We start from the raw sequence: 72089 nt of genomic DNA on the forward strand, positions 1-72089 counted from the left end.
CTAAATAATTCTCAGATCGCAGGTATAACGGAGAAGTCTGGCATTTTGTTTGTGCAGCTGGCTAGTTTAGGAGGTTATTTCAGAGGGCACTTTACAGTCAACTGCACTGCTGTGGGGCTGGAGTCACATATAAGCCAGATGCAGCAAATTTCCTCATTCATAGGACGTTCGTGAACTAGTTAGGAGAATACAACAATCCAAGAGTTTCAAGATCAGTTTTATTAAAGGCAGCTTTTCAGAATTCAATTCAAATTCTCAAGCAAACAATCTAAGATTTAGACTCACTGAATTATTAGCTTACACTCTGGTTTGCTCTCCAGCAGTAGAACAGCAACATTATCGTTTCTATCCCTTCAAAAGAATTGCCTTTAGTAACTAAAAAGGTCACACATGTAAGAGGACAGATCTCTAGCTTTGAAGAGGAGTTTCTGCCAGCTGGTATAGATCTCCTTCCTCTGTGGGCTCTTAAGATCTTCCCGTAATATCCCAGTAGAACAGTTTAAAACATTACAAATGTAAAGCAGGGAATGTATGGGTGCCCTTTAAGTCACAGTAGAGTTCTTTTCTGTCGTTGTAGCAGATGTCACAATGACCAAACTTCTATATTCCCAGCATGTATAACAATGAACACATTGTTAAAAATCACACAACACCAGATTATAGTCCAACAGAGGTTTACCGTATATGTATGTATAGGTCAATCTCATGTATAAGTCAGCTCCTTATTTTTGGCCAAAAAATCTTGCATTTTCCACATATCTCATGTATGAGCCGACCCTAGCTCTTCACAGTTACAGATCAACTTTTATGAGTCAATGTGCCTGCCTGTTGCTCTCTGCTCCAGTTTTCCTGTCTGTTGGCTGTATCTCTCCTTTCTGGGTCTTCCAGTCCAGCAGCTGTCATGCTCCACTCCAGATTTTCAGAATTACTGAAATTGTGCGACAGGACAGGGTGACTGCCGCATCCGCAGAATTGGTTTCTGCAGTTTCAGTTACCCGCAGTTTACTGCGGCCCGAATATGTTAATGGGAAAGTTTCAGAACCAGGGACCAGGGGGCTGCCGGGAAGGTAACTTTCCCATTGAAATGAATGGGTTCACTCCTATCCGTGCTTTTGGGTTTCTACGGTAGGTCTTGGAGCGTATCCCCTGTGGCTATGAGGGGACTGCTGTACCATTCTACTGCAGCAGGCAGAATGGATAGTTACTTTGTAGATATGAGATGGAGATGCCGGTGTTGGACTGGGGTGTACAAAGTTAAAAATCACACAATACCAGGTTATAGTCTGACATGTTTAATTGGAAGCACTAGCTTTCGGAGCGTTGCTCCTTCATCAGGTGGTCCTTCATCTAGTGCTTCCAATTAAACCTGTTGGACTATAACCTGGTATAGAGTGATTTGCAATTTTGTAGATAAATATTCAATAATGGCCGTAATTCTTTTATCTTTTGTTGTTTTTATATTGAGGTCTGGCTCTCGTTTGTCCATTCTCTGACTCATACCAAGCAAAAATTTCATCCCCCCAAAAACAATATTTTGTTTATTAGTGGGTCCCCTAATTTTAGCTTTAAAAAAGTCTTCAAAATTCGACCTGTACACGAGTATATACAATATTTGAAAGTACAAGCTTGTATTTTCAAATAAACCTGTTGGACTATAACCTGGCATTGTGTGGTTTTTTGACTTTGTCCACCTCAGTCTAACACCGGCACCTCCACTTCAATCAGTACATTAACATTGCACAAAATAAGATCGTTTGGAAACACTGAGGTGTTTTTTGATGTGCCTAGATGTGAAATTCATGAACACATTTTCAACCCAGATGCATCCAAATGGAAAATTCCTCCTTTAAATTCTGAAATGGAAATGCATCTGGAACAGATTCCAAATCAAATCCCCAAATCGCACAGCTACTGGCACTTATATTATGGTGCTGTCAATACTGGTAATATGCTTGATTTGTAATAACAATGCAAATTATAAACAGATCCACATCCATTGAAACTGATAAGGTGATGTACAGAAATTGCATTAACTTAAACAGTCTCAAGTATATGGACAAAAGCTCTTGGAAATTTGTAGTTTACACAATCCATAGTTCAATAATGCTGCCATACAAGTGAAACACCCAGTTATGAGTCAGTTAACATTACATATGATAATATGCATCAGCAACAGACAATAAATATAATATTGTGTGACCAGAACATAATTGAGTGCACAATAGCCTAGCAGCATGCAAAATTGTCCTTTAGCCTATCAAAGGTCAGCTCTTCATTTAATAGCATAGCCCTCACTGTTCCAATCTGCATATTCTTCACTTATCCACTATGTTTACAATTATGAGTTCTTGATTATTCAATAGGCTGTCTTGTTCTTGATGAAGGGCTTTTGCCCGAAACATTGAATTTCCTGCTCCTCAGATGCTGCCTGATCTGCTGTGTATTTCCAGTACCACTCTAAACTAAAGCCTTGTTCACAGGAAAGTCCATCTCAATATCCTGCTACCTTTACAGACTATCCTACTTAATAACAATAGCTTGTTTTAGTTAGGGAGGTCGAATCAGTTTTTAACTCCATTAATCCATGGAGATTTACAGAAAAAGTAATGTTTAACTGGTAAACCTAAACAATGTTATTGTATAAAGCAGAAGGATTTTGTCAGGCAGGTCATAAGTACTGCTATCATAAACCTTTTTGATATCACGACGTTTGCAGGCTTAGCACTGTATTGTGAGTCTGTTATGTGAGCTTTCTATCTATGTCATAACAAAATGCAAAATGCAACATCTAGTTTCTCTTAATTCCTACCATTGCTCATATTATTATGTTTGTGTTCTCCCTCCATGAATCATGGTTGATTTAGGCTCTATTTGGAAGCCAATGACCTCTGTGTTTTATTAATAATTAAACAGTATTCAGAAACAATAACTTTCAGATATGGATAGAAATGCCTCACATAAATAGCAGCAGCTGTAATAAAGGACTTGCTGTGCTTATAATAGTTTCTATAAAAACAATTAGACATAGCATTAAACAAATTGAAAAAGAAACAAGTTTTGTTCCTCAAGAACAAGTAATTTGTCCAAGTTTGTCTCTGACAGATAATAGCTCTATATTCTAAAATATGAAATGGAAAGAAGAGTCTGTTTGTACAAGTTATCACTGAGATTTCGGGATAATGATATTCATTTTTACATATTATGCTCAAAGACTACTCTTTCTTACAAAAGGTTAACTAGCTTTTTATTATTTTTCCTTCATCCTCCAATAGTTGTGTTCCTACTCACCTTTAAATATCCTGCAACTAATTTTCCATGTGTCACTTCCAAGAAATTTGACCAATATATGCCAAAACTCTTAATATCTTAAGATCTGCATTATTAATATGCAGTTCCAAAAAAATTTTAACTTAAACAACCAATAATCATAAATGTTAGTAGAATCCAATACTTGAAGCCAATACAGAAAGGGCTTGAACCAGCCTGTAGTTATTGTCACGAAAGATTGCTTCTGAATGGTGTAAAAGAAAGCAAACACATCCTTAATTATGAGCTTCTTCTGAGTAAACAGTACATTTCAGCTTCCATATTCGCACAGAATTATCATTTTAATTGCATTCACCAGCTGCTACACAGCTGGTGAATTGCAATTACTCTTTGGGTTTCTCTCATCATAATTCAATTATTGGAGTTATATTACCAGACCTCCAGCTACATCCCAATTGGTGGAGTAGATTCTGTTCCAGAAAGGTCAGCACTCGGGAAAGTACCAGGCACAGGGTGAACTCCTATCTCTAAAAATAGAACACAAACTAATTTCAAAAGCTAAAGTGTACCTCCTTATTTTAACTGTAAGCCATTCTGTATGAAATGAATCAAAGTAAATATCTACATTTAACAGATTTGGAGATGCCTGTGTTGGACTGGGGTGGACAAAGTTAAAAATCACACAACACCAGGTTATAGTCCAACAGATTTAATTGGAAGCACTAGCTTTCGGAGCGCTACTCCTTTATCAGGTGGTTGTGGAGTCCACAACGGAGCAGAGGCTACGGCAACGGATGAATGGGCACCGCACAATAATCAACAGACAGGAGTGTTCCCTCACAGTTGGGGAACACTTCAGCAGTTCAGGACATTCGACCTTCAGGTGACCATCCTCCAAGGTGGCCTTCGGGACAGGCAGCAGCAAAAAGTGGCCGAGTAGAGACTGATAGCTAAGTTTGGTACCCATAGGGAGGGCATCAAATGGGACCTTGGGTTCATGTCACACTACAGGTGACCATCATTTCACTATACACACACGCACACACACACACACACACACAGACACACACACACAATCAGGCACTCCTATACACACATACACAGACACTCTTATACATAGACACACACACACACACACACACTCATACAGACACATACTTCCACATTCACACATGCACCCTCTCACAGACTTAGACACCTTTACACTCACGCACACACATATACACTCTCTCACACACACTCACAACCCCCCACCCCAGACACACACACACACACGCACTCCTACAGACGCACACACACTGCCATACTCACACATGCACTCTCTCACAGATATAGACCCCTTTACGTTCACACACACATATACATTCTCTCTCACAGACACTCACAACCCCCCACCCCAGACATACACACTCACAAACACACATGCGCGCACACTCATATACATTTGTGGGGTGAATTTGTACTTGCAGAGTTACATTGCACTTTGCTCAAAAACTGCCTGAATCCATGTAAGACTCACTTTTTAGATTAGAATTAGTCTAAACATTATGGCACAGACAATAGCACACAGGGGGCTAACACCTTCAATATATTATCTGGCTGACACCAATTGTTAAAGTTAACCCGAGAATGTAACTTTTAAAAAATGTTTTGTGGTTTACATGCGAAAGAAGTGAAACTAACATGGTAATTCTAACAGATGAAAGACTTAACAAACAATCAAGGTATTTTTTAATGCATAATTTCAGCTACATCACACTGTAAACTTTGCTATAAATTCTGTGTCTTACAATTGTGTACTTCGCAACCACCTGATGAAGGAGCAGGACTCCGAAAGCTAGTGCTTCCAATTAAACCTGCTAGTCTATCACCTAGAGTTGTGTGATTTTTAACTAACTATATTCAACAGTATAGCCTTTTTTTTTATACTATTAACAGAATGTATTTCTGTGTTGCTTTTAGCAACTCTAGTAATATTTGAAACACAAATCTATTCAGAACATATTGCACGTCTTACATTTGTATATATTTTCTTCTCATTTCTGGTTGTTATATTCTTACATATTTTTTCAGTCAGCTTTTTTCCACTGTAAATCACCATGTCTATATTTATACTGCAAATTAAATCTCCAAACTTGACAGGGCATACTTACAGCCTCCCACCATTAATAATACTGCAGCATGTCAATTTTGCATTTCTCAGTTCCTTAGCATACACTGCAGATTTATTCCTAAACACCAATCAACTCTAATTCTCTGCTTCCCAAGGAAATATATGTTATCCATTAACTTTATTAATGAAAGAGTGGTTCAAATTAGGATGCACAGTTAGAGGCAAGGAGGAATCTTGAAGGTATTACAGAAATAGGGAGGGGCAAAGCCAAGGAGGGGTTCAAAAAATAATATGAAGAATTAAATAAGTGTTTGACTAGAAGTCAAGATGTACCATAAAGCCTAACAGGAGAATGTGACTTTGTGACAGTTAATACACGAGCAGCAGACTTTTGGATGACCTTACACTTACAGATATGAAAATGTGGGAGCACAACCCATGAGTGCCTTGCAATAATCAAGTCTAGAGGTAGCACACGCTGGAATGAGGGTTTCAGGAGCTGGTGAAGTGAGAAAGGGGTGGAAATGTGTGATGTTACGGAACTGGCAATTGGTGACCCTAGTGGAATTATGTAGTGAATATAAAATTGGAAGCTCATCACAGAATTGAATGAGATGCTAAGATTGTGAGCAGACCAATGCAATCTCAGTTTAATGCCAGGGAGAATGATGGAATCAGTATCTAAGGGGAACAGAATTCGGAGAGAAGACCAAAAATCTTTTCTCTTCTCAATATTTAATTGGAAGAAATTTATGTTCATCCAGTACTGCAAGTCAGATAACCAGTCTGATAATTCAGCAACAGTTGCAGCATCAAAACCAGTGGCGATGAAACGGAGTTAGGTGTTGTCAGTGCACAAGACCCTAAAGCTGTACATTTGGCTGTTGACACCAAGGAGCAGCATGTGGATGAGAAACTAAAGCGTCTTCACAACTATCAACAATGGCTACACAGTCATCGTCCGGCTAGCTGTTTATTCCAGATTTTCTTTAAATTCAAATATGCCACAGAGTTAGAATTCCTACAGTGTGGAAACAGGCCCTTCAGCCCAAGAAATCACACTGCCCCTCCAAAGAGTATCCCACCCAGACTCATTACCCCACATTTTTCCTGACTAATGCATCTAACCTATACATCCCTGAACACTATGGACAATTTAGCATTGCCAATTCACCTAACCTGCACATCTTTGGATAATGGGAGGAAACCGGAGCACCCTGAGGAAACCCACACAGACACGGGGAGAATGTGCAAACTCCACACAGACAGTCGCCTGAGGTGGGAATAAAACCCCGGTCCCTGGCACTGTGAGGCAGCAGTGTTAACTACTGAGCCACCATGCCACCCTCTATGCTGCCATCTTCTATGGGATTTGAAGCCATGTCTCTAGAATATCAGCCGGAGGGTCTGCATTACTAATTCAGTGAATCTTTTTATAACACCTCCACCGTGCTGCACACGGCAAGGGTCAGTGGCACCATCCACTCGCTACTAGCTCATTCTTACAGGAACATCAGTTAATCTGACTCTTCCATTGTGTAGGCATCTCACATGATCGTCTACAAGTCTCAACATTACATGTATGATGTGCACACACAGGTTTCATGCTCTCAAGCTACTGATCCTTCCTGGGCACTGTGATTCCTCATCACTTCCTGGAGATGGCTGCCTACCTGGTATGGCTATGCATGCCCACAAAGTGGTCTTGCACCTATTGCCATCACACTCAATCCTTCTCTTTAGCTTCGTACAGAATGAAAACATCAACAAATTCGTGGAGAGGTCAAAATCAGGAGGAGGGGTGCTGGACGAGAGGATGCTAGTATCTTTTGCTCAAGACAGCAGACAGGGAAAGATTCAGAATCTTTCATATGGCAAATGGGAGACAAGTCTAGATAAGGAAGCCAATAAGCAATGATATAATTCTTGGACGTGCATGCAGGCAATTGCATTGCTCTGTATAATCTATTAGGCACTATCATGAACTGATTTATTTCTTGCCTGTTTTATAGGCACTTGCGATAGCCAGGACATAGAAGAGTGAAAGAGTCTGCTGACCTTCCACTTGCCTTCCCAATTCTCTGCTCAACTTAGAGTCTAGCCTTTTGTGATTCATGGACAAGAACTCCCAAATCCATTTGTTCTGTAGCTTTCTGCATTTAACCATTTAACTAACATTCAGCACCTCTATGCTTCCTGCATAACCACATATATTCTCACATTACGTTCCATTTCCCAGAGTTTTGTTCACACGCTTGAACTGTCAATAACTCTCTGCTGAGTCATTGTGTCAGCCTCACCATTTGATTCTTAAGACCCAGAATGCCAGGTTATTCCGGCATGTTCTAAGTTCTCAAAAACAGTCATACTGGACTCAAAGCGTAATTCTGTTTCTTTCTCTGGGGATCCTGCCTGATCTGCTGAGTTTCTCCAGCATTCACTGTATTGGAAAGGTTTAGAGGGAAATGGACCAAATGCAGGAAAATGGGACTAGTTCAGTTTTGGAAACCTGGCCGGCATGGACGAGTTGGGCCAAAGGGTCTGTTTCTGCACTATATTACTCTATGACTCTATTTCCAGCAAACACAGTATTTTGCTTTTATTATGTTGGGGTTTGTTCTTTCATCTGTATCATTTAAAAATCACCCCCCACATTGTCAGAAAATCAAATGAATTTGCAGATGCCCTGCCCAGAACGTAAAGACACCAGGTTAGAACTGAAAGAGTAATATTGGCCAAGAGTAAGAGATTGAAAATGTGTGTGAGCATGTCAATGCTTTACATATTCAACTCTTTTTCACATTTGAGGAAATGGATCTCATTTGACTCATCTGGTGGGAGAAGTGTTATGGAAAGGGTATTATTAAAATACAATTAGTTTTAAGATGTGCTTTTCTACAAAGAGGACTGTAACAAGACTGAATGACTATGAGTGTAAGTTCAGTGGCTGGCTAGCAGAAATACTTTGTGTGGGACCAACGGACTGTAATATGTAAAGGTATTAAAGAATCTTCAGACAGACAGACAGAGTACAACTTGAGGTATGGAGAGAGCTGGAAATTATCCAGATCCTGTCAGACTTCATTCGAGAGTCTAATGATATTGGCTAGTGAGATTGTTGATGCATTGGTTTTACTTTTCCAAGACTCTCTAGATTTGGGATGGGTCCCATTAGATTGGAAAAAAGACAATGTAACTCTTATATTCCAAATGGGGGGCAGAAAGCAAGAATCAACAGGCCAGTTAGCTTAAAATCTGTCAGTTTAACGGAAAACATTAGAAGCTTTAAAGAGGTTATAGTAAAGCACTTAGAAAAAGCCAAAGTATTGAGGCAGAGTTAACAATCAAGTTTAACCAATATATTGGAGTTCTTAGACTTTATTTATGCTGTGGATAAAGCAGAATTTACATTTCCAGAATGCACTTGATGGAGTGCAGATGAAACGTTTTCACGGAAATTAAAAGCTCATGGTGTAAGGATTGCATTATGGCTTGGATAGAACACTGCATGAGAACAACAAACAGAGACCAGGCAGAAATAGGGTATTTTCTGGTTTGGCAGGATAAAATGAAAGATAAAATGAGGGGTATGCCACCGGAAAGGTGCCATGACCTCAGTTGTTCACAATTTACATCAATAACTTAGATGAGGGTATCGAAGGTATGGGTGCAAAATTTGCTAATGACACAAAAATGGATAGGGAAACAAGCTGTGAAGAGGTCATAAAGGGGCTACAGAGAGATGTAGAGAAGTTAAACAAATGGTCAAAGATCTGGCAAGTGGAGTATAATGTGAAAAGCCATGGAGTAGTCCATTTTTGGAAAGAAGAATAAAAATGAAATGGAGAATCTAAATGGTAAGAGATTTCAGTGTTCTGGAAGACAGAGGGAACTTGGTGTCTTAGAGGAATGAATCACAGAAGGCTAGTATGCAGCCACAGCATGTAATTAGGAAATCTAATGGAATATCATCATTTATTGCAAGTGGAATTGAATACAAACACAGGAAGGTTAGACTTCAGTTATAAGGGGCACTGGTGAGACCATATCTGTACAGTTGTGTACAGTACTGGTCTCCTTATTTATGGAAAGCTGTAAATGTATAGGGAGCAGTTCCCAGACAAATACCTGGAATAGGTAGCTTGATTTTTGAGGAACGTTTGGACAGGTTAGGCTTAGATATGCTTAGAAGAGTTTAGAAGTGTAAAACATTATTTGATTGAATCATGTAAGAGCCTGAGAGGTGTTCATGGGTTGGACGTGAAAAGGGCTTATGGGAGAATCAAAAAACAGGGACCGCTGTTTAAAAGTAATAGGCATCTATATAAAACAGAGGAGAAGAGCATAGATGGTCATGAGTATTTGGAAATATCTTTCTCTAAAAATGGTGGAAGAAAAGGCTTTCCATATTTTTAATTAATAAATCAGAGACTTATAAGTGGTCATCACTCGCATTTCCTACAGACAGATGGAAGTTTGAGAAATAGCATTCTGATCAACACACAAATAATCTCAGCAATCCTAACAGGGCTGTCTTCCCTGTCTTTCCCTCCACATATAACACCCATCACCAGTCCCCATACAATTAGAGTCTAACCTCCCAGCTTTTATATTCAATCTCCCTTGTCTGACTGTATGTGTGTGTGCTGAGGGGGAGTTTATATGGTGGTTAGATTTTTAAGTAGTAGAGTTATATGCCAACAGTTTATAATTGTTTACCTCCAGCTCAAGTTTGTTTATTTATAATAAATGGTAATGTTTGTTAAATGTAGAAACCTGGATTGTGTTTTCTGTCAGCTTGAGTCTGAAAGATAGATTAGTTGGGAAAGTCTGCAAACTCCTTAAAATCTTTAACTTTTATGAAACCCATGGGAATAATATGGTTTGATTTCTAGCTCACCACCTCAGTGAGGCATAACAGTTCATATTATTGTATCTTCATTTATAACTTGCAAATTATACAGGGTTTATTTTCCATAAATTACTGACTGCTATAAAGCTTAAATAACCTTAACTTTTATGAGAATATCAAATGAGTTTTTTTTTTGTTTTCTCTTTCAGAAGTTTCAAACTAGAAGAGATCCTTCTTCTGTGATTTACCGACAGACTTTGGGAATAGACATTGATGCACATTCACCACATTTCACATATTCAAAGATGAACACTACAAAGTCAAATTCTACAGCAATATGTTCCACACCAGAATTGACAGCCAAAGTATAGCTAACTCAATAGGAGCCCCTGAAGGATGCAAACATCACGACAAAAGGGTCCTTAACTTGAACCAAGATGGGTTTGTGAAACAGATGATTTTGCTGGGGGGGTTGTCTGTTTTAGTGAAGTTGGTTCAGTTTTAACTACAAGCCCAGAAGAATTCCCCTCATCTTTTTCAAATAGTTCTATGGGATTACTAACAGCTAACCAGGCCTTGATTTTACCATCTCATTCAATAGCACTCTTGCACTATGACATCAACATGGATTTCAAACCTACAGCCAAGCACCCTACCCAGTGAGTCGCAGCTGATACCGTGAATTTCCAGTTTCGGTGTAGTGTGGCACCAAGAAAGTCCTGGCACTGACCAACCATCCTCTCTGCCAGCATCTATAGAAAGTCATTGTTTCAATGTCAATCATTTTCCAACAATAGCAAGGCAGGCTTGGCTCCTTGTCGACAATACAAATTTGAAAAATGATGGTCTTTTTATGTGTATAATTTAACATTTTTGTGCTCGGCTAATGCATTGTATGAGCATGAAGAGTACAAGAGTCCCTGATTACATTATCATATTGATCAGAGTATTGAATGTCAACTACTGATTACAATTAAACCATTGAATAGAAAAATCAGCCTCTTTGTCCATCTAGGATTATATTAATGATCCCTTTTCTTGGCTTTCCTGTAATTTCATCTGTATTCTCTTCTCTTATATTCTCTGCAATCTTTTGAGAAGTCACATATTAAGAAATGGAACTATCGCTCTTTTAATGGATGAAGTGCTCCAGGTTTCTGAAAACTACATAAGCTAAAAAGTAGAAATTTTTAAGATTTAAATCATAAATTATAAATTTGTAAGATTGAGATTCTCATGCTTATTTAATTTCCCAATGGTTCGGTAGCCTCTGAAACAAGCTAAGTGCAGAGTTTTTCATATTTCTGCTTTAGGAATAGGCCTGGTTGCCAGGTAAATATTAACTGGGGAGGAGAGGTTAAATTCAATTAAACAGTCCAGCTTTCTCAGTTAAAACAAAAATCTGCAGATACTGGAGATCTAAAACAAAAATGGAAATTGCTGGCGAAACTCAGCAAACTGATTTTGATGAAGGGTAAGCAGATTCAAAACATTAACTCTGCTTTCTTCCCACAGATGCTGCTAGATCTGCTGAATTTTGCAAGTCATTTCTGGTTTCTTTTGTTTCTAATTCATTACAACTGCTTTTCAGGGGATGGATCATTAGCAATTCAATGTTAGGGCTAAATTTATACTTGTGACATAACATAATGAACAACGCAGCCAATATTAAGATACATTTCTAAATCAAATGACTGTGTGATAAATGTTGACTGAGTTTGTCCCATCTATAACCTGTAGGCCAATACATCGTGGTAAAAACAATGACTGCAGGTGCTGGAAACCAGATTCTGGATTATTGGTGCTGGAAGAGCACAGCAGTTCAGGCAGCATCCGAGGAGCAGCAAAATCAACGTTTCAGGCAAAAGCCCTTCATCAGGAATAAAGGCAGTGAGCCTGAAGCGTGGAGAGATAAGCTAGAGGAGGGTGGGGGTAGGGAGAAAGTACATAGAGTACAATAGGTGAGTGTGGGAGGGGATGAAGGTGATAGGTCAGGGAGGAGAGGGTGGAGTGGATAGGTGGAAAAGGAGATGGGCAGGTAGGACAAGTCCGGACAAGTCATGGGGACAGTGCTGAGCTGGAAGTTTGGAACTAGGGTGAGGTGGGGGAAGGGGAAATGAGGAAGCTGTTGAAGTCCACATTGATGCCCTGGGGTTGAAGTGTTCCGAGGCGGAAGATGAGGCGTTCTTCCTCCAGGCGTCTGGTGGTGAGGGAACGGCGATGAAGGAGGCCCAGGACCTCCATGTCCTCGGCAGAGTGGGAGGGGGAGTTGAAATGTTGGACCATGGGGCGGTGTGGTTGATTGGTGCGGGTGTCCCGGAGATGTTCCCTAAAGCACTCTGCTAGGAAGCGCCCAGTCTCCCCAATGTAGAGGAGACCGCATCAGGAGCAACGGATACAATAAATGATATTAGTGGATGTGCAAGAGGCCAATACATCGTGACAACCAGATGCAACTACAGACTACCACTTGGTCATTTTTTAAGGGTCTCCCATTCTAAACACCTTGCGAAATGAATTAAATTCAAGTAATGGTACTAGTCACTTCATAGTTAGCTTACCCACTGATTTATGGAAAGCAAGAAACTTTTGGCCAACATGAAAGATCTTCTCAGTGAGCTGGACAACATGAATAAGGGAAGAGGGCAGCCAATATTAATGTTAAAAATCAATCATTGTATTCAAACCTAAGGATGTTCTGGGGCATGTAATATGACAGAATCCATATGGGAGGGTTAAAAAATGGAAGGGGATGTGATATAATATCGGAGGGACTTACAGGAGATTAAGCCAAGGAGATATGGTGGAAATGGAGATTTATAGACAATTCAGAAAGATATATATGGAAAAGAGCACAATAATATTGGATGATTTCAATATTGGATGTGGCAAAATGTCCTGGACAAATGTTAAGACTTTTCCATTCATTCCAGGGCTTTGTGTGGTGTTAGCATGGTCAAGCCCTGACATAATTATATGGCCATAGCAGAGAGTGTTTCTCAGAAAATGCTGCAAATACTCAGCAAGTATGACAGCATCTGCAGAGCAAGAAACGTGATTAACGTTTCAGGCTGATAACCCTTCATCGGAATTCAAAAGGATTCTCAGAAGACATCATAAACATTCAGTTTAATGAACCATTCTTATTTTGTTCATAAGAGAGAATTTCTGTGGCGCTTTCTTAATTTTTTTTGCTGTAACTTTAGTGGACATTTGGTGGAAGTCTTGGAAAAATGTAGCGTACATTACAAATTCTGGTTCTTTTCATTTTCCAGCTATCTGGCCAACTTTCCCTCAGATAAACTCCACAGAAATTCGAGGTCTTTGCTTCCAGTTCTGCGAGCAAGATGTAGCTCTGAAAAATTCTGCATATAAAGACCTACAGGTACACAATCTTTTGTCCGAAATCCTTGGGGCAGGTTTTTTTTTGGAATTCAGAATTTTTCAGATTTCAGAATAAATAACATTTTTACAGCGAAACAAAACAAAATTACCTAACAGAAGATGCACGTGTGAATAGTATGAGCGCTGAGACACAATCGATGCCTCCCAGTGTGGGGCCACGCAGTCGCATCACGTCTGAGTGACGTGGTTCAAGTGGGTGTGTGAGCGCCAAACTGACGCTCCACACTCCACGAAAACAAATTCGGATTTCGGAGCTTTTTCGGATTTCAGAATTTCGGATAAAGCATTGTGTACCTGTATTAGGAAAAAGCAGCTGCAACATTATTATTCTTGCTGTGTTGAACAAAAATATGAAAGGTAAGGATGGTAAACCAGATAAAGTTGAGGTTCAGTAAAATCAGAATGCAAATGGACCATCTGAAAGCTTATGAAGGAGGATGATGTATCAGCAGCAAAGAATCCCAAAATGTGGATGGCGTTTTATTTGGCAGCACAGCTCCAAATGCTACCAACTTTTATCCAGGTGCACCACAGTCACATGTCAGCAGATAACCCTGGTACTTAGAATCCACTGTCTGGTCTCTCATGGTGCCTCAAATTCTGGTGATGTACTGGGTTGCGCAGAATAAAAATGTCGTTATGTTGCCACCTTTAATTTGACGTCATAAGGCATTGAAATGAGCAACCATCTGATTTTTGACTGCCATCTTCATTGGAAGGGAGAGGCACTGATTAATCACACTTTGTGACCTGCACACTGGTTTTGTGGCCTTATTGAATTTCATAACTATTGTTTCACTATACATAACTAAAGAATTTTTTTGGTTTGATTTGATTTACTGTTGTCACATGTACCAAGATACGGTGAAAAGTATTGTATTGTGGGCTAACAGACAAATCATACCGTTCATAAGTACATCAGGATAATAGAAGAGAATATAGTGTTACAGAGAAGTTGCAGAGAAAAATCAACTCTAAACTATGAGCGGTCTATTTATAATTCTGATAACACCAGAGAAAATCTGTTCTTAAAGCTGTTGATACGTGCTTTCAAACTTTTATATCTTCTGCTCGACGGAAGAGGATGAATGTGAATGTAACATGTGTGGGAGGGACCTTTGATTACATTGGCTGCTATAAAACTATTCTCATTTTAAATATGTCAAATTTCTTTCTGCAAAGCTAAAAGAATATTTTTCAAATGTTTACTTAATCAATTAAACTGATACAACTTGCACAGAGCCATCATACTTTTGACAAGCAGTGCCTTTATCTTCTCATTTAACTTATCTGTATTCTGTCAGGAAATCAATAAAGCACTTTACTGTCTTATTATTCCTATTTTGAGAAATAGTAACACTGAGATGTGCAATGAGGCTTATTGATTGTAAAATTCACTGACTGCAAAAGATACAACAAACAAATTCTAATCAATCTAAATTGCCAACTTCATTTCTTTTTTCTTTAGAGTTTAGTTTAGTTTTCATTTATTTAACTTGTATCATGTTGCAAATGTTCTTACTGATTTTCTTCCCTCTCTTCAACCAAGCACTGAGCACAATATTTCTGTTCAGTGCTGAATGCAGACATCAAGGCCGCTTTAAGGTCAGTTACTACACTGGGAATTGGCAAGAGGTGGGGTTTAATATCAGGATTCTTCCATTTTTGGGGTCATTCTTAGTAAAATGCTGGTGTTGTTTTAAGTGCAGTCACTCTCACTTTCTCTCCTTCTTTGAGTATAGGAGTTGAGTCATCATATTGAGGTTGTAGAGGATGTTCATGAGGCCTCTTCTGCAGTACTATATGCAGTTCTGGTTGTCCTGCTATAGGAAGGATATTATTAAACTGGAGAGGGATCAGAAATGATTACCAGGATGTTGTCAAGACTGATTGGTTTGAGACATAAAAATAGACTGGAAAGGCTGAGATATTTTTCACTGGCAGGCAGGAGGTTGAAGACTGACCTTATTGTGATTTATGAAATCATGAGGGGCATAGATATGGTTAATGACAAGGGTATTTTCCCTCTGCTGGGGGAGTTAAAAATGAGGGGGCATATTTTTCAGGTGAGAGGAGAAAGATTCAAAAAAGACATGAGACTCAACAGAGCATGGTTCGTGTTTGGAATGAGCTGCCAGAGGAAGTGGTAAATGTGGGTACAGTTACAACATTTAAAAGATAGAATAGGAAAGGTTTAGAGGGATATCGGCAGGTGAGGTGAGTGCAGGCAGGTGAGACTAGTTTAGCTTGGGAACATGGTTGGGATGGACTGGTTGGACCAGTGGGCGTGTTTCTATGCTGCATGACTCTGTGACTCCTCATTTCAATTCTTTTTTCATCTTTGAACCAAAGTGGAAGAAGGTCAAGAGCCAAGAGACGCTAGTGGGACCCCTACTGAACATTGATGAGCACCTTGTTGCAGTGATGTTGTCACATAAAAGCACAGTCAATGACCCTTTTTATCACTTTTAAAATGATTGAGAAGAACCTGATGGGGCAGAAATTTGTTGTATTGGATTTGCTTCATCATAGAACATAGAACATTACAGTGCAGTATAGGCTCTTTGGCCCTCAATGTTGCGCCAGCCTGTGGATCCAATCTGAAGTATATCTATCTTACACTATTCCGTTTTCATCCCACTTGCTTAGATGGGTGCAACAACACTCAAGAAGTTTGACACCATCCAGGACAAAACAATCCACTTGACTGATACCACATCTACAAACATCCACTTCGATCACACCAATGCTCAGTAGCAGCGGTGTGTACTATCTATAAGATGTACTACAGAAATTAACCAAAGATCCTTAGACAGCTCCTTCCAAACCAACAATCACTTCCATCTAGAAGGACAAAGACGGCAGATACATAGGAACACCACCACCTGCAATTTCCCCTCCAAGCCATTCACCATCCTAACTTGAAAATATATCACCGTTTCTTCACTGTCACTGGGGGGGAGGTCCTGGAATTAAGGGCATTGTGGGCCTATCTATAGCAATGGACTGCAGCAGTTCAAGAAGGCATCACACCACCACTTTCTCAAGGGCAAATAGTAATGGGCAATAAATGCTGGCCAGCCAACGATGCCCATGTCCAACGACTGAATAACAGAAGAATCTAAATGGAGAGAAACTTTAGAATGCTTCGGGCAGAGGGATCCTGTGCATGAATTACAGAAAACTAGTATGCAGGCACAGCAAGTAATAAGGAAGGCAAACGGAATTTTGGCATTTGCTGCTAAAGGAATAGAGTATAAAATTCAGGAGGTGTTGCTGCGATGGTACAAGGCATTAGCGAATACTGTGTACAAGTCTGGTCTTTCACTTGGGCAGGGAGATGTTGTTCAGTTCAGATGAGATTCACTGGATTGACTCCAAAGGTGAGGGGTTTGGCTTATGAAGAGAGATTAAGCAGTTGAAGCCTATATTTTCGAGAGTTTAGAAGAATGAGAGGAGGTCTTATTGAGGGTTAGAAGATGCTAAAAGGGATTGACAAAGTAGACAAAGACAGGATGTATCCTCATATGGGACAATCTAGAATAACAGGCTATAGTTTTCGGATAATGGGTCGCAGATTTAACACAGAGATGAGAAGAAATTACTTTTCTCTCAGAGTTGTGAATCTCTGGAATTCACAGCCCCAGAATGCAATGGATGTCAGGGTGTTAAGTAAATTTAAGGAGGCCAGAGACAGATTTTTAATTAGTGACAGTTTGAAAGGTTAAGGGGAGCAGGCAGGAAAATAGAGTAGATGCTAAGATGAGTTTAATAAATCACAGAGCAGGCTCAAGGGGCTGACTGGCATATTCCTGCCCCTAATTTTTGTGAATCATGGTGACCCCTACGGATACTGTTACAGGCATTTACCACCGGGACAGGTGGATTGGTGAGGACATGCTCAAATTGGTTCCTTTCCTCACCTCAGGCTCAGCCTGGCAAACATGTACCTCGTTTTTAGGAGAGAGTGAGGACTGCAGATGCTGGAGATCAGAGCTGAAAATGTGTTGCTGGGAAAGCGCAGCAGGTCAGGCAGCATCCAAGGAGCAGGAGAATCGACGTTTCGGAAAGAAGGGCTTATACCCGAAACATCGATTCTCCTGCTCCTTGGATGCTGCCTGACCCTCAGCATTTAGCCAGCTGGGTTAAAATGTTGTCACCAAGCCACATTTGATGATGAACATTGATATTATCCACCCAGTACATTTGTGTCCTTGCCGCCATCCATGCAACCTCTAATGTTCAATATGGAGGACTACTGATTCACCAGCTGAGAGAGACTTCTTTGCTCCAGTTGATCTGATGTCATAAGACTTCATGGGGCCAAGCTCTACATCGCCACACCTAGTGGGTGCCAGTGGGTAAAAGCGATGGCAAGCTCCCCCAATTTCGACACTCACACCCAGAAGTTGATAAGGGGAATTTTGCAGCACCAACAGATCTGAATGTGTTGTTATTGCTTCCAGTGTTTAAATCAATGCTAGGTGATCCATCAGATTCATTTCCCTTTATGTAGTTTCTGTTAGGGCTTAGAAAAGGTGAGTGTTTTGTTAGGCCATTCCAGAATCAGTGATTTTAGCCTTGTGTCTGGAGTTATATGTAGGCCAGACTGGGTAAGGATAGAAGATTTCCTTCCTGAAAGGGAATTAGTGAACCAGTCAAATGTTTCAACCATCATTTATAATTGCCATGGTCACCGTTAATTGCATTGGCTTCGGATTCCAAATTTGTTGAAGAATTATTCAATGAATGCATGGTGTTTAAATCCAGAGTCTTATCCATGCCCCTCATGATTTTACAAACCCCTTTAAGTTCACCTCTCGACCTCTTACACTCCAGTGAAAAATGTCTCAGCCTATCCAGCCTCTCTTTATAACTCAAACCCTCCAGTCTTCGCGACATCCTGGTAAATCTTTTCTGAACCCAGTCCAGTTTAATAATATCCTTCCTTTAACAGGGTGACCAGAACTGCACACATTATTCCAGAAGAGGCCTCACCAACATCCTGTACAGCCTTAACGTAACATCCCAACTCCTATACACAAAGGTATAACCTCAAATATTATTTGTTACTATTTTAGAAGGTGGGATGTTGTAGAATTGAAGGAGAATCTTTGCAATAAAATACTTTAAGGTTAGAGCAAGAGTTTCCAACCAATCAGCTTATCTTTTTTTTTGTCAGTGCAATTTGCCCAGAATCGGCCAAACTACAAATTGAGCATCCAGCAGCTTTTGGTGATCTCTCGATTTAGATTAAAACTATGGACCAGTCCACCCACAGACCATACCACAACCACAGCTCAAAGCAATGGAGAGATTCTGCCAACTGGACACTTTTGTAAACCTCGGAAGAGACTTCTAAACGAAGCACTTTTTCTCAGCTCCAAAGCCACCAAAAGGCTCCTTCTAAAATCCAAAATAATTTATTAAGAAACTGACTATTCAGAAATATGACTGGCAATTTTTTTTTTTCAAAAGCCATTTTCAGTTATTTAAATCAGGTTAGTGACAGGATGAAAACAGAAATTACTGGAAAAGCTCAGCAGGTCTGGCAGCAGCATCTGTGGAGAGAGTTAATGTTTCAGGTCCAGTGAGCCTTCCTCAGTACAGGATATTCTGGATCAAAATGTTTATACTTTTGTGAAAATCCATTTTCATGTTAATAAAACTACACAAGGTTACTGCTCTCAAATACATCAAGGAATACTTTTAATATATCTTTTTTTAAATTGCTACCTTAATGATCTAAGATGCTTCACAATATGAAAATTAGTGTGAGCAAAAAATTGATGGAGAAAAGCCTCTCAAAATGTGTGTAATTTTAATCACAATTTATGCACAGACAGCCAACTGTCTCCAAAATGGAGATTCTGGGCCTAATTGTTCAGGATCAGGACAAGGAATAATAGGAATTTCTTTTTACTAAAAGGATTTTAAGGCTTTTGAAATGTACAACCACAATCAGTAGTGATGTAGAGACCATGGACTGAATCTTACCTTATTTTGGCAAAGGGTCATTTTCTCAAGTCTCTGCAAGGTCCAGTGAATTTCCTCATGCCTACCTCATAAAAACCCCTACGATACCCCTCTCTTCCAATGCTAGACTGATTCCCTCACTCACCACTGCCACAAGTATTCAACCGTGCGGGATATCCCAGGATTCCTGGCACTGGCACTGTGGTTAAACAGCCGTGGTGTCCCATGACTACCCTACTTAGCTCATGACATTTGTCTGGAAGATGACAGATATGGGGAAGTTGTCCCTGTATTGTAGTGAGGGACCTGGGGGTCCTGTTGGATAAGGTGATGATGAGGGCAGCTGTCCTTCTCCCCCAGAACCCACAAAGAAGGCCACAAGCCAGACTCTGCCACCTAAGATTCGCCCGCAATTGAAGGAGAAAGCACAATGACCTTCTCCACTCTGCCAGGATAAATGCCTCTCCCTTTTCACTGCTCACTCTGTTCCTTCTGCTACACCCACCTCCCACCAGAATCCCTGTTCTACCACTCTCACCATGACATTCATCTTCCCTCACCTGCGTTTACCCATCCAACTCCCCCGCACCATTAACCCTGTGTGGCCTTTGTGCTGCCCATCATCTCACTCAGGACTCCTCGCCATCTTTCCCCCATTTCCATACTCCACCCCTCACCCCTTCATCCCCTCACCTCCCTAACATCTCATTCCTTCACCTCTTCACCCCCTCACCCCCAACCCCTCAACCCTTCACCCCCTCAACCCTAACCCCTTCACCCCCTCACCCCTTTGAGCAGAGGTTCCTGATCCAGACCATCCTGAGTTGGTTACATAAATTGTCCAATTGATTGAAATCCACACAGATTCCATTCTGGTTAAAATAATAAAGTGCAATAAAGTATCTTGCATCATGCATGTTCATTTACCAAACAAAAGTTGATTTTCTTAATTTTTCTGAATTCAACAAATAGATATGGATTAATGAAATGATACCTGGCTCACATTTTTCTAATTTGTTCACTAGAAATGACAACGCAATTATCATATTATGAAGAGATAATTAAGATTGCAGATAAGAACAATATAATGTAATGAAGACTCTGATTTTACTGTTTCAGAGTTCAGATTGGGATTTGCCCATTGTCCCCTTGGTATTCTGTGTTATTACAGGGTTAATTAAATACATTCACATAGAAAGGTTACATTTATTTCAGGATGGTTTCATTTCAAAATGCTTCCTGTATGATACTATACCTTAAACCCATCCCATCATAGAGTCATAGAGTTGTACAACGTTTGGCCCACATCGAAGAAAGATTTGAAAGGGACCTCAGGGCAACTTTTTTATGCAGAGGGTGGTGTATGCAAGGAATGTGCTGCCAGAGGAAGTGGTGGAGGCTGGTACAATTACAACATTTAAAAGGCATCTGGATGAGTATATGGATAGGAAGAGCTTAGAGGGATATGTGTCAAATACTGGCAAATAGGACTAGATTAATTTAGGATATCTAGTCAGTGTGCATGAATTGGATCGAAAAGTCTGTTTCTCTACAGAACATCTCTACGATTCTAAGATAGATCCCAGAGTGAAACTGGCTTGATAGCCAATAAGCTTTATCTTTGTAATTTGGTTTGTGTAATGGCCAATCACTGATTATATTCACACAAGGCTGTGAATTTACTTACAACAGGATAATATAAACTTATCCCATAAAATACAAAATGAGCTGTTTATTAAACAATTTGGTTAGGTTACATTTTAGACAGCAAAAAGAAAAATGCAACTTTTTATTTAGAACAATATCATTTCTGACACAGAGTGAAGTTACACTCCCAAATTAACTGTTTAATTCATTACTCAAATGACAAGGATGCAAATGCTTCCTTTCAGCTTTCTCCATATTCATGAGATGTGATTCTTTCATTAATGTCTCTCCCCGAGATACACAGACACTGGCTACTTCACCAGTACTTTATAACCAAACCTTAAGAAAAGCTTTGTTAACTTTCAGTGCTAAAATGATTTTGTGAAGTTTTTCCAGCTTTGAAAGAGTGGAGTACTACAAACTAAATGATCCTTCTGCTGCTTTAAAACAGTCATCAACTGAAGTGAGATCATGGCCCCGGTAAGCTTTATGTATGCTATAAAATTTCAAAATTGCAAACTTGTCTGCAGTTAACTCCACAGGTAGTTAACCTCGTCATTTAGCTTAGGTCCCATCTTTTCTTAGAAATGATATTTGAACTCCCTGTTCAAAAATTACTTTCTGACCTAAGCTAAAAAATGTCATGTTCACAGAACTAAAAACTAAAATCTATTTTTCTCCACTTTGAATACAAGTTCCACAAATAATAACATCTTATAAATTGCATCACCTCTCTCTTAGTGAGCTGCCTGTGAACTAAAATCTACATTGTGGCAAAAGATGCTTATTGATAATTGCTAACAGGTTTATTTGAAATCACAATCTTTTGTGAAAGAGCAGTGCTCCGAAAGCTTGTGAGTTCAAAGAACCTGTTGGACTATAACCTGGTGTCATGTGACTTTTAACTTTGTCCACGACAGTCCAACACCAGCACTTCCACCGCATTACTATTAACAGTTAGGACTGTTAGTTATGGCAAATATTATCTATCTCATCAGAATTCCCATTCAATGGCTTTAGAACATAGAACATAGAACATAGAACATAGAACAATACAGCACAGAACATGCTCTTCGGCCCACGATGTTGTGCCGAACATTTGTCCTAGCTTAAGCACCCATCCATGTACCTATCCAATTGCCGCTTAAAGGTCACCAAAGATTCTGACTCTACCACTCCCACAGACAGCGCATTCCATGCCCCCACCACTCTCTGGGTAAAGAACCCACCCCTGACATCTCCCCTATACCTTCCACCCTTCACCTTAAATTTATGTCCCCTTGTAACACTCTGTTGTACCCGGGGAAAAAGTTTCTGACTGTCTACTCTATCTATTCCTCTGATCATCTTATAAACCTCTATCAAGTCACCCCTCATCCTTCGCCGTTCCAATGAGAAAAGGCCTAGCACTCTCAACCTATCCTCGTACGACCTATTCTCCATTCCAGGCAACATCCTGGTAAATCTTCTCTGCACCCTCTCCAAAGCTTCCACATCTTTCCTAAAGTGAGGGTACCAGAACTGCACACAGTACTCCAAATGTGGCCTAACCAAAGTCCTGTACGGTTGCAACATCACTTCACGACTCTTGAATTCAATCCCTCTGCTAATGAACGCTAATACACCATAGGCCTTCTTACAAGCTCTATCCACCTGAGTGGCAACTTTCAAAGACCTATGAACATAGACCCCAAGATCCCTCTGTTCCTCCACCTCACTAAGAACCCGACTGTTAATCCTGTATTCTGCATTCTTATTTGTCTTTCCAAAATGGACAACCTCATACTTGGCAGGGTTGAACTCCATCTGCCACTCCTCAGCCCAGCTCTGCATCATATCCAAGTCCCTTTGCAGCTGACAAGAGCCCTCCTCACTATCCACAACTCCACCAATCTTCGTATCATCTGCAAATTTACTGACCCACCCTTCGACTCCCTCATCCAAGTCATTAATAAAAATTACGAACAGCAGAGGACCCAGAACTGATCCCTGCGGAACTCCACTTGTAACTGGGCTCCAGGCTGAATATTTACCATCTACCACCACTCTCTGACTTCGACCGGTTAGCCAGTTTTCTATCCAATTGGCCAAATTTCCCTCTATCCCATGCCTCCTGACTTTCTGCATAAGCCTACCATGGGGAACCTTATCAAATGCCTTACTAAAATCCATGTATACTACATCCACTGCTCTACCCTCATCCACATGCTTGGTCACCTCCTCAAAGAATTCAATCAGACTTGTAAGGCAAGACCTACCCTTCACAAATCCGTGTTGGCTGTCCCTAATCAAGCAGTGCCTTTCCAGATACTCATAAATCCTATCCCTCAGTACCCTTTCCATTACTTTTCCTACCACCGAAGTAAGACTAACTGGCCTGTAATTCCCGGGGTTATCCCTATTCCCTTTTTTGAACAGGGGCACAACATTTGCCACTCTCCAGTCCCCTGGTACCACCCCCGTTGACAGTGAAGATGAAAAGATCATTGCCAACGGTACTGCAATTTCCTCTCTTGCTTCCCACATAATCCTAGGATATATCCCATCAGGCCCGGGGGACTTGTCTATCCTCAAGTTGTTCAAAATGTCCAACACATCTTCCTTCCTAACATGTATCTCCTCTAGCTTACCAGTCCGTTTCACACTCTCCTCTTCAACAATACGGTTCCTCTCATTCGTAAATACTGAAAAAAAGTACTCATTCAAGACCTCTCCTATCTCTTCCGACTCAATACACAGTCTCCCACTACTGTCCTTGATTGGACCTACCGTCATTCTCGTCATTCTCATGTTTCTCACATACGCATAAAATGCCTTTGGGTTATCCTTGATCCTATCCGCCAGAGATTTTTCATGCCCTCTCTTGGCTCTCCTAATCCCTTTCTTCAGGTCCCTTCTGGCTATCCTGTATCCCTCCACTGCTCTGTCTGAACCCTGTTTCCTCAACCTTATGTAAGCCTCCTTCTTCCTCTTTACAAGACATTCAACCTCCCTCGTCAACCAAGATTCCCTCACACGACCATTTCTTTCCTGCCTGACCGGTACATACATATCAAGGACACGTCGTATCTGTTCCTTGAAAAAGTTCCACATTTCCACGACATCCTTCCCCGACAGCCTATGCTCCCAACTTATGCTCCTCAGATCCTGTCTTACAGCATCGTAATTACCCTTCCCCCAATTGTAAAACCTACCCTGTTGCACGCACCTATCTCTCTCCATAACCAAGGTGAAAGTCACAGAATTGTGGTCACCATCACCAAAATGTTCACCCACTAACAAGCCCATCACTTGTCCCGGTTCATTACCGAGTACCAAATCCAAAATGGCCTCCCCTCTGGTCGGACAATCTACATACTGTGTTAGAAAAGCTTCCTGGACACACTGCACAAACACCGCCCCATCCAATCTACTTGATCTAAAGAGCTTCCAATCAATATTTGGGAAGTTGAAATCACCCATGACTACGACCCTGTGGCTTCTGCACCTTTCCAAAATCTGTTTCCCAATCTGTTTCTCCACATCTCTGCTGCTATTGGGGGGCCTATAGTAAACACCCAACAAGGTGACTGCACCTTTCCTATTTCTGACTTCAGCCCGTACTACCTCTAAAGGCAGATCCCCCTCGAACTGCCTTTCTGCAGCTGTTATACCATTTCTAATTAGCAACGCCACCCCCCTCCTTTTTACCACCCTCCCTAATCCTACTGAAACATCTGTAACCAGGAACCTCCAACAACCATTCCTGTCCCTCTTCTATCCATGTTTCCGTGATGGCCACAACATCGTAGTCCCAGGTACCTATCCACGCCTTAAGTTCACCGACCTTATTTCTGATACTCCTTGCGTTGAAGTATACGCACTTGAACCCATCTCTGTGTCCGCAAGTATTCCCTGTCAGTGCTACCTTCTTCACAGCCTCCCCACACACTTGGACATCATGACAAACAGCTAGCCTACTTGCTGGACTTCAAGTCCGGATCCCATCCCCCTGCCAAATTAATTTAAACCCCCCCGAAGAGTGCTAGCAAACCTACCCCCCAGGATATTGGTGCCCTTCTGGTTCAGGTGCAACCCGTCCTGCTTGTACAGGTCCCACCTTCTCCAGAATGTAGTCCAATTGTCCAAATACCTGAAGCCCTCCCTCCTACACCATCCTTGCAGCCATGTGTTCAACTGCACTCTCTCCCTATTCCTTGCCTCACTGTCACGTGGCACCGGCAACAACCCAGAGATGACGACTCTGTCTGTCCTAGCTTTCAGCTTCCAGCCTAACTCCCTGAGCTCTTGAATGACCTCCCCACCTCTCTTCCTACCTATGTCGTTGGTGCCAACGTGCACCACGACTTCTGGCTGCACACCCTCCCTCTTAAGGATTCTGAAGACACGGTTCGAGACGTCTCGGACCCTGGCACCCAGGAGGCAACAAATCATCCGAGAGTCTCGCCCATGCCCACAGAACCGCCTGTCCGTCCCTCTAACTAGAGAGTCTCCTGTAACTAGTGCTCTCCTCCTCTTCCCCTTTCCCTTCTGAGTCTCAGAGCCAGACCTCACGCCACAGACCCGGTCACTGCAGCTTACCCCTGCTAGGCTGTCCCCCCCAACAGTATCCAAAGCGGTATACCTATTGTTTAGGGGTATGACTACAGGGGATCCCTGCACTGCCTGCTTCCTCCCCTTCCCACCTCTAACTGTTACCCAGCTACCTCTGTTCTCTGGCGTAACTATGTCCCTGTAGCTTCTATCTATCACCTTCTCAGCCTCTCGAATAATCCTCAGTTCATCCAACTCCAGTTCCAGTTCCCTAACTCGTTCTGTGAGGAGCAGGATCTGACTGCATTTCCTGCAGATGAAGTCGGCAGGAGTATCGGTGGTCACCCCTACCTCAAACATCTGGCAGGAGGAACATTCCACTGCCTGCGCTGCCATTACTCTACACTTCGTCTCCAAAGCAAGAACACTGAGTAGCTTACCTGTGAACTTTAAAGTTAGGTTAGAGGAGGAGGATGGGAGGGAGGCCCTACTATGTAGGGCCTGGGGTCTAGAACACACCCACTCAAATATCAATCACTTACCTTCCCGACCAGCTCTGCGCTCCAACCTCACTTCCGCCCAGCTCGCGCCGCTCTCTGCTGAGAAAAGATCGTTGGCGTCGAGGTAAGTTCTTTATATATCACTTACCTTCCCGACCAGCTCTGCGCTCCAACCTCACTTCCGCCCAGCTCGCGCCGCTCTCTTTCTGCAATGGCTCAGTGGTATTATTGCTTGATTGTTAACACAGAGAGTCAGGTAACCTTTTTGGGGGAGGTGGCATGGTGGCTCACTGCTGCCTTACAGTGCCAGGGACCAGCGTTCAATTCTTGCCTCAAGCAACTGTCTGTGTGGAGTTTGCATATTTTCACCGTGTCTACGAGAGTTTCCTCCGGGTGCTCCGGTTTCCTCCCACATTTCAAAGATGTGTAGGTTAGGTGAATTGGCCATGCTCAATTGCCCGTAGTGTTAGGTGCATTAGTCAGGGGTAAATGTAGGGGAATGGGTCTGGGTGAGTTGCTCTTCGGAGGGTCGGTGTAGACTTGTTGAGCCAAAGGGCCTGTTTCCACACTGTAGCCAATCTAATAAATCTAATCTAATATACTGAGGCTGTTGGAGCTTCATTTAATGTTAATTTATATAAAACATTTAAATTTAATTTGACCAGATTATTAAAAACAATTTATATCGAACCACAAAGATTCAAATTTTACTTGTTCAATTAAGTTATTTAACACATAATTGCTAAGTAATGAACTGTTATTAATTGTATAATCCTGTTATACTAAATATTTATGATTACATCAAGAGGGCATAATATGAATGCACATAGTTAAGTAATTTTCTACTCTTTTGCTTGAAGGTTTGGAGGAATTGATGTGTAAAAATTTATAAAGGGCATATTTTAGCCCACTAGTTCAAAAACAAATTAATGACAAACTTTTAAGCTTATTTATTAGTGTATTGTTGTCTGATCCATAAAATGATTAAATATCTTTATAATTAGTGGTAAAAGAGAAGAATTGGTTTTCCTCATTGTGGATGTGATCTTGGCACATACATTGTCACAATATCAAATGTGAGCTTCGCCCATTCTTGCCTTCATTGTTCAAATAGAATCGAATCCCTCCAGTGTGGAAGCAGGCCACTTGGCCCATTGAGTGCACACTGACCCTCCAAACAGCACCCCACCCAGGCCTACTCCTCCTGCCCTATCCCTGTAACCCTGCATTTCCCATGGCCAATCCACCTAGCTTGTGTTTAGGTTAAATGCCTTTTATTCATTATGGGTGAAATCTACTTTCTTGGTTACAGATTGGTGATGGATATTTGTTCCATAAATATGCAGATATTAAGCAATGTGTGTAAGGCATTTTCTATAAAACTTCGTGAGTGCCATTTGAAATAGTGTTGTTGCTGAAGAAGCAGCTACAAAGGGATTAAGATGAATTCAAGATATATGTGAGTCTACTACAGGACCATGAAGTAAGCATAATTCTGTGCAATCTATTACAAACATTTCAGCCCTATTACTTACCATTAGACAGAAATGCTGAACCATGATTTTTTTTTGGCAATCTACAATAGCTACAAGGATAAATGCATGCTTCCAAAATAATGCAAAATCAAGATCACTTTAACAATATTTCATGATGAGCAAGAAGGAGCTACTAAGTGCTGTCTCTCTCTATCTGCCTCTTTCGTTGTAGAGAGTGGACCATTCATGGATAATTAACTTACATGTCCCTCAGTGATCTACTGGTCTGTTTCAATTTCTCATCGACATGTAATCAGTGGGGCTGGAAGATGGAAATGGAAATGAAGTAACAGATGTTGTGTTTATAGTTGAGGTTGTCTATGGCGGAACACCTAAATGAGGTGAAAATGAGGACTGCAGATGCTGGAGATCAGAGTCTAGATTAGAATGGTGCATGGAAAAGTACAACAGGTCAGGCAGCATCCGAGGAGCAGGAAAATCGACACTTCGGGCAAAAGCCCTTCATCAGGAATGAAGGCAGGAAGCCTCCAAGGTGGAGAGATAAGTGGGGGGGGGGGGCTGGGAAGAAGATTGCAAAGTTTACAATAGGTTAATGGGGGTGGGGATGAAGGTGATAAGTCAGAGGGGAGGGTGGAGTGGATAGGTGGGAAGGAAGATTGGCAGGTAGGTCAGGTCATGGGGATGGTGCTGAGCTTGCAGGTTGGAACTGGGATAAGGTGGGGGGAGGGGAAATGAGGAAACTGTTGAAGCCCACATTGATGCCTTGGGGTTGAAGTGTTCTGAGGCAGAAGATGGGGCGTTCTTCCTCCAGGCGTCGAGTGGTGAGGGAGAGGCAGTGGAGGGGGCCCAGGTTCTGCATGTCCTCAGCAGAATGGGAGGGGGAGTTGAAATGTTGGGCCACGGGGTGGTGAGGTTGATTGTTGCGGGTGTCCCAGAGATGTTCCCTAAAGCGCTCTGCGAGGAGGTATCCAGTCTCCCCAATGTAAAGGAGACTGCATCGGGAGCAACAGATACAATAAATGATATTGATGGATGTGCAGGTCAAACTTTGATGGATGTGGAAGGCTCCTTTGGGGCCTTGGATGGAGGTGAGGGGGGAGGTGTGGGCGCAGGCTTTGCAATTCCTGCGGTGGCAGGGGAAGGTGCCAGGACGGGAGGGTGGGTTTTTGGGGGGGTGTCGACCTGACCAGAAAGTCAGATGGCCTCCTTATTTAAAGACGGTAATTTCCCTTCCCACGTGGTTAAAGATGCCCTCCAACAGATCTCATTTACATCCCACATCTCTGCCCGCCAACCATAACAAGGACAGAACCCCCCCCCAGTCCTCACCTTCTACCCTACCAACGTTCGCATTAACTGCATCATCCGCTGACATTTCCGCCACCTCCAAACGGACCCCTCCACCATGGATATATTTCCCTCACCACCCCTTTCCACCTTCTGCAAAGACTGTTCCCTCCATGACTATCTGGTCAGGTCCACGCCCCCCAACAACCCACCCTCCCATCCTGGCACCTTCCCCTGCCACCGCAGGAATTGCAAAACCTGCGCCCACACCTCCTCCCTCACCTCCATCCAAGGCCCCAAAGGAGCCTTTCACATTCATCAAAGTTTTACCTGCACATCCACCAATGACATTTATTGCATCCATACCTCCCGATGCGTTCTCCTCTACATTGGGGAGACTGGACGACTCCTAGCAGAGCGCTTTAGGGAACATCTCTGGGACACCCACATCAATCAACCCCACCACCCTGTGGCCCAATATTTCAACTCCCCCTCCCACTCTGCCGAGGACATGGAGGTCCTGGGCCTCCTCCACTGCCACTCCCTCACCACCCAAGGAGGAAGAATGCCTCATCTTCTGCCTCAGAACACTTCAACCCCAGGGCATCAATGTGGACTTCACCAGTTTCCTCATTTCCCCTCCCCCCACCTTACCCCAGTTCCAACCTTCCAGCCCAGCACCATCCGCATGACCTGTCCTACCTGCCAATCTTCCTTCCCACCTATCCACTCCACCCTCCTCTCTGACATATCACCTTCATCCCCACCCCCATCCACCTATTGTACTCTTTGCTACCTTCTCCCCAGCCCCACCCCCACTCCCATTTATCTCTCCACCTCGGAGGCTCCCTGCCTCATTCCTGATTAAAGGCTTTTGCCTGAAAGGTCAATTGTCCTGCTCCTCAGATGCTGCCTGACCTGCTGTGCTTTTCCAGCACCACTCAGATCTAGGCACATCGAAATGAGATTGCCCCAAGGATGATATTGAGAGGAGGCCACTAGGAGCAGTTAATCAGGTGTTAAATAGGTTGTCTGTAGAAAAACTGCTTTCACTCACAGGTGCAGCAACAACTGACATTTATGTCATGTATTTAATGGAGTAAAGCACCCTATAGTGCTCATCTACTTCGCTTAGCATTCACGGCTAAAGGATGCTTTACTTTACCTGGTGCTATGGATGCTAAAGGAAATGGATGAGCACTATAGGGTGCTTTACTCCATTAAATACATGACATAAATTTCAAAGTTTGTGAGAAGATTTGTAGCTCGGGTGCTCGTTGTTGTGGTTCTGTTCACCGAGCTGGGAATTTGTGTTGCAGACGTTTTGTCCCCTGTCTAGGTGACATCCTCAGTGCTTGGGAGCTGGACTGTCAACCGGAAGCAGCAGAGACAAACCACTATAAATGCTGGAGGAAACATCACAGAAGCGCTTCACAGGAGGCTCCCAAGCACTGAGGATGTCACCTAGACAGGGGACGAAACGTCTGCAACACAAATTCCCAGCTCGGCGAACAGAACCACATCATGACATAAATGTCAGTTGTTGCTGCGCCTGTGAGTGAAAGCAGTTTTTCTACAAACAAACTATTTAGCACCTGATTAACTGCTCCTAATGGCCTCCACTAAATGTCATCCTTGGGTAATCTCATCTACTTATCCCCCCTGAGACAGCATCTACTAAAAACAACATCTGTTCCTTCATTTCCATTTCCAAACTTCCATCTTCCACCACCACTGACTGCAGAAATTTACAAGAACTCCACTTTCTCCAAGACTTCGCCGACAATCTTTTCACCATCCTGTGATGCTCTTCCCTTGGCAGTCTATATGTTGAGTCTTTGGTCTACTGATCTCCCTGCTCATCATCCAGTACTTTACTCAATTTCCCCAAATAATAATTTATATTGTCATCTGCAACAGTACAAAGCTCAAACATCATTGGTCATGGAACTTTCTTATCCATTCTATCCTGCTAGAACACTAATGGTGATCAGGAAGATGATTTGGAGATGCTGGTGTTGGACTGGGGTGTACAAAGTTGAAAATCACACAACACCAGGTTATAGTCCAACAGGTTTAATTTGAAGCACACTAGCTTTCGGAGCAATGCTCCTTCATCAGGTGATTGTCTCAGCATTCATGCAATTCCTTGGTGCAATCTAATTTGTGCTTCCAAATGCTCATTCTCCCATACACTCCTTCTTTACCTTATATCGCACACTTCATACATGCGCAAAAAATCTAGATTTAGTTATTTAGAATTTCTTAAAGAAGCTAGTTCGAATTTTAAAATTGTAGAGTAGATTTCTTAAGTAATCACTTAGGTTGGTTGTTTCAAAGATTCTGGGCATATTTATGAGCAGAATAAAGACGAGATAATCAATAACATATAGTCAGATGTATATACGTTGTACAGACAAATGATTCAATGACAAATTAGCATATAGAGATCACTACAGGATGAGTAGCTAGACTGGAGGTTGTTTTGGTGGGTGGGTGGTGAGGGGTGTATGGGTTGTTCTGGTGTGTGGGTGGTGAGGGGTGGATGGTGGATGGATTATTCTGGTGGATGGGTGTGAGGAGTGGATGATGGATAGGTTGGTTTGATGGTGGGTGATGAGGAGTGGATGGTGGATGGGTTGTTTTGGTGGTGAGTGATGAGGAGTGGATGGTGGATAGGTTGGTTTGATGGTGGGTGATGAGGAGTGGATGGTGGATGGGTTGGTTTGGTGGTGGGTGATGAGGAATGGATGGTGGATGGGTTGTTTTGGTGGTGAGTGATGAGGAGTGGATGGTGGATGGGTTGGTTTGATGGTGGGTGATGAGGAGTGGATGGTGGATAGGTTGGTTTGAAGGTGGGTGATGAGGAGTGGATGGTGGATAGGTTGGTTTGATGGTGGGTGATGAGGAGTGGATGGTGGATGGATTGTTTTGGTGGTGAGTGATGAGGAGCGGATGGTGGATGGGTTGCTCTGGTGAGTGATGAGGGGTGGATGGTGGTTGGGTTGTTCTGGTGGGTGGGTGGTGAGGAGTGGATGGTGGATAGGTTGGTTTGGTGGTGGGTGATGAGGAGTGGATGGTGGATGGATTGTTTTGGTGGTGGGTGATGAGGAGCGGATGGTGGATGGGTTGTTTTGGTGGTGGGTGATGAGGAGCAGATGGTGGATGGGTTGCTCTGGTGAGTGATGAGGAGCGGATGGTGGATGGGTTGGTTTGATGGTGGGTGATGAGGAGTGGATGGTGGATAGGTTGGTTTGAAGGTGGGTGATGAGGAGCGAATGGTGGATAGGTTGGTTTGAAGGTGGGTGATGAGGAGTGGATGGTGGATGGATTGTTTTGGTGGTGGGTGATGAGGAGCGGATGTTGGATGGGTTGTTTTGGTGGTGGGTGATGAGGAGCAGATGGTGGATGGGTTGCTCTGGTGAGTGATGAGGCGTGGATGGTGGATGGGTTGTTTAGGTGGTGGGTGATGAGGAGCGGATGGTGGATGGGTTGTTTTGGTGGTGGGTGATGAGGAGCAGATGGTGAATGGGTTGCTCTGGTGAGTGATGAGGCGTGGATGGTGGATGGGTTGCTCTGGTGAGTGATGAGGAATGGATGGTGGATGGGTTGCTCTGATGTGTGGATGGTGGTTGTCAGGTACAGGACATTTGTGAATGTCTCTGTTATTTCACTGGCTCCCACCCTATAATCAGGCAGAGATTGACCAGCTGCTGTCCAATTGTGTATAATGCCCCAGTACATTATTGAGTATAATTTTGACTTCTGGTGGTCTATATACAGCAGGTTTTCCTGCTTCAACCTTCTCAGCAAGGCAAAACTGCAATAACTGCACCCGATGGAAGATGTCTCAGGTCACTGGGATGTATCTTGCTCCTTAATTCACACAGCATTCTGACTAACCATTTTCATTAGTCTCTCAGTGATGATGAGAACTCTGCAGTTGCGTCTAATAAGGGAGGAGTTACATCTGGTGCCGTGGATGCTAAGGGAAGTGGATGAACACTATATGATGCTTTACTCCATTAATACATGACATAAATGCCAGTTATTGTTGCACTTGTGCGTGAAAGCAGTTTTTGTACAAACAACCTATTTAACACCCGCTTAGCCGCTCCTAATGACCGCCTCTCAATATCATCCTTGGGGCAATTGAGGTACACTAAACAAAGCAAAAAGCTGTCAACAGCCTCTGGTTGCACCAGTACGTGCCTGGCCCATAGATACTTTACTGTTGTTCACCCGTTACTGAAGGCCCTTCTCCTTATGCTGAGAGAAATCTTTGAAATAGAAGGCTCTACCTCCAATTCTCATGTATTCCTGCTTGTAATATATCCAGACCGAGATTAGAGAAATGCACATTCTCTCTCTCTCTCTTTAGTTCCATTACTCTGCTGGTCCCAACACAAATGTAAATGCTTACCCATTTCCCAATATGGTCATGAAATTATTCCATTCATATTAGGTTTAAATAAAAAGATACATTAATCAGGTTTCTCTAATGAACACACATATTTGATGTATTATAAAACAACTTATTCAAAGAACACATGCATGCACATGGGCACGCACACATACTTACATACACAAGACACACATACACACACACACTCAACACAGACACACAAACACAAACACACACACACACTTCCTTGAAAGCAAAAAAGAGCAAATTGTGAAATGTCCCCATGATTATTGGTCTAGAATCCTGACATGGTCAGATCGCTAGGCACATGCAGTTGTCTCTGGAATCTTCATCGATGCAGTTGTGCAGGAAGCTTCTCACAAGAACATCTTAATCGGTGTTTCAGGCAACACACCGAATGTGAAACAAGGTTTGGTTTTTTTTCAGAAATAGGAGAGCTGAGCTGAGAAGCTTCCTTCAGCAGCCTGGACACCAAACCCAGCTGCACCTACAATACTGTTCAAACAACAACAAACTCGTTGACAGGCATAAAACCCACACCAAAGATATCCTGCAAAGAGATCCTGCTTTTAGCTAAAAACACTTGGTTTTCAAGAAATGTTTGTTAAAAAAATGTTCCAAAGTATGTCCAAAGTTATCGTCTTATAAAATTAAACAATCTAAATATAGACAGAACTTGAAATAAATTATTATTTTCTGTAATCTTTTATAACCCAAGTCGTTGGAAAAAGTCTAATAAGAAGTCTTCATGATAAACCTGAAATTGTCAGGTAGAGAGAAAGGTTTGACATATTGGCATATGAGAATGCAGATGTTGAAAAGACAAGAGACTTTGACATGTTTTCTTCCACAGAGACACAAATCTGTCTCACACATCAGGTAGCCACGCTGAAAAGGCTGTCTCTCATAGCGACAAGCGTTTCTGACCTCATCGCCATTGGGTTTGTATCTCTCTTTCAAAATATCCATCTACACACACACAGCCACACTCACAACGTTTTACTGCGACCTTTTGACAAATTCCATCTTTGCCCTATACAGGACAATGTCGGAGAGATTATGTGGGGAAGTGGGGGTTTAGGGTACACCTCTCTGTAGAACTCCAGGGAAGGTGTGGGAGGAGAGAGAGAGAAAGAGAGACATGGTGCTTTAGCTCCCATCAGTCCAGGACTGTTCTCGGCAGCATTTCAGTAAGCCAAATTCACTTTTAATCACTGTAAGCCAAAGACATGATCATTGTTGGAAACACACCTTTGATTCGGTGTTTCTATGGGAACCTCAAGATCTCCTTCAGATAATCCGATATTTGGACAATTGATATTCGGATAATCAAGGTTCCTCTAGTTTGCCCTGCCTTTGATCACTAAATTAGATGGGAAGCTCCTTCCCAGCTCAAGTCTTTTTTTAAGGACTACAACAGAAACAGACACATGTTGATCATTCTCAGCTATTACTTCAGAAAGAAAAGAAAGTTTTGCTCTAATATGGCAGGTTCTCATGACCGCTAGATGTCTCAAAGTGTTTCCCAGCCAGTGACTTATTTTTGAAGTGTAGTAAATATTGCAGAGACAGGAAAATTCCTCCCCAGTGTCTGACCTTAGCGTTCTATTGTGCCACATAGTTGCTTTGTGGATAAGTCACTGACTGAATGATGTTTTTGATTCATCAATGAGCTCATTACACGAAAGCTGAGTCAGATTTGTACCAAATTGTGAGATTGACATCGTGCAGGATGAATGCAGATTATAAATGTTCAATGGCCTGAGCAATCTGTCATATCATTCCATAAAACTCCTGTACAATGATGAATCAGAAAATGAAAAGCAATGAACTCCCAGACAATATTAAGTGGATGAGGTGAGAAGGGGCTGAGTATTTTTGGATGCCTTTATATTTTAGAATTTTCTAACTGTCTTGTTGGAGGCAGTATTTGAATGTTTGAAGGTTTAGGGGGATAGCTTCTTGGTAAATAAGGGGTGGAAGACTGTCAGCAATAGTTGAGAATGTGGATCTGAGGTTACAATCAAATCAGCCGTGACCTTATTACATAATGAAGCAGGGATGAAGGCAAATATAGCCTATTCCTGCCTCTTGTTCATGCTTACTCATACGTGAGGAATAAGAGAATGATCAGGGAGAAGGTAGGGCCGATCAGGGATAGCGGAGGGAACTTGTGCGTGGAGTCTGAGCAGAGAGGGGAAGCCCTAAATGAGTTTTTTGCTTCAGTTTTCACGAAGGAAAGTGAACTTGTTGTAAATGAAAACTTAGAGGAGCTGAGATACAGTCTTGACCAGATCAAGATTGATGAAGTTGATGTGCTAGAAATTTTGAATAACATTAAGATTGAGAAGCCCCCAGGGCCAGACCAGATTTATCCTAGGCTGTTCCAGGAAGTGAGAAAGGAGGTTGCTAAGCCGCTGGTGAGGATATTTGCCTCCTCACTCTCCATGGGAATCGTACCAGAGGATTGGAAGGAGGCAAATGTTGTTCCTCTTTTCAAGAAGGGTAATAGGGAAATCCCTGGCAATTACAGACCAGTTCAGTCTCACCTCTGTGGTCAGCAATGTTTTGGAAAGAATTCTGAAGGTTAGGATTTATGACTATTTGGCAAAGCATAGTGTAATTAAAGACAGTCAGCATGGCTTTGTGAGGGGCAGGTCATGCCTCACAAATCTTATTGAGTCCTTTGAAGATGTGTCAAGCCAGGTCGTCGATGGTCGAGCAGTGGATGTGGCGTATGTGGACTTCAGCAAGGAATTTGATAAGGTTCCCCATGGTAGGCTCATTCATAAAGTCAGGAAGTATGGGATACAGGGAGATTTGGCTATCTCGATTCAGAATTGGCTGGCTGACAGAAGGCAGAGAGTGGTTGTAGATGGAAAGTATTCTGCCTGGAGGTCAGTGTTGAGTGGGGTTCCGCAGGACTCTGTTCTTGGGCCTCTGTTCTTGGGCCTCTGCTCTTTGTAGTTTTTATAAATGACTTGGATGAGGAGGTTGAGGGGTGGGTTAGTAAATTTGCAGATGACACAAAGGTTGGACGTGTCTTCAAAAGTATAGAGGGCTACTGCAGCCTGCAGCGCAACATATACAGGATGCAGAGCTGGGCTGAGAAATGGCAGATGGAGTTCAACCTGGATAAATGTGTGAAGTGATGCATTTTAGAAAGTCGAACTCGAATGCTGAATCTAGGATTAAAGACAGGATTCTTGGCAGTGTGGAGGAACAGAGGGATCTGGCTGTGCAAGTACATAGATCCCTCAAAGTTGCCACCCAAGTTGATAGGGTTGTTAAGAAAGCATATGGTGTTTTGGCTTTCATTAACAGGTTGAATAAGCTCGGACTTTTCTCTCTGGAGAGAAGGAGGAAGAGAGAAGACCTGATCGAGGTATACAAGGTAATGAGTGGAATAAATAGAGTCAATAGCCAGAGTCTTTTCCCCAGGGCAGGATTGACTGGTACGAGAAGTCATAGTTTGAAGATATTAGGAGGAAAGTATAGAGGAGACGTCAGAGGTAGGTTCTTTATGCAGAGAGTTGTGAATGTATGGAATGCATTGCCAGAGGTGGTGGTGGAAGCAGAGACATTGGGGACATTTAAGAGACTGCTGGACATGCACATGGATAGCAGTGCATTGAGGGGTGCGTAGGTTAAGTTATTATATTTCACATTAGGATTAAACCTCGGCACAACATCATGGGCCAAAGGGCCTGTTCTGTGCTGTACTTTTCTATGTTCTATGTTCTCTGTTTTTCTGAGACGATTGACTATATTTTTATGATTAACATATATGGCAGATATCCAGGGTATAATTTTATGATGCAAAGCTTTGGTAAGTTTCTTCTAACAGGCACAAGTAGAATTTTCAGAATGCAGAATCTTTGAACATACCAGCCCAAATCAGCATACCTGTTTCCTCAGCCCTGGCCATTTCAGCAAAGGCTGAATCAGCACTGCTCCAACACAAGCTGTGCTACCAGTTCCCAATGGAATTGATTGAGTTCATTAACATGTTTGTTAAGCCCACTTGAGGGAAGTAAATAGGATTTTAAGTTCTACACTGCTCTCCGTCGGTGCTGGGCCTAGTTTCACTGCCTGAAGGCAGGTACTGGTGACAGGGCAGTGCTGTAGGTAACTGGAAGAAAGCGAGGACTGCAGATACTGGAGATCAGAGATCAATGGGCAGAGAGATCTAAATGTCATATGAATGGTGTGAGTGGAGTGTTGACAAGTTGAATAGTCAGTCTCTGCAGGTGATTAAGAGTGTCAGACAGTTGTGATTTCAAATAACCCTGCTGGACTATAACCTGGTACCATGTGATTTCTGACCTTGTCCACCCCAGTCCAACACTGGCACCTTCACATCTTTGTACCTTTATATAGTACTTGAAGTTACACTTTTCATCAACAGAGAGTACAAACAAATGTTCTGGAATTGGTTATCTTCAATATTTTTGAGCAGGTCTGGTGTAAATACTGTGTGGAAACTGTGGAAAGGTTGCTGACTACACCGAAATAAATGTCCATGTGTAAGTGGCAACATATTGGCTCAATTTACCATAAAATAGAGTGAATAAAAACAGATAAATGCTGAAAATGTTAAATTCAAAGAAGAGATATTGGATATAATTATTAACCCAGTTTGCATCCAGAAAGAGAAAAGGCAATTTGGAATGGAAAATTGGGTGATAAAGAAAGTTCTGATTAAGAATGTACTTTGAATCTAATAACTCTTCCATTTTATTGATAGGAGACAGTAGGGAGTGAAGGTACCGGAATCAGACTCAGTAGGTGTGAAGCTGGGAAGGCACAGCAGGTCAGACAGCATCTGAGGAGCAGAAAAGACAATATTTCAGCCCGGAACCTGACAAAGGGTTTTGGCCCGAAATGTTGACATTCCTGCTGCTCGGATGCGGTCTGACCTCCATTTTATGGATGTTGGCTGGCGAACACTTCCCGCTATTTTTGCCATGTCTTCAGCTTTTCAGCCTGTACATTTTGTATTTTTATTTGCTGAGCTGTCTTCAAAGGCTGCCTGCACAAGTTCAGGAGGCTCTTCACTGGCTAGTAATGAAGGCATGGAAGCTTTTGACTTGATTTGATTTATTATCATCACATGTGCTGAGACACAGTAAAAAATATTGCTTTGCGTGCTATCTAGTCAAATCATACCTTACATAAGGACATCAAGATAATAGAGCAGAAGCAGAATATCATGTTACAGCTACCGAAAAGATGCAGAGAAAGATCATAATTATTCACGATTTTTGAGATTTGTTGTTCAGGTTGTAAGTTTGCTTACTGAGCTGGAAGGTTTTTTGTCAGACGTTTCATCACCATGCTAGGTAACATCAGTGAGCCTCCAGTGAAGTGCTGGTGATATGTCCCACTTTCTATTTATGTGTCTCAGTCTCTTAAGGTGGATGATATCATTTCCGGTTCTTTTTCTCAGAGTTTGGTACACAAGGTCCAAATCGATGTGTTTATTGATGGAGTTCGGTTTGAATGCCAGGCCTCTAGGAATTCCCGTACGTGTCTCTGTTTAGCCTGTCCTAGGATGGATGTGTTGTCCTAGTAAGGATGTGTTGTCCTAGTACAAGTGGTGTCCTTCTTTGTCTGTGTGTATCAATAGTAGTGCTGGCTGGTCATGTCTTTTTGTGGCTAGTTGCTGCTCACATATCCTGGTGGCTAGTTTTCTGCCTGTCTGTCCAATGTAGTGTTTATTACCGTCCTTGCATGGGATTTTGTAAATGACATTTGTTTTGCTGGTTTTTGGTATAGGATCCTTTAAGTTCATCTGTTCCTGTTTCAGTGTGTTAGTAAGTTTGTGGGCTACCATGATGCCAAGGGGTTGGAGTAGTCTGGTTGTCATCTTGGAGATGTCTTTGATGTATAGTACTGTGGCTCAGGTTTCTGGGCGTGTTGTGTCTACTTGTTTGGGTTTGTTGTTTAAGAATCAGTGGACTGAGTTTATTGGGTACCCGCCATTCTTGAATAAACTGCATAGTATTTTTCTTCTGCCACTCATAGTTCCTGGGTGCTGCAGTATGTTGTGGCCTGTTTAAATAATGTCCTTACGTAGCTCCATTTGTGGGTGTTGGGATGATTGTTCCTGTGGCTGAGTATCTGGTCTGTTTGTGTTGCTTTCCTATAGACACTGGTCTGCAGCTCTCCATTACCTGTTCATTCCACCGTGACATCTAGGAAGGGGAGTCTGTTGTTCTCCTCCTCTTTTGTTAAATTTATGCCAGTGAGGATGTTGTTGATGTTATAGCTTCCTCTAATTTGGTCCATTTTGTGATCCACATAGCAGACCCAAAGTTTGGGTTGGGTTGTGGGGAGGGCTGTTCCTTCGAGTCTCTGCATTACTGCTTCTGTGAAGAAGCCTCAATACTTATTAATTTTTAATTGCGCTCTCAGCTCATCAGTTTTGTTTCAATTGCTATGTATGTTTGGCCAGCCTGGTCACCCTTGGGTGTTGGAAGCCATTCAGAGTCTCATCCCACTGAGGCCAGAGTGTTACCTAAGACCTACACCATGAGGAAAGTCAAGCAAGTTTAGCTGTGTTCTCAGTTATTTAGTCTGACAAATGGGGGACCTATTTTGGTCTCACTGGTGGCACCAACCCCATAAGGTCTTCACCCTCTTCCGTCTCCTTCTGGAATGTTACTTGTATCCTGTGAAGAATCATGTAAAATACCTGATCAATTCACCTTTCATTTCCTTATGTTGCATTGATTAATTTATTATTTATTTATGTCTTCCTGCAGCCATGTTTCTGTAATTGATACCAGATCATGCTTATTCATTTCTATTTGCACTCTCAGCCCATTGGTTTTCTTTCAAATGTTGTGTACATTCAAGTGCCTGTTTAACTGGAAGCCATGGTGAAATGCTGCTTAAGGCTATCATCTACAGGTTCTAAACAGCATCACTGAATCATTATAGTCCAGGCATTAGCCATTCAGCATACCTTGTCTGCAAAGGGTATTTTAACTCAGTGCCAACCTCCTGCATTTTCATATAACCCTGCACATTTTTTTCACACACTTCCTACAGTGTGGCACCCAGAGCTGTACACAATACTGAGATCTAATTTGTGTACAATATAGTTTCTGCTCTTTTACTCTGTGTCCTTATTACCAAAGCCTACAAGATTGTATGCTTTACTAACAGCTCTCTCTACCTGTCCTGCCACCTTTCATGATTTATGTACATATGTGCCCAGGTCTCTCAGTTCCTGTACAGCGTTTAAACCAACACACGTTACGTTACATTGGTTCATTGTAGCAAAATGCACCGCCTCACACTTCTCCACATTGTATTCATCTGCTGCCAAAATGTCACTCTTCCAAATAGTCAATGTCCTTTTCAAGATCTACAGCTCTTTCTCACAGTTTACAATTCTCTCAAGTTTTGTGCGGTTAGGAAACTTTGAAATTGTCCCCTGCACAACAGGGTCTAGAGCGTACATCAGGAGAAACAAGCATCTCAATACCGAGCCCTGAGGAGCTCCACTTTTCTCCAGTCTGAAAAATGTCTACTATTTCTTTCTGTTTCTTATATCTCATCCAATTTTGCATCCACAATGCTATTGCCTCTTTCATTCCATGACCTATATCTTTCCTCACAGTCTGGAAATCTATTTAATCATAGCAACCATCATCAAAGTTGTGTACACAGTCCATACTTCCACAGAATCGTGGAAGCCAACCTCCCATCCATGGATTTTCCATTTACCCTTCGCAGAAAAGCTGCAACATCATCAAAGACCCCTCCCATCCTGGTAATGCTATCTTCCAACCCCTTCTGTCAGGCAGAAGATACAGGAGCTTGAACACATACACCAACAGATTCAAAATCAGCTGCTTCTGCACTGTTATTAGACGTCTGAATGCACTCTCTAACTTTGAATAATATTGAACTTTCTTCGTACACCTCCTGTGCAGTCATAACCTTATTGGCCTTTCTTTTCTAAGCACCCTGTTACTTGCTAAACAAAGCTTTTCACTGTACTTAGGTACGTGACTACAATAAATCAAATCAAATCACCTTATCAACTCTCCATTATCTCTTCGAAAATTCCAGCAAGTTACTCAGCCATGATTTTTCCTGAACAAATCCATGCTGGTTATTTTGAATAAACTACTTTTTTTTTTGACACTATTCATTCTATCCTCTAGATCTCAGTTTAATGCAAGTTAAAAGTTCAATTATATCTGTGCAGAATAAGAATAAACTTTCCTGCCCAACAATTGCATGATTTCAGTCCCAGGTCAAATTGAATTTGCTAGCTGAATTTATATACTATTGAGAATAATGATCGAACAGACACATTTGATGAGGATTCTGTTTCAAGAGGTGCTTAACTAATCTGCTCTTTCTCGGGAGACTTGTTAAATCCATCTTAAGCCTGATAACTTGAGGATTTAAACAGTTGATTTCCATAAACTTTCTTACAAATTTCTATAGGTGCACCAGAGATAACATCCTGCCTGGATGCATCACAGCTTGGTATAGCAACTTCTTCCCAAGACCACAGGAGACTACAGAGGATTGTGAACACAGTCCTGTCCATCACGCAAAACAGCCTTCCATCCATTGACTTCATTCATACTTCCCACTGCCTCAGGAAAGCAGTAAGTATAATCAAAGCCCTTTGCCACCCTGGTTATACTGTCTTCCACCCTCTTCCATCAGGTGGACCTAAGGGGCAATTTTTTTCACACAGAGGGTGATGTGTATATGGAATGAGTTGCCCGAGGAGGTGGTGGAGTCTGGTACAATTACAGTATTTAAATGGCATCTGCATGAATATATGAATAGGAAGGGTTTAGAGGAATATGGGCTAATTTGCTGGCAAATGGGACTAGATTAGGTTGAGATATCTGGTTGGCATGGACGAGTTGCACTGAAAGGTTTGTTTCTGTACTGTACTTCTCTATGACTCTATAACATTGCTGCATTGATTGATATAAAAGTTTTAAAACATGGACAAACAGATTCAAGAACAGCTTCTTCCCCGCTGTTATCAGACTTTTGAATGGACGTCTCAAATGTTAATGCTGATCTCGCTCTCTCTGCATCTACAGAAGCTGTAACACCATATTCTGCACTTTGTTCTGATCCTGATGTATTTGTATATTACAATCTGCCTCTAAAGCATATAAGAAAATACTTTTCACTGTACTTCAGTACATGTGACAGTAACAAATCAGATCAAATCCAATCAAACTATAATCTAAATTAGATTTGTGCAAAACACGTTATAATAAGCTATTTTAATGGACTAGTCATTTGAAATCTGAATTTCAAGAATAATTGCTTCTTCAGTTTCATTTACAAGGGCAGATTCTTTGCAACTGTTCATTGAACTATGACTAAGTACCTTATTTTTTCTAACCACCTGATGAAGGAGTGGCACTCCGAAAGCTAGTGCTTCCAATTAAACCTGTTGGACTATGACCTGGTGTTGTGTGATTTTTAACTTTTATTTTCTACTAAAGGTATAATAAGGAGACAGGCTCCAAGTCTTCCTCAGTCGGAACAGGAACTGAACCTTATTGAGTTGGAATAATTCTGATTCGCTGTTAGCCATCTCACCAACTGAGCTAGAAAACCCCACTTTTAACATTGACAGTTTATTAAAATAGACCTTTGATAAGTTGAAAGTCTTCATCAGTATTATTGTATTTGTAACCATTGTGTACCTTGAAAAAGGAAATACTAGTATGACAATGTTAAATAAATTTAAAGGTTTTTTGGTCACTATAACTGATGTTCTTACCAATTGAAACAAACAATAATATGAATATAGTAAACTTCTACTCATTGTTGACAAAATATAATTTCAAGTACACAATTTTTAAAATCATTCATTCATGGGACCTGGGCATTGTTGGCTAGCCAGCATTTATTGCTTGACTCTAATTACCCCTTGAGAAAGTGGTAGGGAGCTGCATTCTCGAACACTGATGTCCATGACCTGTAGATAGACCCACAAAGTCATCAGAAAGGGAATTCCGGGATTTTGATCCAATGATAATTAAGGTATGATAATATATTTCCAAATCAGAATGGAAATATCTTGAAGGAGAACTTGCAAGTGGCAATGTTCCGATGTATCTGCTGCCCTTGTCCTTCCAGATGGAATGTCGTGGGTTAAATAGTTGTCTAAAAATCTTAGTGAATTTCCACATTTCTGGATTAACAATACCCTTTTTAAAAGTTGAGATAATTTTATAATTTTATATTATTCCCAACAGCAGATTTCCTAATGTGGGTTTCCAATATTTTGGAACAGATTAAGCTGCATTGAACACAGATTTTCCAAACTATACTTAGAAATCTATCAGTCACATTGGGAGATGTCAGAATCCCAAGCCATCTTATCTGCCTGCAGCATGATTGTGATGTGTGATTTGCATTTTCAAGTAGTTCAAACAAAATTCTTTAAAAATGACATTGCAACAGAATTTGATAGTCTAAAGGATAATTCTGATTCTTTAAGTTCAATGACGTTATGCTACTTTGCTGAATTTTCATAAATGAAATTTAACTGCACACTGACATTTGATGTATGTAAATATGATGTATAACTAGTGGCATGATCAGCAGTGATAAATGCAAATTGAGTGTGATGAACATTATTTTTTCCCATAAAATACAAATAGAATATATGTTTATTTGTATATCATTCAAAGCCATTAAGATTCTGAACAATTTGGATAAAACACGGACTTATGAACTGGGCAAACATGTGCCTTTCATTAGTTTTAACAGAAATGACTATATATGAATAAATGTCACAACAAATAGACACAACATTCCTCACAAAAAGCTAGAGAGTTTATGTGCAACTTAGTTTTGCCAACAAAAGGTATACATTTATAGTGAGGTCCTCCAGGATAAAACTGTTTTGAAAAGAATGAACTGAAATGGATTTTCTCTTTAACCTTCAGGAGTGCAGAAAATACATGAACGTGAAAATAAGAAAAAGCAATAACAAGTGACCTATTCAGCTGCTCCTATGACTGGAACAAATAAAATAGATCTCCCAGTGAGAGCTTGAAAATATTCCTGTTTTGACTTTAGCCCTTACTGTATCTGTCTTGTTTGAACTTCACAGAAAAAGAATTGTTCATCTGCTGAAGAGAGTTCTGACCTTGATCTTCTATAGTGAGTCACCTTCAGTGCTTGCCTTTCTTGTACAGAAACCCATAGCTGGATCATGTGGCTTCCTATTTTTCAAGTGCCAATCTTTGTAATTGTAAACCTTAGCTGGTTTACCGGACTGATTCCTGAAATGGTGGGACTGACATACAAAGGGAGCTTGAATCAGTTCGGATCGTATTCGTTTGAGTTCAGAAGAATGAGGGGGAGTTCTGATGGAAACCTATTCAGTTCTAACAGGGCTAGAAATGTTAGATGCAGGAAGGATGTTTCAAAAGGCAGAAGGAATCCAAAATCACAGGGTCACAATCTGAGGATCTAAGGTTGGTTTTCCTTATCCCTCAATTATTCACAATAATGCAGCCCTTTTAATACCTGAGTCAGGTATTAGCCCCTCTCTCCTCCAAAGTCACCTACTCAAACCTATTTTGCAGAATTGAACTTGACAATTAAATTGATATGCCAGACATGATACTGTTGGAAGCGAGTATACAATTGAAACTGGCCTTCATTAGTAGATCACAAAATGGATCATAGAAAACAGAGTCCATTTTAACACTCTAATCTTCTTGTCTACAATAATAGAACATAGGTGGGAGGCCATTCGGCTATCCTATTTGTACTAGCCCCTTTTATAAGCTGTCCAATTAGTTCTAATTCTCTCCTGTTCTGCCACTAAAAATATGTATTCTCCTCATATCCTCTATCAATATATTTATGATTTTGAACACCTTTATAAACTCTGCTCCTTTGTTTCTTTGCTCTACAAAAAATAATGCATGCTTGATTGATGTTTTCATATAACTGAAGTCAGTTACCACCGGAACCATACTGGTATATCTATTTAGCATCGTTTCCATGATCTTGCTAAGTTATAATACATAGAAATCAACACAACACCTCAGCTAAAGACAAGCCTTTGATTATTGCTGGATACTTTCTGAATTTTCATTCCTCCAATAATAAAGCTCATAAGGTATTTCTTTAAAAATACCTTCTCAACTATCACCTGAGAAGATTTGTGTGCACACCCACCCCATCTCTCTTTTCCTGCATCCCCTTGAAAATGGAACCATTTAGGTCTTATTGCCTCGCCTCAGATTTTCTACCAAAATGTATCACTTCACACTTCTTGCCTTAAACTGACCTGCCTCATGTTTGCCCAGTTCATAAGTCCGTGTTTTGAAGTCTGCTATTGTCACTATACATATTTCAATTAAACTTAGTGTAAGACTGAAACACACATTTATATTTTTCATTATTGATTTACACATATATTACTCACACGTATTGCTAGACATGATTAAATCTAAACAATTAAATTTTCATTGTTTCAACTGTGCAATAAAACATTAATCTAACGACTCTGAAATTCACAAATAAACAGTATCTGTAATTTCACAGAATTTAATTTGAAGTAGGGTGTTTTGCCTCATTTTAATCTGGACAATTAACCTGTCTTGGTGGCATCTGTTGTCTCACGTTATGTAGGTTAATTGATTTTTGTATTTTGGGAATACCAAACTACAAATGAATACAGATTTTTAACAAATCATTATATGTTATATGTGTGATTTAAATTTTTGACTTAGCACTACACTCCTGTTGATTGAAGATGCTTTGTTGCTTTCACATTTAGCCATATCATGAGAGCCTGTGACAGTTTACTTCATCAGCAGTGAAGAGTATTATGCATTGCTTGTGCCAGTGACTTTGATATATATAGTGTCATCTCAGCAAAGGTGCCATTAGTGACAGGAACAAGTCAATTTGCCTCAGCTGATAGGAGGCACAGAGCAAGCAATTAGTGTCAGCTTTAGTCATTACATCAACTCACTGTGTCATGGAAAAAGAGATCCAATCAAAAAATATTCATAACGAGAATACTGAATGATGTCTTTTATTAAAAACACAGCCCATAACGTTAATAATAATTTTACACAATGTAGTTAAGTGTACAGACTGTCAAATATTACTTCATTATGTAAGTATAAACATTATCATGTCCATAAATTCTGTTATTGTACACAAACTGTGTTAAGATCCTGTCACTGAGCGTAAGTTCTTTATCTTGCAAGTTGCAAATGAGAATCTCCTGTATCTTAATGCTGTGTCATATTAATATTAGTAACTCAATATTGAATATACAAACATTATCGATCTGTTTTCCACTTTCCCTGTTGACCTTGTTAGTCTGTTTGTTGTATCCACTGTAGGCAGTCAGATCAGGCTAACCCAGACAATCCAGAATGAGGTGACTAAAAAGACTGGATCAAAGGCTTTTGTACAAGACCTTAAAGCAGAACAAGATGGTCAAGAAAATGACGGACTTTAAGAGGGAGTTCCAGAGCATGAAATGTAAGTACAGTTTCCAGTTGTGAAAAATGGACTTTCAGCTTTTCCTGTAAGCATTCCCTCAATGAAAAATCACCTCATTTGCCCAATTTTATTTCCCAGAACTACATCTAATACTACTCTGTTCTTCACCAGGCTGGAAATGAACGGCTTAAGCAATTTCTACTAGACCATTTTAAGACTTCTTTACCCTTTTTAATCAATGCTCTGATTTCTTCCAAAATCTGTATTCAGGTACTCAAAGCCCCTCACTTTTAGGGCTTTTCAAAAAATGATTTTGAATTTCGATGGATTTGGACCATGATACACTCTTTCCCATTACTTGGGAGTCTATATTCAGTAATTTAGCATTGAATATTGATTGTCATTTATTTAGCCCTCTCCATGATCAGCAATTACAATGATCACCACTGAGCTGAATGTCTTTTGAGCTTTTCTAAAGATTTTAAGAAATGTGACCCCCACCCAACTTTAATTTGCACTAATTATCCACATCCTTTAAAATTTCAAAACATGGTATTTTCCATTATCAGTTCTGTTTTGCAGAGCGCACATGTTCAAAAGTTGAACTAGAGCCATAAATAATCACACAGCCTAAACATCCAAGCGTTACTTGTGCATTACCATTCTGATGAGATTGCCCTTTTAGATTTGATTTACCCTATTACAAACATGTTACACCAATCTGGTTACTGACTTGTCAATAAGAGCAGAGAGAATATTCAACAACTGGGGAATGATAAACATTGGCGTGTGTATTGAGCATCATGTAATGAATTATTTTCTGAACAGACTCTTAGAACAGGCAGCCAAGCTAAACAAACGATGAAGAAATTTCCAGCCTAACGATCCCAAGTGTTTCAGTGGGATGTCACATGTTATTCAAACATCTTGAAAGGGCGTGAGAAGGAGAACCAATATCCAGTATTGCCATGAAAATAACATTGTCTGCTTCAGCAATAATCATTCCAAATAAATTGGAATAATCCAAAAAACTTTAGGTCGTATTATTATGAAGAACCATGGGCAGAATCTTACAGGAGCCCGTGGACTGTGACAAGATTTCTGACAGAAAAGCACAAAGAGTCTGAAAAAAATATCTCAATGTCAAGAGAATCTCATGCCATCTTTGATCCATTTGCCAAGCAGTGAGGTGATTTTTTTTTTAATTCATTGACTGAGTGAGCCACTAGCCCAGCCATCATTCATTGCCCATTGGGCAGTTAAGAGTTAACAACATTGCTGTGGGTCTGGGGTCATGCATAGGCCAGAGCAGGAAAGGATGGCAGTTTCCTTCCTTAAAGGAATTTAATAAACCAGGTGGGTTTTTCCAACAATGGATTCACAGTCATCATCAGACTCTTACTAAGTTCAAGTTACATCATCTGCTGTAGCAGGATTCAAAGCCAGGCCCCTAGAACATTAGCTGGGTCCCTGGATTAACAGTCTAGTGATAACACCACTAGGCCATTGCCTCCACTAGGAGTTTCTCACTAGGCAATGATGAGTTACCAGCTGAAGCAATTATAGCTTATTAAACTCCTCATTAACATCGTAACCCATCTTATTAGTATTCAGTCCCGTATCTTACCAAACACGCTAATCAAGCTAGACATCATGAAGAGTTGACATGGAAGTCAGGGTAAGTATCTGGTGACTACAGCTCACCGCTGACTGTCAGCAGCCTCAGCACCAAACAGCATGTCGGGTGCAATACCCACCCACCATCCACATGCATCCTCTGTCCATAGCATCAGACATTTGCCAGCCTCCATGGGCATCATGGTACCTCTCTGATCTGCTTACAGAATGCACAGACTTTGCATTGCAGAGTTGGAAAGTTGCTGCAAGGATACTTTGAGCCCAGGGACAGAAAGGCAGCTCATGAATGGGACTGGCTGTGTCTCAGCATGCTCACTTGCTGTTGCAGCAGCTAAATGCATGCTCACAGCAGCCCTGCCTTTCCTTGCTTTTCCATGTTAACACATTGGTACTTCAGCCACAACCAAAGGCTACCAGTCATAGAGTCATTGAGTCATAGAGATGTACAGCATGGAAACAGACCCTTTGGTCAAACCCATCCATTCCGACTAGATATCCCAACCCAATCTTGTCCCACCTGCCAGCACCAGGCCCATATCCCTCCAAACCCTTCCTATTCATATACCCATTCAAATGCCTCTTAAATGTTGCAATTTTACCAGCCTCCACCACTTCCTCTGGCAGCTCATTGCATACACGTACCACCCTCTGTCTGAAAAGGTTGCCCCATAGGTCTCTTTTATATCTTTACCCTCTCACCCTAAACCTATGCCCTCTAGTTCTGGACTCCCTGACCCCAGGAAAAAGTCTTTGCCTATTTACCCTATTCATGCCCCTCATAAATGAGTAAACCTCTATAAGGTCACCCCTCAGCCTCCGACGATCCAGGGAACACAACCTCAGCCTGTTCAGCCCCTCAAATCCTCCAACCCTGGCAATATCCTTGTAAATCTTTTCTGAACCCTTTCAAGTTTCACAGCATCTTTCCAATAGGAAGGAGACCAGAATTGCACACAATATTCCAACAGTGGCCTAACCAATGTCCTGTACAGCTGCAACATGACCTCCCACTCCTGTGCTCAGTACTCTGACCAATACAGGAAAGCATACCAAATGCCTTCTTCATTATCCTATCTACCTGCAACTTCACTTTCAAGGAGCTGTGAACCTGCACTCCAAGGTCTCTTTGTTCAGCAACATTTCCTAGAACCTTACCATTAAGGGTATAAGTCCTGCTAAGATTTGCTTTCCCAAAATGCAGCACCTCACATTTATCTGAATTAAGCTCCATCTGCCACTTCTCAGCCCATTTGCCCATCTGCTCCAGATCCTGTTGTAATCTGAGGTAACCCTCTTCACTGTCACTACACCTCCAATTTTGGTGTCATCTGCAAACTTACTAACTGTACCTCTTATGCTCGCATCCAAATCTTTTATGTAAATGACAAAAAGTAGAGGACCCAGTACTGATCCTTGTGGCACTCCACTGGTCACAGGCCTCCAGTCTGAAAAACAACGCTCCACCACCACCCTCTGTCTTCTACCTTTGAGCCAGTTCGGTATCCAAATGGCTAGTTCTCCCTGTATTCCGTGAGATCTAACCTTGTTTATCAGTCTCTCATGGGGAACCTTGTCGAACGCCTTACTGAAGTCCATATAGATCACATCTACTGCTCTGCCCTCATCAATCCTCTTTGTTACTTCTTTAAAAAACTCAATCAATTTTGTGAGATATAATTTCCCATGCACAAAGCAATGTTGACTATCCATAATCAGTCCTTGCCTTTCCAAATACATCTATATCCTGTCCCTCAGGATTCCCTCCAACAACTTGCCCACCACCGATGTCAGGCTCACTGGTCTATAGTTCCCTGGCTTGTCTTTACCGCCCTTCTTAAACAGTGGCACCACGTTTGCCGACCTCCAGTCTTCTGGCACTTCACCTGTGACTATCAATGATACAAATATATCAGCAAGAGGCCCAGCAATCACTTCTCTAGCTTCCCACAGAGTTCTCGGGTACACCTGATCAGGTCCTGGGGATTTATCCACCTTTACCTGTTTCAAATCATCCAGAATTTCCTCCTCTGTAATCTGGACATTTTGCAAGATGTCACCATCTATTTCCCTACAGTCTATATCTTCCATATCCTTTTCCACAGTAAATACTGATGCAAAATACTCATTTAGTATCTCCCCTATTTTCTGTGGCTCCACACAAAGGCCGCCTTGCTGATCTTTGATGGGCTCTATTCCTGAAGAAGGGCTCATGCCCAAAACGTCGATTCTCCTGCTCCTTGGATGCTGCCTGACCTTCTGCGCTTTTCCAGCAACACATTTTCAGCTCTATTCTCTCCCTCGTTACCCTTTTGTCCTTAATGTATTTGTAAAAACCCTTTGGATTCTCCTTAATTCTATTTGCCAAAGCTATCTCATGTCCCCTTTTTGTCCTCCTGATTTCCCTCTTAAGTATACTCCTACTTCCTTTATAATCTTTTAAGGATTCACTCGATCTATCCTGTCTATACCTGACATATGCTTCCTTCTTTTTCTTACCCAAACCTCAATTTCTTCAGTCATCCATCATTCCCTATAGCTACCAGCTTTTCCTTTCATCTTAACAGGAATATATTTTCTCTGGATTCTTGTTATCTCATTTCTGAAGGCTTCCCATTTGCCAGCCGTTCCTTTACCTGTGAACATCTGCCCCCAATCAGCTTTCGAAAGTTCTTGCCTAATACCGTCGAAATAGGCCTTTCTCCAATTTCGAACTTCAACTTTTAGATCTGGTCTATCCTTTTCCATCACTATTTTAAATCTAATAGAATTATGGTTGCTGGCCCCAAAATGCTCCCCCACTGACACCTCAGTCACCTGCTCTGCCTTATTTCCCAAGAGTAGGTGACATGTTGTACTGTGTAGACACTCAGTAATGCTGATTGTTGGCAGTGGTCTGCCTGGAGGGGGTGGGGAGGTCCCATTATAAATGCTGAGACATCAATGTCACACCCACAGTACGTGCAAGCTGCTTGTGTGGTAAACACTCTGTTATTTACCCAAATGGCCATGTCAGATAGTGGGTGGGAGCCAGAGCTCAGTCCAGTCAGGAAGATTGATTACGGGCACAAACCAAAGACCATCCAGAGGCTTGGCCAAAGTCAGGTGATCAATGTGACGTTGGTCAAGGGTTCAGTCAGTCCTGTAGGGACAGCACCAGCAGTCAGGGGAATGTCAGCTCATCAGTCAGAGAACTGCCAAGACAGCTGACTGGGGGGTGGGTGGGGTGGTGGGGAGTCATGTCTTGAGTCCGTCTTGTTCAAGTCTTTCAGAGGTCTGGGACAAACTCTTGGCTGTGTGCATTGACTGTTTATAAGGTTGCAAGAGGGGGCTCACTGCCAAAAGGGATGGGAAAAGTTGAGGTTAGCAGGAGAAACAGAGGAGGAGCCAGGGACAGGTTGAATTTCAGCTTATACAGAGCATGTGAGGAACGGTATTGGGGATCATGGGAGGTGGTTGTTATTGGCCATGGTAGGCAGTGCAGGCACAAGTCGACAGGTTGGTAGGGGAGTTGTGGAAACCTGATGATGTGATGAGAACTAGGAAAGGGGCTGCAGCACTGACTATTCATAGGGCGTTTCAAACCCAAATAATATAAGTCTCTAGCTCTTCAAGGTACATAACCCTGACTACTGGATAGCATTAACCCCCTCCTAGAAGTAACACCTCACTGACATAGCCACTACTGGACAACTGTTTGGTAGCTACACACTTGTGCACATTGGGATCTAAACATGAGAGATCTTCATCCAGGACGGCCAAAGGTGTCATACGCATTGCTCCCCATACTCATAGCTTATATAGGAGGTTCTCACCATGCCTTAGTTCATTCCCTAGTTCTGCAGCTGGGCAGAGGAATGTACTCTGATGTGGAGGTGGTTGAGTCTGGGGTTTCAGAGGAGTGATCCACTGAAGCTTTTCTTGCCTGAGGCAAGTTGACCTTCCCTGCCCTGAACTTCCAAGGGTCAGAGGGAAGGCAAAGTAGAGATGCTGTGAGCAACATTCAGAGTGAGAGTGTGATCAGAAAGTAAATGAACAGTCTGGACATACAGCATGGTTCAATCCACAAACCAGGTGACTGTCCCTGAGCACGCAACGTCCTTGCTGCAGTATTACAATGAGAGTTACTGGGGCATCATGGGGTGCAGCAATGAAGGGCAGAAATGCCCTGTTAGTGGATCAAAGGTATGCCATGAGGGTTCTTTTAGAGTCTGGGACATGTCGGATGACAATTGGTGTGATTGTGGGATCTTTGTGCCCAGAGCCCATGGAGTGTCCCTTGCGATGTTGGTGCTAAGAGTTCAACATGGAGGTCCTTTGGCATTACAAAACAAGGTGAAGTCATCACATATTCACACCAGTTTCTATTTTATGTCTTCTCGACATCTAGCTTGTTTAACAAGTTTTCTAAGACAGAAAGTCGAGCATTTATGAGGGGAGTTGGGCCATCAACAAGGCATTTAACAAGTTTTAATCACAGCCAATTAGTGAATCTTCACTACTGAGTGAAAGTTTTGTCATGCTGCTTGTAAAAAAAAAGTCAAAGATGGAACGAGATGCTCCCAGCTTGGAGATGGGCCTCACTGGGGGTGCCCTCTCATCTGATTCTGTTGCACATCTCCACACATAGCCCACATCTCTCAGACCCCTGTCAAATCCCCAGAACTATGCATTCTTTAGTTATTCAACCTAACAATTGCAGCTAAAGATAACTGTTTTTGAATATCTAGCACACAACAAATACTTCAGCAAGTACCTGATATAGTTTTGATGTAATGAAATTTATAATTGACAATGGTTTGAACTCAGTTATGATTGCACAGTTGATTTAGCAAATGCAGAGTGAAAGTCAGGACAGTTTTCATAACCCATTGACTTTGGCACACCTGACTTTGAAAAGAAAATCCATTCAAACTTTAACAAGATAGAACACCATCCTTGTCACCCAAGGAATTGTAAAGAGAATGACTAATTAACAAGGAGGATCTATGAACAAAATTAATGATGCAAATAGACTCTAAATTTGATCATTGGAAACTGGAAGCCTGGTGATAATTTAAAACTGTGACCTTCATGCAGAAAGTTAGCTGTCAGGTTTTTAAAAATGAACAAAGTGCTCTTTAATTTTTTTCAAGCTGGCCTCAGTAAGAGCATTAGCATTCTGATCTGAAATATTCAGCAGCCTTGTTAAAACATATTAGGGTTGAAACTTTATTGCTGGAACAGCACAGCAGGTCAGGCAGCATCCAGGGAACAGGAGATTCGACGTTTCGGGCACAGGCCCTTCTTCAGGAATGAGCAGAGAGTGTTCAGCAGGAGAAGATAAAAGGTAGGGAGGAGGGACTTGGAGGAGGGGCGTTGGAAATGTGATAGGTGGAAAGAGGTCAAGGTGAGGGTGATAGGTCGGAGTAGGATGGAGGCGGAGAGGTCAAGAAGAAGACTGCAGGTCAGGAAGGCGGTGCCGGGCTGGAGGGATCCGGCTGAGACAAGGTGGGGGGAGGGGGGATGAAGAAACTGGTGAAGTCCAAGTTCATCCCCTGCGGTTGGAGGGTTCCCAGTCGGAAGATAAGACGCTCCTCCTCCGACCGTCGGGTTGTTGTGGTTTGGCGGTGGATGAGTCTAATGACCTGCATATCCTCGGTGGAGTGGGAGGGGGAGTTGAAATGCTGTGCTACAGGTTGGTTGGGTTGGTTCGTCCGGGTGGCCCAGAGGTGCTCTCTGAATCGCTCCGCAAGTAGGCGGCCTGTCTCCCCAATATAGAGGAGGCCACACCGGCTGCAGCGGATGCAGTAGATGATGTGGGTGGAGGTGCAGGTGAATCTGAGGCGGATATGGAATTTTCCTTTGGGGCCTTGGAGAGAAGTGAGGGGGGAGGTGTGGGCGCAAGTGTTGCACCTCCTGCGGTTGCAGGGGAAGGTGCCGGGAGTGGAGGTTGGGTCGGTGGGGGGTGTGGATCTGACAAGGGAGTCGCGGAGGGAGTGGTCTCTACGGAAAGCTGATAGGGGAGGGGAGGGAAATATATCCTTGGTGCTGGGGTCTGTTTGGAGGTGGCGGAAGTGACGGCGGATGATGCGCTGTACATGGAGATTGGTGGGGTGGTAGGTGAGGACCAGTGGGGTTCTGTCCTGGTGGCGGTTGGAGGGGCGGGGCTCAAGGGCGGAGGAGCGGGAAGTGGAGGAGATGCGGTGGAGGGCACTGTCGACCACGTCGGGGGGGAAATTGCGGTCCTTGAAGAAGGAGGCCATCTGTGTTGTACGTATTTTGAACTGGTCCTCCTGGGAGCAGATGCGGCAGAGACGAAGGAATTGGGAGAATGGGATGGCGTTTTTACAGGGGGCAGGATGGGAGGAGGTGTAGTCCAGGTAGCTGTGTGAGTCGGTTGGTTTGTAGTAGATGTCCGTGTTGATTCGGTCGCCTGAGATAGAAACAGAAAGGTCTAGGAAGGGGAGGGAGGAGTCCGAGACTGTCCAGGTGAATTTGAGGTCGGGGTGGAAGGTGTTAGTGTAGTGGATGAACTGTTCAACCTCCTCGTGGGAGCACGAGGTAGCGCCGATACAGTCATCAATGTAGCGAAGGAAAAGATGGGGGGTGGGGCCAGTGTAGTTGCGGAAGATGGATTGTTCCACATACCCTACGAAGAGGCAGGCATAGCTGGGGCCCATGCGGGTGCCCATGGCGACTCCTTTTGTTTGGAGAAAGTGGGAGGATTGGAAAGAAAAGTTGTTCAGGGTGAGGACCAGTTCGGTCAGTCGAAGGAGGGTGTCGGTGGAAGGGTACTGGGTGGTACGGCGGGAAAGGAAGAAGCGGAGTGCTTTGAGTCCTTCGTGATGGGGGATGGAGGTGTACAGGGACTGGATGTCCATGGTGAAGATGAGGCGTTGGGGACCGGGGAAGCGGAAATCCTGGAGGAGGTGGAGGGCGTGGGTGGTGTCACGAACGTAGGTGGGGAGTTCTTGGACTAATGGGGACAGGACCGTGTCGAGGTATGCCGAGATGAGTTCGGTTGGGCAGGAGCAGGCTGAGACGATGGGTCGTCCGGGGCAGTCAGGTTTGTGGATTTTGGGCAGGAGGTAGAAACGGGCGGTGCGGGGTTGTGGGACTATGAGGTTGGAGGCGGTGGATGGGAGGTCCCCTGAGGTGATGAGGTTATGGATGGTCTGGGAGATGATGGTTTGGTGGTGGGGGGTGGGGTCATGGTCAAGGGGACGGTAGGAGGAGGTATCTGCGAGCTGGCGTTTGGCCTCAGCGGTGTAAAGGTCAGTGCGCCAAACTACTACTGCGCCTCCCTTGTCAGCTGGTTTGTAGTAGTTTGGCGCAAACCAGCTGACAAGGGAGGCGCAGTAGTAGTTTGGCGCAAACCAGCTGACAAGGGAGGCGCAGTAGTAGTTTGGCGCAAACCAGCTGACAAGGGAGGCGCAGTAGTAGTTTGGCGCACTGACCTTTACACCGCTGAGGCCAAACGCCAGCTCGCAGATACCTCCTCCTACCGTCCCCTTGACCATGACCCCACCCCCCACCACCAAACCATCATCTCCCAGACCGTCCATAACCTCATCACCTCAGGGGACCTCCCATCCACCGCCTCCAACCTCATAGTCCCACAACCCCGCACCGCCCGTTTCTACCTCCTGCCCAAAATCCACAAACCTGACTGCCCCGGACGACCCATCGTCTCAGCCTGCTCCTGCCCAACCGAACTCATCTCGGCATACCTCGACACGGTCCTGTCCCCATTAGTCCAAGAACTCCCCACCTACGTTCGTGACACCACCCACGCCCTCCACCTCCTCCAGGATTTCCGCTTCCCCGGTCCCCAACGCCTCATTTTCACCATGGACATCCAGTCCCTGTACACCTCCATCCCCCATCACGAAGGACTCAAAGCACTCCGCTTCTTCCTTTCCCGCCGTACCACCCAGTACCCTTCCACCGACACCCTCCTTCGACTGACCGAACTGGTCCTCACCCTGAACAACTTTTCTTTCCAATCCTCCCACTTTCTCCAAACAAAAGGAGTCGCCATGGGCACCCGCATGGGCCCCAGCTATGCCTGCCTCTTCGTAGGGTATGTGGAACAATCCATCTTCCGCAACTACACTGGCCCCACCCCCCATCTTTTCCTTCGCTACATTGATGACTGTATCGGCGCTACCTCGTGCTCCCACGAGGAGGTTGAACAGTTCATCCACTACACTAACACCTTCCACCCCGACCTCAAATTCACCTGGACAGTCTCGGACTCCTCCCTCCCCTTCCTAGACCTTTCTGTTTCTATCTCAGGCGACCGAATCAACACGGACATCTACTACAAACCAACCGACTCCCACAGCTACCTGGACTACACCTCCTCCCATCCTGCCCCCTGTAAAAACGCCATCCCATTCTCCCAATTCCTTCGTCTCTGCCGCATCTGCTCCCAGGAGGACCAGTTCAAAATACGTACAACACAGATGGCCTCCTTCTTCAAGGACCGCAATTTCCCCCCCGACGTGGTCGACAGTGCCCTCCACCGCATCTCCTCCACTTCCCGCTCCTCCGCCCTTGAGCCCCGCCCCTCCAACCGCCACCAGGACAGAACCCCACTGGTCCTCACCTACCACCCCACCAATCTCCATGTACAGCGCATCATCCGCCGTCACTTCCGCCACCTCCAAACAGACCCCAGCACCAAGGATATATTTCCCTCCCCTCCCCTATCAGCTTTCCGTAGAGACCACTCCCTCCGCGACTCCCTTGTCAGATCCACACCCCCCACCGACCCAACCTCCACTCCCGGCACCTTCCCTTGCAACCGCAGGAGGTGCAACACTTGCGCCCACACCTTCCCCCTCACTTCTCTCCAAGGCCCCAAAGGAAAATTCCATATCTGCCTCAGATTCATCTGCACCTCCACCCACATCATCTACTGCATCCGCTGCAGCCGGTGTGGCCTCCTCTATATTGGGGAGACAGGCCGCCTACTTGCGGAGCGATTCAGAGAGCACCTCTGGGCCACCCGGACGAACCAACCCAACCAACCTGTAGCACAGCATTTCAACTCCCCCTCCCACTCCACCGAGGATATGCAGGTCATTGGACTCATCCACCGCCAAACCACAACAACCCGACGGTCGGAGGAGGAGCGTCTTATCTTCCGACTGGGAACCCTCCAACCGCAGGGGATGAATTTGGACTTCACCAGTTTCTTCATCCCCCCTCCCCCCACCTTGTCTCAGCCGGATCCCTCCAGCCCGGCACCGCCTTCCTGACCTGCAGTCTTCTTCTTGACCTCTCCGCCTCCATCCTACTCCGACCTATCACCCTCACCTTGACCTCTTTCCACCTATCAAATTTCCAACGCCCCTCCTCCAAGTCCCTCCTCCCTACCTTTTATCTTCTCCTGCTGAACACTCTCTGCTCATTCCTGAAGAAGGGCCTGTGCCCGAAACGTCGAATCTCCTGTTCCCTGGATGCTGCCTGACCTGCTGTGCTGTTCCAGCAATAAAGTTTCAACTTTGATCTCCAGCATCTGCAGTCCTCACTTTCTCCTAAAACATATTAGCGTCTTACGTCAGTTTTTGAAGGGACCACTGGAATCTATCCCGATAATGACTAGTAGGTTATAGGAAACGCCCTACCCCACCGTGTAAAGGAGCCTTCAGGTTTGTCAGCTCCATTGAAAATCGTCCCCTCCATTTCCATCCTAGCCAGACATAATATGCCTCCACTCAAAGGTAGTGTAAAAAACACAGTATCAAAAGCAACTGCTGATGTTCGAGCACTTACTTCAGAATTACACCTGATTTATTGTTAAATCAGGAAAAAGGAGAATATCTTGCAGTGCACATCAAACCAGGGAGTGTTTGAGCTCACCTGCTTTGAATCTCTGCAAGTGATAAATTATATGCATCCACATTCATTTACTTTTCCATGTGCTGATGTGTAAGAAGATATTGACAATGACATTAATTCTCTCCCAGAGCTTCTTGTCTTGCCAACAGGAGAAGTAACAGGTGGTTTGTAATTGTCCCAATACATTTTATAATGCTGTGGATGCATCCATTCCAGCCAGAATATCTGATTATGTAGTGGTTAGGTTTCTTTAAGATTTTCTTTCAAACAGACTCATCATCTCCCACTACCTTCATATTTACATCAGTGAGTACACTTGGGATCCAACTGGAGATGGAGTATAACTCTGTATATACAGAGGGGGAAACACCACAGAACTTTCAGTTTGCTTGTCATTCACGTTTTATCATTAATCATTTCTTGTCAATGTCCAGTATTTACCTGACTTTACAGAGGCAAGAGGAATAGGAGGAAAAAGCCAATATCTTTTGAGATGAATTGTGTTAAGGAAGGGTTTGTTACAGCTCAACAGATGTGACTGTTACAGTTTTTTGCAAAAATAGACAGAGCAGCAGAAGAATAACGAATCAGTTATCTCACTTAGTTAATGTAAAAAATGCCAAATATGCATAATTATCCCAGATTCAGAAAGGATCATTTTAAAATCAATTCAGATTTCTGAAATGCTACTTAAGTATTAACTAGTATAGGCACTTGATTATTTTCTGATGTAGTTTTAAATGAAGAGATCATCAAGGTTAAATAGCTTGATGGGTGATAATACACATTTTTTTTGTCCACTACATACTTCAAAGTTAATTATTTTTATCCAATGTACATGTTTTCTTTTATTGACCAGATCTACTGGATATTCATAGTTTATAACTTGATTTAATTAAAATTTAAAACTATGTCAGGCAGGGTTCAATACTTTTGCGTTCCTTAAAAGAAGGCAAATGTGATGGCATAATCCAAGAATGTGTTTTATCTGAACGCAGTGGTCATTGTTTAGTTTGAATCATCTTTATCTTCAAGGCAGCCATTCAGGAAATCTTAACCCTGTCACCAAATCTGCTCTTTAGATAGTAGATGTTCCCCTGTGATAAAACACACAAATAAACATCAAGCAGTTAACCAGATTCTAAAAGAGCAAACCAGCAAACATTATTGACCTTCTTGATGATTAAAGTCATGTTGACTTTACGAGAAGCACAGATCCTTAAATCAAATAGTCTTTGCTGTTTGTTGATGTCATTACAGTTGTCAATACAATAGGGAGCAACGCACCTCTCGTCCCCAATAAGCAGCATTTCCTGCCCTCCATATTCACTTTTGAGCAGGGAAATACCATGTAGCTACAACCAGGCCTTATGCATTGAAGAATTTCAGCCTGGTATATGGGCTTAGTGGCAGAAGGCAGCTTGCAAATCCTTCTTTTATTGCAGAGTTGTTGTCAAGAAAAAAATTAAATAAATTGTTTTAGTCAAAGTTGATATCTCAGACAATAGTTATGGAGATTCAAATCTTGTTAGCTCAACTGCCTGCTTTGTGCAGGTTTTTACCCCTCACTTCCCCAAGACTAATACATCTGCTGCCATTCTGAATTAAATGTGAGAAAAGCAAATTTTGTCCTTATTATCCTGACTTCTGGCTGACTAAACATTGCAGAAGTTATGTACTGTAGACACTACTGAGCCAGCAATTGCAAATACACCAACAAAGTATGATTTCACACTGGGTACGATCCACGGACTCAGTCAAATATCTAAAGACATGGCCATAAACTGCAGAAGACTATTCAAGAAACACTTGCAGCATAGAAAGTGGAAGAAAAACTGAGTACCTCATTTTCTTCTGAGTTAAGAGGAGCTGAAATCTCAGTTGTCGGCTGTGGAGAGTAAACAAGAATTCAATAGGAAAAGTCTAAGCTTCCATTTCTGGTTAAATCAACTTTCAGAATATTGTCTCAAAAATGATAAAGCATTTAGGAGATATCGACTCAGCTCACATTGATGAATTGAGGGTGTGGTGCTGGAAAAGCACAGCAGGTCAGGCAGCATCCAAGGTGCAGGAAAATCGATGTTTCAGCCATAAGCCCTTCATCAGGAATGAGGCTGGGAGTTCACAGCCTCATTCCTGATGAATGGCTTATGCTCCAGCTCATCAGATGCTGCCTGACCTGCTGTGCTTTTCCAGCACCACACTCTTGACTCTCATTTCAAGGGAGCTGGATTAAAATAATAGAAAATCTTACTGCAACTGTACAAGGTGTTGGTGAGACCACATCTGCAGTAATGAGAGCACTGTTGGTCTCTTTATCTAAGAAAGGTTTTCATTTCATCGGGGGTAGTTCAGAGAAGGTTCACTGGAATGACTGTTCCCGGAGGGACTGTCTTATGAGCAAAGATTAAACAGGCTGGGACTCTGCTCACTGGAGTTTAGAAGAATGAGAGGTGATCTTATTAAAACATACGTGATTGTTCATGGGCTTGACAGGGTAAATGCTGAGAGGAGGTCTTCCTTCATGGGAAATCTAGGACTAGAGGGCATAGTGTCAGAATAATGGGGCCAATTTAAGACTGAGATGGGGAGAAACTTCTGCTCCCTGAGGTCTGTGAGTTTTTGGAACTCCTTGTGAATACCCTTGCCAAGATTTATAGGTGTGCCATCGAGAGCATTCTGTCTGGATGTATCACTACCTGGTATGGCAACTGTACCATTCAAGATTGGAGATGGTTACAGAGAGTGGTGAACTCAGCCCGGACAATCACAAAGGCCAACTTCCCGTCTATAGAATCCATCTACCAGGCCCACTGTCAAGGAAAGGCCGCCAGCATTCTCAAAGATCATCCCACTCTGGCAATGCTTTTCTACAACCTCTACCATCGGGGAGAAGGTACAGAAGCCTGAACATACACACCAGCCGGTTTTGAAACAGTTTCTGCACTACTGTTAGAATACTGAATGGACTCACAAACTCTTAACACTCACAAACCTATGTTTTTTGTTTTTGCTGCTTTCTAGCTATTATTCACTATCTATATTACTTAACTCTGTGATCTGTCTGCATTGCTCGCAAGGCAAAGCTTTTCATTGTGCCTCGGTACACGTGACAATAAGTTCAATCCAATTCAATTCAATTCACAGAGAGCTGAGAAACTAGAGTCCTTGTCTATATTTAGGATTGAGATAGATAGATGCTCAATCAGCCGAGGAATCAAGAGCTGTGGGAAAAGGCAGGAGAAAGGACATGAGGAATGTTGGATCAGCTGTGATGCTACTGGATGGCAGAGCGGGCTTGAGGGACCGAATGGCCTACATCTGTTCCTATTTATTCTGGTTTTATCATAAGTAGAAGGGATCCAGTCATCAAGGAAAATTTTTAAAATGTTCAAACAGCTGAATAGTTATTACAGCAGATTATGAAGGAGAAAATATACTGGACCAATAGAAGTCCATAAACTTGAAAGAATTAGAAATATCCAAGATATATAATCAGAAATTGCAAAAGAAATAGAAGATCTAGAGCAATTAAACAGTAAATGCCGAGAAGATTTGAATCACTCAAAACAGCTTGAGGAATGATATCAGTCAGCCGTAAATCTAGAATATAATTTGGCTCTACTGCATCAGGATAAGCAAATTCTTAAAAAGCAACAGCATTCGAAGAAAGAAAAAATCTGACAACGCAAACAAGAATGGCAAAAGTGGGAAGGGCTTATGCCCAAAACGTCAATTCTCCTGCTCCTCGGACGCTGCCTGGCCATATGTGTTTTTCCAGCACCACTCTCTTTAACACAAACAAGAATGACAGACATCAATGCTGTAGCAATCAATAGCACCCCCAAAGAAAGTCACTATCATTATTTCTGAATGTATCGGCAAGTTGTCTATATTCTATACAGACACATAGGCTCACTTGTAAATATAAATAATCAAACTTTCTTTCCAAAAGGAAGGAAATGTATAATTCACCTTTAAGAAAGTTTACTTTTATATGCATACCTGTTGTGTATGCATATAATGTTGAACTCTGCCTGACTGTAAGTTTTCTCTGGGATTGCAAACTTTAAACACAGAAATGAATTGGTTTTGCTGAAGATGTTTTTCTTAGATAATAATGTGCTTTACTGTTTTAAACAAACAAATCCACAGAGTTAATTAATAGTTCATGAATAATTGATTGTTAGACCTTTAACACCATCATGACAGATGCCAATTATGTCTCAAATTAACAAAATGTTATAAACATTTTCAGAATGTGCTTCGTTCTGCAATGCAATGGTTCTGTGACTTTGTGGGTCTAATTCTTTCTTATCTGATTTATTGCAGGCAAAAGCAGAGAATTTCACAGCCACAATTCATTTCTCTGTATCTCTGTTAATTTGGCTTAGAGATTATTGTCCACTTAAAGCCCAGAATTTCCCCTTTTCTTTCATAATATAAATTGGAAATAATTATTTGATTGATTCTCATGGATATAATGAATAAAGCTAATTTTGTTCTGAAAAGCCACAGTATATAAATGTTAGTGTTTCCAAGGGACATGCAATATTGTGGTGAATCAGCTCCAGAGTTTATACTGGTTAACATTTAACAGTCTCTAGTTAAGCTCTGACTTTATTGCATGTTACTGGATGAACTTGTGACATATTAATAACAAACATATGATCACATTCATATTGAAGATTCATATTTGCCAGTTTAAGATTTTATTCAGATATATAAATTACATAGAATGAATAAATACATTCACTAATAATATTATTCTGTAGTATAATTTCAATCTATTATACCTATGTGTCTTCATGGAAACATTTTAACATCTGATCTATTTTCATTTAAAACCAATGCCAGCAAGTTTTAACCTTTACCCAGAAGAAATAGTTTTCTGAAGTGAATTCAAATACCACTTCACAGTTGAAAGTTTCTCACTGTGACAAATGGGCAAAAGAGAAAAAACTTAGACCAATAGGCCCTTCGACATTGAAGCATGAGTAGGCCACTCAGCCCATCAAGTCCAGTCTGCTATTCATAGAGTTATAGAGATGTACAGCATGGAAACAGACCCTTCGGTCCAACCCGTCCATGCCAACCAGATATCCCAACCCAATCTAGCCCCACCTGCCAGCACCCGGTCCATATCCTTCCAAACCCTTCCTATTCATATACCCATCCAAATGTGTCTTAAATGTTTCAATTGTACCATCCTCCACTACCTCCTCTGACATCTCATACCATACACATACAGCCCTCTTTTATATCTTCCTCCCTCACCCTAAACCTATGCCCTCTAGTTCTGGACTCCCCCACCCCAGGGAAAAAACTTTGTCTATTTATCCTATCCTTGGCCCTCATGATTTTGTAAACCTCTATAAGGTCACCGCTCAGCCTCCAACACTCCAGGGAAAACAGCCTTAGTCTATTCAACCTCTCCCTATAGCTCAAATCTTAAACCCAGACAACATACTTGTGAATCTTTTCTGAACCCTTTCAAGTTTCACAACATCTTTCCGATAGGAAGGAGACCAGAATTGCATGCAATATTCCAACAGTGGCCTAACCAATGTCCTGTACAGCCGCAACATGACCTCCCAATTCCTGAACTCAATGCTCTGACCAATAAAGGAAAGCATACCAAACGCCTTCTTCACTATCCTATCTAATTGCGACTCCACTTTCAAAGAGCTATGAACCTGCACTCTAAGGTCTCTTTGTTCAGCAACACTCCCTAGGACCTTACCATTAAATGTATAAGTCCTGCTAAGATTTGCTTTCCCAAAATGTAGCACCTCACATTTATCTAAATTAAACTCTCTCTGCCACTTCTCAGCCCATCTGATCAAGATTCCGTTGTAATCTGAGATAACCTTCTCAGCTGTTCTCTACACCTCCAAATTATGCCTGTTCTGATATAGACAAATCCACTTTCCTGCTTTTAATTTATGACTTAAATGCGTGAATATGTATGGCATTTTATCACAACTTCAAAATGTCATTATTAATTGAAGAGCATGGCCAGTTATTTTTCAGCTAACTATGGAAACCAATTTACTGCATTTAGATAGATGACCAGTTCATTTGTTTATAGTGCTGTTGAATGAAGAACACTGTTGGCCAGGCAGTAGCTAATGTCCCTGATTTTCACCATGTAAGCAATGTGAATGTGTCCATGCACCAGCAGATGTAGAATCCCTACAGTGTGGAAGCAGCCCATTTGCCCATCAAGTCTACACCAACCCACCAAAGAGCCTCCCATCCAGATCCACCTCCCTACATTTCTGATGGCTAATCAATCTAGTCTGTGTGTCACCAGACACTTCAGGGTAATTTAGCATGGTCAAGCCACACAACTTATACATCTTTCGACAGTCGGAGGAAACCGAAACACCCAGTGGAAGCCTATGAAGACATGGGAAGAATGTGTAAGTTCCACACAAGGCTAGAATCGAACCCAGGTTCCTGATGCTATGAAGCAGCAGTGCTAGCCATTGTGCCATAACAAGGAGGTCACTAGCTGCCACTTCTTCTGGGTGGGACTTACACCCACAAAACTCTGTCTCAAAGGCCCAGATTTTAACAAACTGATGGAGACCACAACCAAAAAGATGCCAGCATCCTTGATGTGGAAACTCTGCCCCATTTCTAACAAGTCCCATGTTCACACAAGGGGAAGGTGGGTGGGATGTGATTCAAAAATGTGAGAAACCAAAATCTAGCAGGGCCATTTGAACTCACAACAAAGTTTGAATAAATCCAATTTTTGTTGGAACAAGATCTGTTTCCCACAGTGTGTGCTTTAAATGTGAAGGTGCATAAAAAGCAGATCAGGCTTGTGGAGCAGTCAAATTATTTAGAAAGTGTCATTGACCACTGTGCATCAAATTTTCAAGCCACTTATTATCTGTCCTTGGTTTAACCCTCCTTGAATGCTGGCAAAACAACACGCATATAACAACCCACACTTGGTCAGCCATGTGCTCCAATATAAATGAGGAGATATAACAGTTGATAATCTGTACCAGCAAAGGCATCTATAAATGACAGCATTGAAAATGTTAACAACAAAGACCTCCACAAATCAGCAAGTATACAGCTGAGTCATCGTGACCACATTCCTGTACCATAGTGAGACCTGGGCTGTGTATCTGTGAGACATTAAGATGGCAGAGAAATCTTCTAAACAATGTTTCCACTGAATCTTCTGGGTCCTGTTTTCTTAGTTCCCAAATAGTCACCAATCCAGGAGCGGATAAAGAAAAGCCTTCAAAGACAGTCTTAAGCTCTCCATAAAATGTGCCCCCATTGGCTTTACTGAGTTGGAAGGAGATTTCTATGAATTGTTTGAAATGACAATGACTCAGACATTGGAATCCAATGGCGGGTAACTCACCCTCTGACTCCCCAAAGCCTGTCATAGTGTCATATAGCACCGAAATAGACCCTTCGGTCCAATCAGTCCATGCTGAACATAATCCCAAACTAAACTAGTCCCACCAGCCTGCTCCTAGCCCATATCCCTCCAAACCTTTCCTATTCATATATTTATCTAAATTCATGTCATTTAAATGTTGTAATTGTACCCGCATTCACCACTTCCTCAGGACGTTCATTCCACACACGAACCACCCTCACCCACCAGCCTCAAGGCACAAGTCAAGAGTTTGATAGAAGGTATGCTGCTTACTTGGATGGCAGCTCAACAACAGCACTTAAGAATCACAAACCCATCCAGGACAAAGCAGCCTACTTCATTAACACCCCACCCTCCCCCTCCAGCATTCGCCATTGACACACAGTAGTAACAGTATGTACAATTTACAAAATACATTTCAGTAACTCACTTCATCGTCCTTTCACATCACCTTCAAAAGCCTCTACCATGGAGGACAAAGGCAGCAGATGCATGGAGACACCACGACCTGCAAATTACCATTCAAAACACGCACACTCCTGATTTGGACTACATCACTATTCCCTCAGTGTTTCTGTATAAAACCTTGAAACTCCCTTGTCAACAGCCCTCTGGGTGCACCTACCTCCTCATTCACAGCAACGGTTCAAGAAGGTGGTACTGGAAAAGCACAGCAGGTCAGGCAGCATCCGAGGAGCAGGAGAATCGAAGTTTCGGGCATAAGTCCTTCATCAGGAATGAAAGCCTCATTCCTGATGAAGGGCTTAGCCTGAAACATTGATTCTTCTGCTCCTTGGATGCTGCCTGGCCTGCTGTGCTTTTCCAGTACCACACTCTCAACTCTGATCTCCAGTATCTACAGTCCTCACTTTCTACTAACGGTTCAAGAAAGCCACTTATTGCCACTTGGTGATGATTAGGGAGGAAATAATTACTGGTCTTGTCAGCAAAACCCACAAACAAGCTGCAACATGTTTTGAATTTAAAGGCCTTACTTATGAAGCAGCGCAGTAACACAGAAGGATCAAAAATCTGTGCATATCCTTCACCCTCAATGCTGCTACATTATCACTTACCCTGTCCCTTGTCTCGAAAACCTGCAGAGGATGAACCAGCATTGTTCCGTGTTTCAATAGTATGAATTTATTATTTATTGATTTGTGAATTCCTCATCTATCTAAGCTGAATACGTGAGATTCTCATCAGCCTAACTGCTTTTAAAAAGGAAAAACACTAACTTAAAATGGTCACAGCAATGACCTGACCACATGATGATTACGAAACGATTGTGAGACAAACAAGAACAATTTGACCTGAAATCAACATTTTACCAAATTGAGAACTGAGATCAGTCAACAAGTCTCATAGTCAAGCAAGAAGAAAACTCATCTCCTCTTTAGATTTATACATTTATACAACTAGTTACATATTAGCAAACCCACAATTAGGAAACACTAACAAACACAAGATGAAATATACAAAATTAACTTCTTTTTTTAGGGAATTGTTTTCAGCTGAATAGTTGGCTTTGTGACTGCAGAACTGAAGCTGGAAAGAACTGTCTCTCTCCTTTCCTCTGAGGGAGGAGATTAGCCTGGCAGTATTACTGACTGCAGGGAAACATTAGGAGACCGAGAATCTAAAAAGAATATCTACAATATTCATGGTTGCTGCTGATACCAGGCACCATCGACCAACCATGCTGTCAGATTAAAACCTTATGCCTCAAGGGTACCCTAATAACTCCAAACTATATATTATTGTATCTTCTTTCACACTGGACACTATGCCATTTATAATTGTGTGAATGTGGGATGGGTGTGTGTGTAATTGGTGTTGCATTTCTATTACTTTTGCCAGAGTTTGCAAATAAGAAAATTGCTCTTCTCTCAAGAAATCCTTGCATTTTACTCCTTACAGTTACAACAGACAATATTTAACTGCATTTAAATTGGAGAGAGAGAGAGAGACAAATCGAGTCTCGTATTAAACAAAAAGTACATCCTTGTTACAGCCAACCAAGAAGGAGAGTCAATTCTCCCCTTCTCATCATCATCACATCAGTCAAATGAGGAGCAATGACAGAATCTTCTGACTGACCCTAAACAGACTTCATCCATGAATTGGGGGACAGCTGATGGCCATGAGGCTTGTGGTGCTGTGGTAATGTTACTGCCCCTTGACCAGGAGGCTGAAGTTCAAGCCCCACCTGTTCTAGTGGCATGTAGCAATATCATTGACCAAGCTAGTTAGAATTAAAAATGCATTTTCTTAAAATTTAAATAACAGCATATTGCACAAAAATAATGTTTCTCATCTCACTTTGGTTTCCTCTGCCAATTAATTTATATCTGTCTCCCCTGATTACAAATGATTCTGTCACTGCAAAAAAAATCCTTTCATTTATTCAAACAAATCCCTTTATTAATTTAAACACCATTATCAAAACTGCACTTTGCCACCTCCAATTCCAACTTTTCTAGTTACAGCAAGGTTGGAATAGACATTAATGACTTGCTGTTTCTCAAAGTTGCTTCATTGCAAACAGCTTCAAAACAAAATATTTTTATTTCCTCTGGAATCCATCGAGCATGTAAGAAAAAAGAACCCATGAACTTCTGCAAGTATTGATTCTTGGTTACTGCGAATGACTCCTGTTTCGGTGAGCTATTTAAATCAATAATTTCAGCAGCTGAAACCTCACTTTAGATAAAAATCAATGTTGTCTTACAATTTCAGATTTATAAGTTATTGGTAGGAAATTCCAAATAAAGCAATACATAAGCATCATAATGTAAAAAATTACAATTTTTTCAGATAATATACAACAACTGTGTATTGATGAGAGTCATTTAGTTTGTTCTTGTATTTTTTTAGATTAGATTAGATTACAGTGTGGAAACAGGCCCTTCGGCCCAACAAGTCCACACCGACCCGCCGAAGCGAAACCCACCCATACCCCTACATTTACCCCTTACCTAACACTACGGGCAATTTAGTATGGCCAATTAACCTAACCTGCACATCTTTGGACTGTGGGAGGAAACCGGAGCACCCGGAGGAAACCCACGCAGACACGGGGAGAACGTGCAAACTCCACACAGTCAGTCGCCTGAGTCGGGAATTGAACCCGGGTCTCTGGCGCTGCGAGGCAGCAGTGCTAACCACTGTGCCACCGTGCCGCCCACAAATGTGATGGCCATTTTGCCTGTGATATTCACTCTGAGAGTTCTTTTAAAAAGAAGAAAACCTTCTACTTATTTAATTCGTTTCATGATCTCAAGATATGCCAAACTGTAGGATGGTCAATGAAGTACTTTTGAAGTGCAGTTACTGTTCTTGACCAGGAAATGTGATGGCCATTTGGTGCCCTGCATACTCCCATAAAAAGCAATTTGATAATCACCAGAGAGTCTGTTTATGTGATGTTTATTGAGGGGTAAATATTGGCCAACACACTTTGGATGACTCATGTTCTCCTTTGTAAAGGTGCTACAGGATATTTAATCCAATGCAGAGGACAGATAGAGCCTCTATGTATCTAAGAAAAAGCATCACCATCAGTGGAGCACTCCTTCAGAACAGCACTGAATTTCAACCTTGAACCTTGTGTCCAAGTGACTGGAATAAAATGTGAGCTCAGAACTTTCAGTCTCAGAGGTGAGAATGCAACACATATACCGTTGCTTTATAACACTCTCCCATTCAATCAGTAATTTTGTAATTTGAAAGATAGAGAATGTGCAGTACACTAGGATCTCCATTATATAAAGTTATATGCATTATTTTGCAGCAGGCTTTTCATTACTTTTGCGTTTCTCCACTCTTTGAATTCACTTCAGTAATGTAAAGAATGCTGCCAACACTACCCATGCAATAAATTTCCAAAGAGGCTAGGAACCTAACACAGGCGAATCTACAAGTCTAATCTTCAAGTAACTCATTTTTACTGCCTCAGCCAGATGAGAACTGGATAGTACTACTGTGAAAATTGCAAGTACGCACTCACCACCCCTCAATCTGCTGATCATCATCTCGTTTTCCAAGGACACAAAAGGTGATTACCTGCTTCAAGTGGGAACCTCATTATAATGTATGTGATGTACAACAGGATCCCAATGTAATGGTCATATATATTGCGAACAGTGTGCATTATACACACGCCATGCATTAGTATGAGCTGTACTGTGATCTAACCGGCATTATTAAGAGACCACTCATACTGTTTTTAAAAATTGCAGCAGCTAAGTTCTTTTAATCATTGACGCTCATAAAATTCTTTCCTCGTGTAACCTGTCAATCCATGGACCTGCCAGCTCAGAATTGCTTCCAACCCATCAATATATTACTCTGGTAATCATATTTCCTTCAATCCTAAAATATTCAGCTGCCTCTGATACTGACACAGCATTGATAATTCATCAGACATGGTGAAATGAGACCCAATCTCAATATTAACTCAGGTTTTTCACAAGGACTCTGAGTCAACAATATGATTGGACTGCCATTGCCCACCTGATTTCCACTCAATTTTGCAGAATTGGCCTCCATAATTTCATGGAGCAGACTCTCTTCCCCCACCTCACCCTGCCCTCTGCCCTCACTCCCCAAACACACCCCTAATCCCCTGGTGATATATTTCTAAGTCAGGATGGTGAGTGGCTTGGAGGCAAATTTGAGAGTGGTTGTTCTCCCATGTACTTGGCGCCTCTAGATGTCAGAAGTTGTGGATTGGGAGGTGCATTCTAAGATACCATGGTGAATGTCTGCAATGCATTTTGTAGATGGCACTCACTGCTGCCATTGAATGTGGTTGGTGGATGTTTCAGGATGTTGTGTCAATCATGTGGACTTTGTCTTGGATATGTCAAGTTTCTTGACCGTTGTTAGAGGTTAGAAAGGAGGATTCCATCAAACTCTTCACTTTTCACTTGTAGATAGTGGACAGATTTTGAGGTGTCAGAAGTTACTGAGAATTCTTACCTACTCTTGCAGCCAAAATGGCTACATGGCTACTCCAATTTGATGTCTGGTCATTGGTAACCCCCAGGATAGAGTGGGAGTTCAGCACTGGTAATGCCATTGAATGATGAGTTGATGATTAGATTCTCTCTCTTTGGAGACAATCATTGCCTGGTACTTGTGTGGGGCTAATGTTACTTGTCACTTTACACCCAGTCCTGGTTGCTGTCAGGTCTTGCTGCAGTTGCACATGGACTGCTTCAGTATCTGAGGAGTCAGAAATGGTGTTGAACATCAACAAACGTCCCTAGTTCTGACCTTAATATGGATGAACCAACTGAAGATGGTTGAGCCTAGTATACTACCCTGAAGAACTCCTGCAGAGATATTCTGAAGCTTAGATTAGAATGGTGCTGGAAAAGTACAGCAGGTCAGGCAGCATCCAAGGAGCAGGAGAGTTGATGTTTCGGGCATAAGTTCTTCATCAGGAATGGGGGGAACGTGCTGGCAGATAAATGGGGGGGTTAGCTGAGAGCGCGATTGGTAGATGGAGATGGGGGTAAAGGTGATAGGTCAGGGGGAGGGTGGAACGGATAGGTGGGAAGGAAGATGGACAGATCATGAGGGCGGTGCCGAGTTGATTATATTAGATTCGCTACAGTGCAGAAACAAGCCCTTCAGTCCAACAAGTCCACACCGACCCTCCAAAGAGTAACCTACTCAGACTCATTCACCTACTCCCTACTAATGCACCTATCACTGTGGGCAATTTAACATGGCCAATTCACCTGACCTGCACATTTTTTGAACTGTGGGAGGAAACCCATGCCGACACGGGGAGAATGTGCAAACTCCACGCAGACAGTCGCCTGAGGCTGGAATTGAACTCAGGTCCCTGGCGCTGCAAGACAGCAGTGCTAACCACTGAGCCACTGTGCCGCCCCTTTTTTTTTGAAAGAGTAACCCACCCAGACCCATTCCCCTACACTGACCCCTGACTAATGCACCTAACACTATGGACAATTTAGCAAGGCCGATTTACCTAACCAGCACACCTTTGGATTGTGGGAGGAAACCGGAGCACCCAAAGGAAACCCACACAGACACGATGAGAATGTGCAAACTCCACACAGACAGTTGCCCGAGGCAGGAAATTGAACCCAGGACCCTGACGCTGTGAGGCAGCAGTTGGAGGGTTGGATCTTGGATGAGGTCGGGGGAGGGAAGATGAGGAAATTGGTGAAGTCGATGTTGATG

Source organism: Chiloscyllium plagiosum, unplaced genomic scaffold (genome assembly GCF_037043375.1).
Source record: "Chiloscyllium plagiosum isolate Xiang-an unplaced genomic scaffold, Cpla_swu_hap1 HiC_scaffold_3, whole genome shotgun sequence".
Classification (NCBI taxonomy): domain Eukaryota; kingdom Metazoa; phylum Chordata; class Chondrichthyes; order Orectolobiformes; family Hemiscylliidae; genus Chiloscyllium; species Chiloscyllium plagiosum.